Raw genomic sequence first — 60,948 nt, forward strand, 5'->3', positions numbered from 1 at the left:
CGGACTCTCATCGCCTCCGAGATTCGGCACTCTGCAGTCGAGAAGGAGGCACAAGCCATTGTGGAGGCTGTGCGGCACTGGAGGCACTACCTAACCGGTAGGAGGTTCACCCTTGTTACCGACCAATGGTTGGTAGCCTTCATGTTTGATAACCCACAACGGGGCAAAATAAAAAATGATAACATTTTGAGGTGGAGGATCGAACTCTCCACCTACACGTACGATATCAAGTACCAGCCAGGGGAGCTCAACAAGACCCCAGATGCCCTGTCCTGCGGCACGTGCGCCAATGTGCAGGAGGACCGCCTGCAAGCCATCCACAGTGACCTCTGCCACCCGGGGGTTACCCGGCTCGTCCATTTTATCAAGTCCCGAAACCTACCTTACTCAACCGAGGAGCTCAAGGCCATGGTCAGGACCTGCCAAGTCTGTGCGGAGTGCAAACCGCACTGCTAACGGCCAGACAAGGCTCGTCTCGTGAAGGCCTCGGGGCCCTTTGAGCGACTAATTGTGGACTTCAAGGGCCCCCTCCCATCCACCAACCGCAATGCTTACTTCCTCACCATCATCGACGAGTTCTCCCGCTTCCCATTCGCCGTCCCCTGTCCCGACATGACCTCGGCCCCGTGATAAAGGCACTGCACAGCATCTTCACCCTGCTTGATTTCCCTGCTTATAGCCACCGCGACTGGGGTACATCGTTCATGAGCGATGAATTGCGTCAGTACCTGCTCAGCAAAGGCATCGCCTCGAGCAGAACGACCAGTTATAACTCGCGGGGAAACGGGCAGGTGGAGAGGGAGAACGCGACAGCTTGGAAGGCTGTCCTTCTGGCCCTATGGTCGAGAAGTCTCCCAACCACCCGCTGGCAGGAGGTCCAACCCAATGCCCTACACTCCATTAGGTCGCTCCTCTACACAGCCACGAATGAGACCCCTCACAACCGCTTGTTTGTCTTCTCCAGGAAGTCCACCTCCGGGGTCTCGCTTCCACCTTGGCTGACGGCTCCGGGATCTGTTCTTCTCCGGAGGCACGCGAGGAGCCATAAAACGGACCCCCTGGTCGAGAGGTTCCGATTACTATATGCGAACCCCTGATATGCCTACGTCGAATAGACAGACGGCAGGCAAGATACTGTTTCCCTGCGGAATCTGGCACCTGCTGGTTCCCCCGCTACAGACGCCCCCTCCCTTGCGGCTCTCCTGCAGGATCCGGCACCCACTACTTCCCCCCCCGTCCCCTGTCCCACTCCCCGTCGGTGGACACCGACCGCGCGCACCCCCTAGCGCCCCCCTCTACACCCCCCGCCGGGGCCGGCACCACTACACCCAGCCCCAGCTATTTCCCCTGCGCCCCGAGCCCCTACCCCGACCTGGACCAAGGCTCCGACCACCGTGCTTCCGGGCGTACCCTCAACTAAGACGTCTGTGTCCACCGCACCACCGCCCGAGCTGAGGAGGTCGATGAGGACGATCAGACCACTGAAATGAATGGACTTGTGATTCCACTTCACCCCCGCCGGACTCCGTTTTTTTAAACAGGGGGTGAATGTGATGAACGGTTATTGGATTGGATTGGATTGGATTTGTTTATTGTCACGTGTACCGAGGTACAGTGAAAAGTATTTTTCTGCGAGCAGCTCAACAGATCATTAAGTACATGAGAAGAAAAGGGAATAAAAGAAAATACGTAACATATACAATGTAACTACATAAGCACTGGCATCGGATGAAGCACACAGGGTGTAGTGTTAATGAAATCAGTCCATAAGAGGGTCATTTAGGAGTCTGGTGACAGTGGGGAAGAAGCTGTTTTTGAGTCTGTTTGTGCGTGTTCTCAGACTTCTGTATCTCCTGCCCGATGGAAGAAGTTGGAAGAGTGAGTAAGCCGGGTGGGAGGGATCTTTGATTATACTGCCCGCTTTCCCCAGGCAGCGGGAGGTGTAGATGGAGTCAATGGATGGGAGGCAGGTTTGTGTGATGGACTAGGCGGTGTTCACGACTCTCTGAAGTTTCTTGCGGTCCTGGGCCGAGCAGTTGCCACACCAGACTGTGATGCAGCCTGATAGGATGCTTTCGATTGTATTACTGTACCCTTATTATCATGTAAGGGATATCCACTTTAAGACCGGGCTTGGAACCCTGGGGGTCTCCGCCTCCAGTTCCCCCACCTGGGAGTCGTGTATAAGGGGCCGATTTGCAGGCGGCACCCGTCTCGGCACCAGGCTAGTTCTTAGCTTATTAAAGCCTTCTTTACCGTTTTACTCTCTAGCGTCGTTATTGAGGGTACAACATGTAGTCTCATCTTTCTTTCACTGTCCCCTGTGGTTGAGTCACAATAATTGCCAGAACATAATTCTGTAGTCGAGGGCCCAAAATGAATCCGAGCACCTCGAACACACTCACTCAAGAAAGGCTACTGGTTAGGGATAAACAGTGGTCCCTCTTTCTCTCTCTCTTGTGAAGTTGCACTAGTGTGGCACTTCTGGGTGACATTTTACCATCAACAGGAGAGAGACTCACACAGGCGTAGGTGGCAGTCAAGGTAACTGGCGTGGCATAAGGACAAACCCACTGGTTAGGCATAAACAGTGAGACTTGTTCCCTCTCTCTTGCAAAGCTATCCCAGTGCGACAATTTCGGGTTGTGGTTTCAATATCTGCAGGAGAGACACTCACAGTTATCTGTGGCACCCAATACCAATCTGTTGTGGAGTAAAGGAAACCCTTTTACAATGCGGTTTCTCCTTGCTGCAAGTAAATTAAATTAACTATTGATATTAACCTGTATTTTGTTGTCTGATTCTTACTCGGAGTGGGATTTTCAACACGGTGCAGACTCAATGGGCCGCATAGCCTCCTTCTGAACTGTAGGTATTCTCTGATAAGTCTAATGATGACCATGAAACCATTGTCAATTGTTATGAGGACGCATCTGGTTCACTAATGTCCTTTATGGAAGGATAAATCTGCTGTCCTTGCCTGGTCTGGCTGACTTGTGACTCCAGACCCACAGCAATGTGGTTGACTCTTAACTTAACTGTCCTCTCTCAAGCTGCTGTATCAGGCCCCTGTAGCGAGTGTGTCCACAAACCGGCTAAGGTCAGAATATTTCAGGCTGCACCGGGGGACGAGACAGGGGTGTCCCCTGTCCCTGTTGCTGTTTGCGTGGCAATTGAGCCGTTGGCCATTGTGCTCAGGACTTCGGGGGATTGGAGAGGGCTGGTGCGCGGAGGGGAGGAGCACCGGGTCTCCCTCTACGCGGATGACCTGCTGTTGTATATTTTGGACCCGTTAGAGTTGATGGGGGAGGTCATGCAGATCCTGGGGGACTTCGGGAGGTTCTCGAGGGAGAAGTTGAACATGAGGAAGAGTGAGCTGTTTGTGGTCCACGGTAGGGGCCAGGAGGAGAGACTGAGGGAGCTCCCGCTCAGGATAGTGGAGAGGAGCTTTCGGTACTTGGGGATACAAGTGGCCAGGAACTGGGATGCCCTGCACAGGCTCTAGTTAACCCGGCTAGTGGAGTAGATGGAGGGAGAGTTTAAAAGGTGGGATATGCTCCCGTTTTCCATAGCGGGACAGGTGCAGACTGTGAAGATGACGGTTCTCCCCAGGTTCCTCTTCGTATTTCAGTGCCGCCCCATTTTAATCCCCAAGTCCTTCTTTAGCGGGTGAATAGAATTGTTATGGGATTTGTGTGGGCAAATAAAACCCCGCGAGTCAAAAGGGTATTTTTGCCGGGGGGGGGGGGTGGCGGACTGGCTCTGCCGAACTTCTGCAGTTATTACTGGTCGGCCAATGTGGCCATGATCAGGAAATGGATGATGGAGGAGGGCGTGGCGTGGGGGCGGTTGGAGGCGGCGTCATGCAGAGGCACCAGTCTAGGGGCACTTGTCACGGCTCCGCTGCCGTTCTCGCCGGCGCGATACACCACTAGTCCGGTGGTGACGGCGGCACTGAGGATCTGGGGGCAGTGGAGGAGACACAGGGGAGAGGGGGGGCCTCGGTGTGGACCCCGATACGGAATAACCACAGATTTGCTCCGGGTAGGATGGATGGGGGGGTACCAAGGCTGGTATAGGGCAGGTATTAGGAGGATGGGGGACCTGTTCATAGACGGGGTTTTCCCCAGCATGCAGGCGCTGGAGGAGAGGTTCGGCCTGCCCCTGGGGAATGCGTTCAGGTACCTTCAGGTTCGGGACTTCCTTAGAAAACAGGTGGGGACATTCCCGCGGCTGCCCCCACGGAGGATCCAGGATAGGGTGGTGTCTGGCACCTGGGTAGGGGAGGGGAAGGTGTCGGACATATATTAGGAGATGCAGGAGGTAGAGCAAGCCTCAGTGGGGGAGTTGAAGGATAAGTGGGAGGAGGAGCTGGGCGAGGAGCTGGATGAGGGCCTGTGGGCCGATGCCCTGGGCAGGGTGAACTCCTCCTCATCAGGTGCCAGGCTCGGGTAAATCCAGTTTAAGGTGGGGCATCGGGCGCATATAACGGCGGCAAGAATGAGTAGGTTTTTTGGGGTGGAGGACAGGTGCCCGAGGTGTGCGGGGAGTCCGGCGAATCATGCCCATATGGTTTCGGCATGCCCGGCGCTTAAAGGATCTGGCAGGGGTTTGCAAGGGTGATGTCCAGGGTTTTGGACGCTCGGGTGAAGGCATGGAGACAAAACCCACCTTGTTCCGTTTTTTTTTTAAAATTCTGTTTGTAAGTAGTTTCATTGTAAGCTTTGGGCTATGTTTATTGTTATTTTTTATTACTATCTGTATTTCTATTTTGTTGTGTAAAAGCGCTCATTGGAAAACATTTTTTTTTTAAACTTAACTGTCCTCTGGAATGGTCGAGCAAACCACTCAGTTCAAGGGCAATTAGAGATGGGCAATAAATGCCGGCCCTGCCAACAACGCCCACATCACAGGAATAAAGTTTTTAAAAAGATGAAGCAGCTTTGCGTTTTCTCACATACCGTTCTCATCAAAATTTTGAGATCCAAAGTAGTAGATCATGAATCTGGTTACACCTTTAATGCTAGAATGGTTTTCATTCAATACATTCAACTTTGGCTGAAGGTTTCTCAATCAAGGTGGTAGATTTGACTGTTACTGAGTTAACAAGTTCAATACATTAAGAACTGAAGGTGGTATGAGCAGCAAGACCTAGGCTTCCAATATTTACAGGAGGGTGAAAACAGCCAGCAAATGAGGCTTGGGAGGTAAGCTTCCACGGCACCATGCAAACCCACGGCCTCTACCACCTAGAAGGACAAGGGCAGCAGATGCATGGGAACACCACCATCTGCAAGTTCCCCCCCAGCCTTTACTGTCATTGGGCCAAAATCCTGGAACTCCCTCCCTAACAACGTTGTGGCTGTACCCATGCCACATGGACTGTGACGGTTCAAGAAGGCAGCTCCCCACCACCTTCTCAAAGGCAATTAGGGATGGGCAACAAATGTGGGCCTAGCCAGCGGCGCTCAGATCCCGTCAAAGAATGCATTTTTTAAAAAGCTCAGCAATTGGGGCTTCAGAAAGTGAGAGCTTATCGGGGCTAGAGTTTAATGATTGCTGCAGTGGAGAGAGATGGGGAGATGGTGGTGATGTCACTATGGTGGTGATGTCACGAGATGGTAATCCAGAGCCTTAGCCTAAAGCTCAGAAGAAACAGAACCACGGCAACTGGTGTAATTTAAATTCAGTTGAGAAATGTGGACTACAAAGCTAATCACTAATCTCATAATTTTATAGCCATCATTAAGTGTTGTAAAAACCCATCTGGATCACTTTAGGGAAGGAAATCTGTCGTCCTTACTGCGATCTGACACTAGGCCCACAGCCATGTGGTTGACTTGTGACTGCCAACTGAAATGGCCCCAGCAAGTCACTGAGATGTTCCAAACTGCTTCATGAAAGGATTAAAAAGTAGATGGAGCACCCCACATTAACCTAGGTGCCGGAAATCCAGCTCTGTCGACCATGCAAAGTCCTCCTTACTAACACCTGGTGCTTTGTGCCAAAATTGGGGCGCTGACTCACAGACTAGTCAAACAACAGTCTGACGTAATCACATTCACAGAATCATACCGTACAGATAACGCCCCAGGCACCATTATCACCATCCCTGGGTATGTCCTGTCCCACCGGCAGGACAGGCCCAGCAGAGCTGGTGGCACAGTGGTATACAGTGGGGAGGGAGTTGCCGTGAGACTCCGCAATCTCGATGCCATGAAGTCTCATAGCACCAGGTCAAACATGGACAAGGAAACCTCCTGCTGATTACACGCACACCCTTCCGCCATGATGAACATCTCATGGAAGAGGCACTGAGGGTGGTGAGGGCACGTCCGGGTGGGGGAGCCTCAATGTCCATCACCAAGAGTGGCTCGATGGCCCCACCACACACTGAGCGGGCCAAGTCCGGAAAGACAAAGTTGCTCGACTGGGTGGTGAGGGAACCAACAAGGGTGGAAAATATCTGCTTGATCTTGTCCTCATTAATCTACCTGTCACAGATGCACCTGTCCATGACAGTATTGTTAGGAGTGAACACCAGGGGACTTCCGGTTGCGGCGATGACCAGCTAAGCCGCACGTTTCGGCACCTTCCGTTTCAACGGACTTTTGGGCTCTTATCGGGAGCCCCAACAGAAATTCTTTACGGCCAAACCCAGTGTGAGGTGACAAAGGAAGAAGCCCCCCCGGGTGTGGATGGAAAGAAGCGATAGTAGTGGCCAGGTTGCGGAGGATCCTCTGGAGCAGCGGCAGAGAAGAGAAGGGAGAAGCAAGATGGCGGCTGAGGGAGCCCAGATGGTATGGGGCCCGGAACAGCAGGAGCTCCTCCGACGATGTGTGGAGGAGCTCAAGAAGGAGGTGCTGGCGCCGATGTTGCTGGCGATTGAGGGATTGAAGGAGACGCAAAAGACCCAGGCGATGGAGCTCCGTGGAGTGAAGGCAAAGGCAGCCGAGAATGAAGACGAGATACAGGGCTTGGTGGTGAAGACGGAGACGCACGAGGCACTACATAAGAGGTGCATAGAAAGGCTGGAAGCCCTGGAAAATAGCTCGAGGAGGAAGCATCTAAGGATTTTGGGTCTTCCCGAAGGGACAGAGGGTGCTGATGTTGGGGCGTATGTGAGTACGATGCTCCATACTTTAATGGGAGCTGAGGCCCCGACGGGCCCCCTGGAAGTGGAGGGAGCATACCGGGTCCTCGTGAGAAGACCAAAGGCAGGGGAAACACCACGAGCAATAGTGGTGAGGTTCCATCGCTACAAGGACAGGGAGATGGTCCTGAGATGGGCTAAGAGGACACGAAGTAGCAGGTGGGAGAACGCGGTGATCCGCATGTATCGGGATTGGAGTGCGGAGGTGGCGAGAAGGCGGGCGAGTTTCAATCGGGCCAAGGCGGTGCTCCACAGGAGGAAAGTAAAATTTGGAATGCTGCAGCCGGCAAGACTGTGGGTTACACACCAGGGCAAACACCACTACCTCGAGACGGCAGAGGAGGCGTGGACATTTATTCAAGAAGAGAAGTTGGACTAGATTTGAGGAATTGATGTTTGGAAAGAAGTAGCGAGGTGGTGGCAAAGAAATGCAAAGGGGGGAGAGGGGGAGGGTTTATCTGTAAAAATGTTAGACGGGAGAATTTTTCTCTCCCCCCCACCCCCACCCCCCGAGGGGGGGGGGGGACACGAAGAAATGTGGGCGCCGGTGGGGAAGGGGACAGGGAAGGGGAGAGGGAGCTGCGCCACTAGGGGCGGGGCCGAGAGGGAAGCGCGGGGGGGTTTCCCGCGCTATGGAAATTGCGGCGGGAAAAGTGGGCGCAGGAAGGAAGGGGGCCTCACACACAGGGAGGCCAAGGGTAAACAGGGGAAGCCGAGGTCAGCCAGAGTTTGCTGACTCCTGGAAGCAATATGGGGGGAGCAATCAAGCTAGAAGGGAATTAAAAAAGGGGATGGCTAGTCAACGATGGGGAGGGGGTAAAGGGTCCCCCAACCCGGTTGATCACGTGGACCGTGAGAGGGCTGAATGGGCCGATTAAGAGAGCAAGGGTATTTGCACACCTAAAGAGACTGAAGGCGGATGTGGTTATGCTTCAGGAGACGCACCTGAAATTGGCGGATCAAGTCAGATTAAGGAAAGGATGGGTGGGACAGGTATTCCACTCAGGCTTAGATACGAAAAATAGAGGGGTGGCAATACTGGTGGGGAAACGGGTATCGTTTGAGGCTAAGACCATAGTGGTGGACAGTGGGGGCAGGTACGTGATGGTGAGTGGCAGATTGCAAGGTGAGGCGGTGGTGCTGGTGAACGTATATGCCCCGAACTGGGATGACGCGGGTTTTATGAAGCGTATGTTGGGGCGCATCCCGGACCTAGAGATGGGAAATTTGGTAATGGGGGGGGGACTTCAACACGGTGCTGGACCCAGGGCTGGACCGGTCCAGATCTAGGACCGGGAGGAGGCCGGCAGCGGCCAAGGTGCTTAAGGGGTTTATGGAGCAGATGGGAGGAGTAGATCCCTGGAGATTTGCTAGACCGAGGAGTAAAGAGTTTTCCTTCTTCTCCCACATCCATAAGGTATACTCCCGGATAGACTTTTTTGTCCGAGGAAGGGCGCTGATCCCGAAAATGGTAGGAACGGAATATTCGGCTACAGCCGTTTCTGATCACGCCCCACATTGGGTGGATCTGGATCTAGGAGAGGAGAAGGAGCAGCGCCCACTTTAGAAATTAGACATGGGACTGTTGGCGGACGAGGGGGTATGTGGAAGGGTGAGGGAATGTATTGAAAGATACCTAGAGGTCAATGATGATGGAGCGGTCCAGGTGGGAGTAGTATGGGAGGCGCTGAAGGCGGTGGTTAGGGGGGAGCTGATTTCCACAGGGGGAAACAAGAGGGTAAAGAAAGGGAGAGACTGACTGGGGAGATTCTGAGGGTGGATAGGCAATATGCGGAGGCCCCGGATGAAGGGCTATACAGGGAAAGACGGAGACTACAGACGGAGTTTGACCTGCTGACCACGGGTAAGGCGGAGACGCAGTGGAGGAAGGCACAGGGAATACAATACGAATATGGGGAAAAGGCGAGCCGATTGCTGGCCCAACAACTTAGGAAGAGGGGGGCGGCGAGAGAGATCGGAGGAGTTAGGGATGGGGCAGGAAGGATGGAGCAGAGAGCGGGGAGGGTGAACGGGGTGTTTAAGTCATTTTATGAGAGGCTGTATAAGTCCCAACCCCCGGAGGGGAAAGAGGGAATGATACACTTCCTGGACCAGCTGGAGTTCCTGAGGGTTGAGGAGCAGGAGGTGGCAGGTTTGGGAGCGCAGGTTGAGGTGGAGGAGGTGATTAAAGGAATTGGGAACATGCAGGCAGGAAAAGCGGCACGGTGGTGTAGTGGTTAGCACTGCTGCCTCACAGCTCCAGGGATTTGGGTTGAATTCCGGCCTCGGGTGACTGTCTATGTGGAGTTTACACCTTCTTCCCGTGTCTGCGTGAGTTTCCTCCCACAGTCCAAAGATGTGCAGGTTAGGTGGATTGGCCGTGCTAAATTGCACCTTCGTACCCAAAAGATTAGGTGGTGTTACTGGGTTACGGGGTGGAGGCAAGGGCTGAAGTAGGGTGCACTTTCCAAGGACCGGTGCAGACTAGATGGGCCGAATGGCCTCCTTCTGCACTGTAGGGATTCATGATTCATACGCGTTTAATTGATTTAATACCATCCCTCAGAAGGATGGGGTGTGATTGAGGAAGCTGGGCCTGTAGTCTATAGAATCATAGAATCTACGGTATGGAGTTGGGCCCTTTGGCCCAAACTGGTCCATGCCAACTAAAAGCCCATCTAAGCTAACCCAATTTGCCTGCATTTGGCCTATATCCCTCTAAATATTTCCTTTCCATGTATCTGTCTAAATGCCTTTCAAATGTTGTCAATGTCCCTGCCTCAACCACTTCCTCCAGCAGCTCATTCCACATATGTATCACCCTCTGTGTAAAAACATTGCTCCTCAGGCTCCCATTAATTCTTTCCCCTCTCAACTTAAACCTATGTCCTCTAGTTCTCCATTCCCCAACCCTGGGAAAAAGACCGAGTGCATTCAACCTATCATGTCTCCCATGATCTTGAACACCTCCATAAGATCACCCTCAGTCTCCTACACTTCAGAGAAAAAGTCTTAGCCTGTCCAATGTCTCCGTACAACTCAGTCCCTTGTGACCTGGCAACATCCTTGTAAATCTCTTCTGCACTCTCTCCAGTTTAATAACATCTTTCCTATAGCAAGGCAACCAAAACTGAACACAATACTCCAGGTGCGGCATCACCAAGGTCCTGTACAATTGTAACATAACTTCCTAACTTCTATATTAATGCCCTGACTGATGAAGGTCAGTATGTCAAAAGCCTTCTTCACTGCCCTATCTATCTGTGATCCCGCCTTTATAGAACCATGCACCTGAAATCCAAGATCCCTTTGTTCCACAAGACTCCCTAAGGTCCTACCATTCACCCTGAAAGTCCTACCTTGATTTGACTTTCCAATATGCAACACCTCACACTTATCTGTATTGAACTCCATTTGCCATTTCTTGGCCCACTTCATCAAGAACCTGCTGCAATTTTTGATAACCTTCCTCACTATCTACAATACCACCTATTTTAGTCATGATGTGGAGATGCCAGCGTTGGACTGGGGTGAGCACAGTACGAAGTCTTACAACACCAGGTTAAAGTCCAACAGGTTTGTTTCGATGTCACTAGCTTTCGGAGCGCTGCTCCTTCCTCAGGTGAATGAAGAGGTATGTTCCAGAAACATATATATAGACCTATTTTAGTGTCATCCACAAACTTGCTGATCATGCCTTGTACATTCTCATCCAAATCATTGATATAGATAACAAACAGCAATGGGCTCAGCACTGACCCCTGAGGCACACCACTAGTCACAGGCCTCCAGTCCGACAAGCATCCTTCCACCATTACCCTCTGCTTCCAACCATTAAGCCAATTATATATCCAACTTGCCAGCTCTCCCTGGATTCTAACTAACTTCCAGAGTAGCCTACCGTGTGGAACTTTATCAAAGGCCTTACTGAAGTCCATATAGACTACGTCAACCGCCCTGCCCTCATCAACCTTCCTGGTCACTTAATCAAAGAAGTCTAACAAATTTTTAAGGCATGATCTCCCATGCACAAAGCCATGCTAACAAATCAAACCCTGTCTTTCCAAATGCCTGTATATCTTATCCCTCAGAAACCTCTCTTGTAACTTACCCACCACAGATGTAAGGCTTACCGCTCTATAATTCCCACATTTTTCTTTGCAGCCCTTCTTAAATAAGGGCACAACATTTGCTACCCTCCAGTCTTTGGTACCTTACCTCTGGCTAACGATGATTCAAATATCTGAGCCAGGGCTCCTGCAATTTCTTCTATAGCTTCATGCAGTGTTCTTGGATATGCCTGGTCAGGGCCAGGAGATTTATCCACCTTCATACATTTTAATACGTCCATCAGCTCCTCAACTGTAATGCAAACTGTCTCCAATATATCGCCACTAACCTTCCCAGGTTCCCAAGTCTTCATGTCTTTCTCCACAGTAAACACAGAAGAGAAATATTCATTGAGAACCTTGCCCATTTCCCTGCGATTCCATGCATATGTGTCCATCTTGGTCTTTGAGAGGTCCTATTCTCTCTCTACTTATTCTTTTTCCTTTAATATTCTTGAAGAATCCCTTTGGATTCACCTTAAACCACTCAGCCAAAGTTACCTCCTAATTTCCTTCTTAAGGTGAAGGAACCCTTCGGGAGCAGTGACCACAATATGATAGAATTTACCTGCAGTTTGAGAGTGAGAAGCTGGAATCAGATGTAACGATATTACAATTAAATAAGGGTATCTACAAAGACGTGAGGGAGGAGCTGGCCAAGAGTTGATTGGAAAAGGAGCCCAGCAGGGAAGACAGTGGAACAGCAATGGCAGGGGTTTTTGCGGGTTATTCGGGAGGCACAGCAGAAATTCATCCCACGGAGGAGGAAACATGCTAAGGGGAGGACAAGGCACCCATGGTTGATGAGGAAAGTCAAGGCAGCATAAAAGCTCAAGAAAAAGCTTACAAAGTGGCAAGGATTAGTTGGAAGCCAGAGGCTTGGGATTCATTTAAAAGCGAGCAGAGGACAACTAAGAAATCAATAAGGGGAGAGAAGATGAAACATGAGTGCAAGCTAGCTAGTAATATAAAAGAAGATAGGAAGAATTTCTTTCAATATATAAAAGGTAAGAGAGAGGCAAAAATAGACATTGGACCACTGGAAAATGTGGCTGGAGAAGTAATAATAGGAAACAAAGAAATGGCAGACAAACTGAATAGTTACTTTGCATCAGTCTTCACAGTGGAAGACACCAGATGCCAGAGCTCCAGGAGAACTGGGGGGCAGAGGTGAGTGCAGTGACCATTGCTAAGGAGAAGGTTCCAGGGAAACTGAAAGGTTCGAAGGTGGATATGTCACCTTGACTGGATGGACTACACCCAAGGGTCCTGAAGAAATTGTGGACGCATTGGTGGTGATCTTTCAGGAATCACTGGAGGCAGGAATGTTCTCAAAAGACTGGAAAGTGGCTAATGTAACACCACTGTTTAAGGAGGGAGGGAGGCAGAAGACGGGAAATTATAGGCCAGTTAGCCTGACTTCGGTCATTGGTAAGATTTTAGAGTCTGTTATTAAAGATGAGATTGCGAAGGACCTGGAAGTGCATGGTAAAGTAGGACTGAGTCAGCACAGCTTTGTCAAAGGGAGGTCATGTCTGACAATCTGTTGCAGTTCTTTGAGGAGGTAACAAGGAAGTTAGACAAAGGAGAACCAGTGGACGTGATTTATTTAGATTTCCAGAAGGCCTTTGACAAGGTGCTGCATAGGAGACTGTTAAATAAGTTAAGAGCCCATGCTGTTAAGGGTAAGATCCTGGCATGGATAGAGGATTGGCTGACTGGCAGAAGGCAGAGAGTTGGGATAAAGGGGGCTTTTTAAGGATGGCAGCCAGTGACTAGTCGTGTGCTTCAGGGGTCTGTGCTGGGACGACAACTTTTCACAATATGTATTAATGATCTGGAAGAAGGTACTGAAGGCACTGCTGCTAAGTTTGCAGATGATACAAATATCTGTAGAGGGACAGTTGTATTGAGGAAGCAAGGGGGCTGCAGAAGGATTTGGACCAGCTAGGAGTGTGGGCAATGAAGTGGCAAATGAAATACATTGTGGAAAAGTTAGGCACTTTAGAAAGCGGAATTTAGGCATAGACTATTTTCTAAATGGGGAAATGCTTAGGAAATCAGAAACACAAAGGGACTTGGGTGTCCTTGTTCATGATTCGCTTAAGGTTAACGTGCAGGTTCAGTCGGCAGTTAAGAAGGCAAATACAATGTTAGCATTCATGTCAAGAAGGCTATAATACAAGACAGGAATGTACTTCTGAGGTTGCATAAGGCTCTGGTCAGACCCCATTTGGAGTATTGTGAGCAGTTTTGGGCCCCGTAGCTAAGGAAGGACGTGCTGGCCTTGGAAAGGGTCTAGAGGAGGTTCACAAGAATGATCCCTGGAAATGAAGAGCTTGTCATATGAGGAACGGTTGAGGACTCTGGGTCTGTACTCGTTGGAGTTTAGAAGGATGAGGGGGGATCTTATTGAAACTTACAGGATACTGCGAGGCCTAGATAGAGTGGACGTGGAGAGGATGTTTCCACATAGGAAAAACTAGAACCAGAGGACACCATCTCAGACCAAAGGGACGATCCTTTAAAACAGAGATGAGGAGGAATTTCTTCAGCCAGAGGGTGGTGAATCTGTGGAACTCTTTGCCGCAGAAGGCTGTGGAGGTCAAATCACTGAGTGTCTTTAAGACAGTAAGAAGTCTTACAACACCAGGTTAAAGTCCAACAGGTTTGTTTCGATGTCACTAGCTTTCAGAGCGCTGCGACTTCCTCAGGTGAATGAAGAGGTATGTTCCAGAAACATATATACAGACAGATTCAAAGATGCTTGACAATGCTTGGAATACGAGCATTAGCAGGTGATTAAATCTTTAAAGGTGACTAAATCTGTAAAGATTTAATCACCTGCTAATGCTCGTATTCCAAGGATTGTCTGGGATCTTTGAATCTGTCTATATAAATGTTTCTGGAACATACTTCTTCATTCACCTGAGGAAGGAGCAGCGCTCTGATATCAAAACAAACCTGTTGGACTTTAACCTGGTGTTGTAAGATTTCATACTGTGCTCACCCCAGTCCAACGCCGGCATCTCCACATCATGGGCGCGATTCTCCAACCCCCCACCGGGTCGGAGAATCGCTGGGGGCCAGCGTGAATCCCGCCCCCGCCGTGTCGCGAATTCTCCGCCACCGGAGATTCGGCGGGGGCGGGAATCGCGCCACGCCAGTTGGCGGGAATCCCCCGGCGATTCTCCGGTCCACGATGGGCCAAAGTCCCGCCGCTGTCAACCCATGCCAGCCGGCGTGGATTGAACCATGGCGGCGGGGTGGGCTCCGCAATCCTGGGGGGGCGCGGGGCGATCTGGCCCCGGGGGGGTGCCCCCACGGTGGCCTGGCCCGCCTGGCCCGCGATCGGGGCCCACCGATCCGCGGGCGGGCCTGTACCATGGGGGCACTCTTTTCCTTTCGTCTTCGCCATGGTCTCCACCATGGCAGAGGCGGAAGAGACCCCCTCCACTGCGCATGCGTGGGGATGCCGTGAGCGGCCGCTGACGCTCCCGCGCATGCACCGCCCGGCAAAGTCATTTCCGCGCCAGCTGGCGGGGCACCAAACGCCTTTCCCGCAAGTTGGCGGGGAGGAAATCAGTCCGGTGTGGTCCTAGCCCCTCAAGGTGAGGGCTCGGCCGCTCAAGATGTGGAGACTTCCGCACCTTTGGTGCGGTGCGATGACGGACTGATTCGCGCCGTTTTGGGCGCCGGTCGGCGGACATCGCGCCGATATCGGAGAATCCCGCCCCATGTCTTTTTTTTAAAATATATTTTATTGAAAATGTTTTCCCAAACAACAATTTTTCCCCTCTTACAAAGCAAACGCAACAATAACAATACAGAAAATTTTTAACAAAACACAAGTAACAAAACCCCGTTATCTTTTGACCTAAACTAAACTAAACCCCCCCCCCCACCCTCCCCCTCCCCCCCCCCCCCCCCCTCCCCCTGGGTTGCTGCTGCTGGTCATCTGTCTTCCCTCTAACGTTCCCCTAGGTAGTCGAGAAATGGCTGCCACCGCCTGGTGAACCCTTGAGCCGATCCTCTCAGGGCAAACTTTATCTGCTCCAGTTTCATGAACCCCGCCATACCGTTTGCCCAGGCCTCCAGTCCGGGGGGTTTCGCCTCCTTCCACATGAGTAGGATCCTGCGCCGGGCTACTAAGGAGGCAAAGGCCACAACATCGGCCTCTTTCGCCTCCTGCACACCCGGCTCTTCCGCAACTCCAAATAGAGCTAACCCCCAGCCTGGTTTGACCCGGGCCTTCACCACCTGCGAAATCACTCCCGTCACTTCCTTCCAATACCCTTCCAGTGCCGGGCACGCCCAAAACATACGTGCGTGGTTTGCCGGGCTCCCGCCACACCTCCCACATTTGTCCACCACTCCAAAGAACCTGCTCAATCTTGCTCCCGTTATGTGTGCTCTATGTAGCACCTTAAATTGAATCAGGCGAAGCCTGGCGCATGAGGAAGAGGAATTTACCCTGCTTAGGGCATCAGCCCACATACCCTCCTCTATCTCCTCCCCTAGTTCTTCTTCCCACTTTCCTTTTAGTTCGCCCACCGACTCCTCCCCCTCTTCCCTCATCTCTCGGTAAATCTCTGACACCTTGCCCTCTCCGACCCACACCCCTGAAAGCACCCTGTCCTGTATCCCCTGTGTCGGGAGCAATGGAAATTCCCTCACCTGTTGTCTAGTAAACGCCCTCACCTACATATATCTCAAGAAATTTCCCCGGGGCAACTTATACTTTTCCTCCAATGCTCCCAAGCTCGCAAAAGTCCCATCTATAAATAAATCTCCCACCCTCCTGATTCCCAACTGGTACCAGCTCTGAAATCCTCCATCCATTCTTCCTGGGGCGAACCTATGGTTGTTCCTGATTGGGGACCCCACCAGGGCTCCCCGCACCCCTCTCTGTCGCCTCCACTGTCCCCAAATATTCAATGTTGCCGCCACCACCGGGTTCGTGGTAAACATTTTAGGTGAGAACGGTAGCGGCGCCGTCACCAGCGCCTCTAAACTCGTCCCTTTACAGGACTTTCTCTCCAGTCTTTTCCACGCCGCTCCCTCACCCTCCATCATCCATTTACGTATCATTGCCACATTGGCGGCCCAATAGTAATCGCCCAAGTTCGGTAGTGCCAATCCTCCTCTGTCCCTACTACGCTGAAGGAACCCCCTCCTTACTCTCGGAACTTTCCCTGCCCACACGAAGCTCGTGATGTTCCTGTCTATTTTATTAAAAAAGGTCTTGGTGATTAGTATAGGGAGACATTGAAATACAAATAAGAACCTCGGGAGGACCATCATCTTAATTGCTTGCACCCTGCCCGCCAGCGATAGAGGCTGCATGTCCCACCTCTTGAAGTCCTCCTCCATTTGTTCTACCAGCCGTGTCAGATTAAGTCTGTGCAAGGTTCCCCAGCTCCTAGCGATCTGAATCCCCAGGTATCGGAAGTTTCTTTCCACTTTCCTTAGCGGCAAGCCTTCTATCTCTCTACTCTGGTCCCCTGGATGTATCACAAATAATTCACTCTTCCCCATGTTTAGCCTATACCCCGAGAATTCCCCGAACCCCCTCAAAATTAGCATAACCTCTATCATCCCCCCCGCTGGGTCCGACACGTATAACAATAGGTCATCCGCGTATAACGAGACTCGGTGTTCTTCTCCCCCTCTAATCACCCCTCTCCATTTCCTGGAGTCTCTCAACGCCATGGCCAGAGGTTCAATTGCCAACGCGAACAACAATGGAGACAGCGGGCATCCCTGTCTTGTTCCCCTATATAGACGGAAATACTCCGATCTATGTCGGCCTGTAACTACGCTTGCCATTGGAGCCCCATAAAGAAGTCTAACCCAGCTAATTAACCCGTTCCCAAACCCAAACCTCCTTAACACTTCCCATAAATACTCCCACTCCACCCTATCAAATGCCTTCTCTGCGTCCATTGCCACCACTATCTCTGCCTCCCCCTCCACTGGGGGCATCATTATCACCCCTAATAGTCGTCGCACGTTAACATTCAGTTGTCTCCCTTTTACGAACCCTGTCTGGTCTTCGTGCACCACCCCCGGGACACAGCCCTCTATCCACGATGCCAGTACCTTTGCCAACAATTTGGCGTCCACGTTCAATAATGAAATGGGTCTATAGGACCCGCACTGCAACGGATTTTTATCCCTCTTCAAAATTAACGATATCGTCACCTCCGACATCGTCGGCCGTAAAGTCCCCCCTTCCCTGGACTCATTGAACGTCCTCACCATCAACGGGGCCAACAAGTCCACATATTTTCTGTAATATTCCACCGGGAACCCGTCTGGTCCCGGGGCCTTCCCTGCTTGCATGCTTCCCAGTCCCTTAATAACCTCGTCCACCCCAATCGGTGCCCCCAGGCCTACCACCTCCTGCTCCTCCACTTTCGGGAACCTCAATTGGTCCAGGAACTGCCGCATCCCCTCCTCTCCCTCTGGGGGTTGAGACCTATACAGTTCCTCATAGAAGGTCTTGAACACCTCATTTATCTTTCCTGCCCTTCGCACCGTGTCTCCCCTTTCGTCTCTAATTCCTCCTATCTCCCTCGCTGCTGCCCTCTTTCGCAATTGATGAGCCAACAGGCGACTAGCCTTTTCCCCATATTCATACCTCCTCCCCTGTGCCTTCCTCCACAGTACCTCCGCCTTTCTGGTGGTCAGAAGGTCAAACTCCGTCTGGAGTCGTCTCCTCTCCCTGTACAATTCCTCCTCCGGGGTCTCTGCAAATTCCCTATCCACCCTTAAAATCTCCCCCAGTAATCTTTCCCTTTCCTTGGCCTCTGTTTTCCTTTTGTGGGCCCCAATGGAGATCAGCTCTCCTCTGACCACCGCTTTTAGTGATTCCCATACCACTCCCACAGGGACCTCACCGTCGTCATTGACCTCCAGGTATCTCTCAATACATCCCCGCATTCTTGCACACACTCCCTCATCCGCCATCAGTCCCACATCTAATTGCCAGAGTGTTCTCTGCTCCCTTTCCTCTCCTAATTCCAGGTCCACCCAATGTGGGGCATGATCCGAAACCGCTATGGCTGAGTACTCAGCTTCTTCCACCCTAGAGATCAACGACCTTCCCAAAACAAAAAAATCTATCCGGGAGTACACTTTATGGACACGGGAGAAGAAGGAAAACTCCCTAGCCCTAGGTCTAAGAAATCGCCATGGATCCACTCCCCCCATTTGGTCCATAAACCCCTTAAGTACCTTGGCCGCTGCCGGCCTTCTTCCGGTCCTTGAGCTGGATCTATCTAGCCCCGGGTCCAGCACCGTATTAAAGTCCCCTCCTAAAATCAAGTTTCCTACCTCCAGGTCCGGTATACGCACCAGCATCCGTCTCATAAATCCCGCATCGTCCCAGTTTGGGGCATATACGTTAACCAACATGACCTCCATTCCCTCCAGCCTGCCAATCACCATTACATATCTACCTCCGCTATCTGCTACGATGTTCTTTGCTTCAAATGCTACCCGTTTCCCCACCAAAATGGCCACCCCTCTATTCTTTGCATCCAATCCTGAGTGGAACACCTGTCCCACCCATCCTTTCCTTAACCTAACTTGGTCCGCCACCTTTAGGTGTGTCTCTTGGAGCATAACCACGTCTGCCCTTAGTCCTTTCAAATGCGCGAGCACTCGGGCCCTTTTTATCGGTCCGTTCAGGCCTCTCACGTTCCACGTGATCAGCCTCACTAGGGGGCTACCTGCCCCCCTCCCGTGTCGACTAGCCATTACCTTCTCTAGGCCAGTCCCATATCCCGCCTCCGCGCTCCCGCTCGCTCCCCCAGCGTCGCACACCATCCCCACCCACCCACTCTTTAGCCATTTCCTTTTGGATTTCCGCAGCAGCAACCCAGTTGTCCCCCCCCCAACCCCCCCCCCCCCCACCCCCCCCCCCCGCCCGCTAGATCACTTTCTAGCATGATTGCTCCCTCCATATTACTTCCGTAAGTCAGCTGACTTCAACTGACCCCGGCTACTCCTGCTCACTCCTCAACCCCCCCGTGTGGGGAACTCCCATCCGCCTTGCGCCTGTCTTCCCGCCTTATTCTTTCTGGCGCGGGAAAATCCCTTTACCTGACCCGCCTCTTATGGCGCAGCTCCCTTTCCCCTCCCGCTCCCCTTCCCCATTCTCCAACTATGTCCCGTCTTTCCCCCCTCACTGGCGCCCACATTTCCCCAATGTCTCCCCCCTTCCCAATTTACTTCTCAATTAACTTCAACCATAACATTAACAATAACATTTCCTGCAGCGTCAGTCCCTCAGTTCCGATCCAATTTCTCTTCTTTGATGAAGGTCCACGCTTCCTCCGCCGTCTCGAAATAATGGTGTCTCTCCTGATACGTGACCCATAGTCTTGCCGGCTGCAGCATCCCGAACTTCACCTTCCTTTTATGCAACACCTCTTTGGCTCGGTTGAAGCTCGCCCTCCTCCTCGGCACCTCCGCACTCCAATCCTGGTATACCCGTACCACTGCATTCTCCCATCTGCTACTCCGCACCTTTTTAGCCCATCTCAGGACCTCTTCTCTATCCTTAAGGCGGTACAATCGCACTATTATCGCCCTGGGTGGTTCTCCCGCTTTTGGTCTTCTCGCCGGAATCCGATTTGCCCACTCCACCTCCAAGGGGCCCGTAGGGGCCTCAGCACCCATCAGTGAGCTCAGCATCGTACTTGCGTACGCTCCACAGTCCACTCCTTCCACACCCTCAGGGAGACCCAGTATCCGAAGGTTCTTCCTTCGCGCTCCGTTTTCTAGGGCCTCGATCCTTTCAGTACACTTTTTATGAAGTGCCTCATGCGTCTGTGTCTTAACCGCCAGGCCCAGGATCTCGTCCTCAATATCTGTCACCTTCTGCTCCACCACGCGGAGCTCTGTCTCCTGGGTCTTTAGTGTCTCCTTGAGCCCCTCAATTGCCTGTAGCATCGGGGTCAGCACCTCCCTCTTCAGCAGCTCCATGCACCGTCTCACAATTTCATCCTGCTCAGGCCCCCATGTCGCCTGCGCTTTCTCCGCCGCCATCTTGTACTTCTCTCTTTCTGACCCTTTGGTCGACGATTCCTCGCGCTGCAGCCGCCGCCGCCGGTTTTTTCCTCCTTCGTTTGGGGGGGAATCCCTTCTCACACACCCCACACCGGGTTGCGTCGTCAAAAAATTCCCCGTTGGGGCTCTTAAAAGAGCCCGAAAGTCCGTCGGAGCTGGAGCCGCCGAAACGTGCGGATAGCTAGGCATCACCGCAACCGGAAGTTCGCCCCATGTCTTTAAGAAAGAGATAGATAGGTTCTTGATTAATAAGGGGATCAGGGTAATAAGGGGATGAGAAAATATCAGCCATGATTGAATGGCGGAGCAGACTCGACGGGCCAAGTGGCCTAATTCTGCTCCTATGCCTTATGGTCTTATGAGTATACTCCTGTATCCCCTGTACACCTCCAAGGAATCCCTTGACTCCAGCTGCTTGTACCTAAGCCATGCCTCCTTCATTTTCCTGGCCAAATCCTCAATATGCTTTTGTCATCCAGGGTTCCCTATTCCTACCAGCCTTGCCCTTCACCCTAATAGGAACATATGGACCCTGAACTCTAGCTGTTTCACTTTTAAAGGCCTCCCTCTTGCCGGAGGCCCCTTTGCCCTCAAACAAGCTACTCCAATTAGCCCTTGCAAGAGCCTGCCTAATTCCATCAAAATTTGCCTTGCCCCAGTTTAGAACTTGTACCTGTGGACCAGTTTTGTCCCTTTCCAAAACTATTTTAAAATTAATAGAACTAAGTTCACTGGCCCCAAATTGTTCCCCGCACCATCACCTCAATCATTTGCCCTGCCCTATTTCCCAAGAGTAGGTCAAGCTTTGCCCTTTCCCGATTAGGACCCTCCACATAATGCCTGCGGAAACTTTCCTGAACACACTTAACAAAGTCCATCCAATCTAAGCCCATAATGCTATGGAAGTCCCAGTCTATGATAGGAAAATTAAAATCCCCTACTCTGACAACCCTATTACTCCTGCAAGTCTCCCCAATCTCCCTGCATATTTGGTCTCTTAATTCCGGTTGACTATTTGGGGGCCTACTCTCTTACAGTTTTGAAGAATGAATGGTGAACTCATTGAAACTTCGAAAATTCCTGGAGGGTAGATGTGGGTAGGAGGTTTACACTGGCTGGTGGGCCTAGAATCAAGGGACAGAGTCTCAGAATAAGGGGCAGGCCATTTAGGACTAAGATGAGGAGGAATTTCTTGAATCTTTGGAATTCTCCACCCGCGAGGCCTGTGAAAGCTCAGTCCTGAGCCTATTCAGGACAGAAATCTGCAAAATGCCATTAAGGTAGATGATCAGCCATATTCTAACTCAATGGCATAGCAAGTTCAACGGGCCAAATGGCCTACTCCTGTCCCTATGCTTCTATGTATCAGATCACTCATGTGTCATGAAAAATATACTCCAAAATCAAGCTCAGCCATATTGGAACAGGAACAAGACAAAAGCATAAAAATAAATGAAGGACAACAAAAGGCCACTCAGGTTACCAAGCTCAACTCTCTATTCTTCCAGTTCATCAGTCTTGTCCATAACTAACTGTCTTTTAATTGACTATCTTACAATGTGGAATAAAGCCAAACGTTTGCCAATCTTTGAGAGAAGATGTTTTTTTAATTCAAAGTTTACTCATTTAAATTTACAACCTCCATTGGCTTAAAGTAATATTCAGGGTCCACCTCACCTTTGCCACTCCATATTTTACCAGATCCATTTTCTGTGGCCTGACGCCAGGGAATCAAGACCACAGGTGGAATTTCTCTTGAATTGCACTAAATGTAGTATTTATCACATCAGCCACAATGGCGGGATCGTGTCTGAACATCCGCTTCTTGTCTCATTAATTATGCACGCACGGGAACTTCCGGAGGCGGTCATGGAGTGAGTGGTCGCACATTTGTGGCTCCTGCTCGAGGCGGAATTATTTGGCCCTTGTTACCCATTCACGGGTGTTTGCTGGCTCAAAGTACAGGAACAGATAGAGCTAAGGATTTGCCTTTGGGTGGGCATGTCTCAGCCCTATCAAACAAGGAGTGCAACTGTAAAGGGGTAACAGTCAGAGCAGGAGCTTTCGCAAAGTGCGACAGAAGGAAAGGTGGCAGGGAGCTCTGTGGTGTCGTTGTCCGCTCGGTGGTCCACAGAACAGTTGATGGAGTTTTTGACAGCCAAGTTCCGGCAGCAAAGGCAGGAGGCCTCTGAGGACCTGGCTAAAGTAGAAGACCTAATTCAGGCAGCCATCGAGAGAATAGAGCAGAGATTGGAGGCACATAGTGCATCGCTCCAAAGCATGGAAGAGTCAGTGGTGGACCACGAGGACCAGTTGGCTTCATTGGAGGCAGAGGTCAGGCTGGTGGCAGAGGGCCAAAGGAAGCTGAGGGAGAAGGTGGACGATTTGGAGAATCGGTCAAGGAGGCAGAATCTCCGGATTGTAGGGTTGCCCAAAAACATTGCGGGAATGCAGGTCGCCAAGTATAGAGCAAGCAGGTTTGGGAAGCTGGTGGGGGAGGGAGGTCTTTGGCCAACTCCCTGAGGTAGATCGAGCTCACTCAACACTGAGGAGGAGGCTGAAGGCGAGGGAGCAGCCGAGGACGATGGTGGTATGATGGCAGAGATATCTGGGCAAGGAGAAGATTCTGTGGTGGGCGAAGGAGATGATAAAGTGCACCTGGGAAGGCAATATGATTTGGATCTACCAGGATCTGGGTGCAGAGGCTGGCTAAGCGCCGGGCTGGGTTCAACATGGTCAAGGAAGGAGTGAAGTTTGGAGTGCGGTTCCCAGCCCGGTTGTGGGTCATATACCAGGGCCAGCAGTTCTACATGGACACGCCTGAGGAGGACAGTAGGTTTTTGTGAGACCATAGACTTGGGGACTTGTAAGAACTTTGCACTATTGCGATACCAATAAGGGGAATGTTGGCATTTTTTGGCCGGGTTGAATGTTGTATCATGTGGGTTATTGGGTATAAGTGGGAATGTGGAGGAGTGGGTACAATGGATTGGGTTGGGGTTTGGGAGAAGGCAGTTGCCTCGGTTGGGGGCCACCATGCTAGCGGGTAGGCTAGTTAACGGGAGTGAAGTGGGGGACATATCTGTTGTGGGGGGGGGTTCTTTCTCTTTTACTCTGTTCGGGATGGCGGGGGAGAGGGGGTGTTGCTGTCGTGGATGGACTTGGTGTGACGCAGTTGCTTAGGGGCTGATGGTGATGGCAGCGAACATCTTTGGCAGGCCCTAGGAGGGCGCAGGGTGTGGACCTGAGGGAGCTGGTTAAAGCGGAGATATGGCTGATACAGGACCGGATTTGGCCACAATTTTCTACAGTGGACCAGATCCAAAGTTCCTTGCAAAAACCAGATTGCCGTTTTTACATATGTTGCCTTTCACCAAGTCGTGATATTTCTTTTGGGAAGCTTGTCATACCTCTACCCTCCACACTAAATTGGGGTACACCAGGTCTAACTGAGTACGAAGGGACAATCCAGTAATAGCTCTGTTAGTGTGACCCCAGTAGTAATATCAGGGGTGGTTTTGTACGAAAAGAGGAAATTAGCCAATGTCAGCCGTAATGGCCTACTTGGTTGTATTTTCATTGCAGATTTAAAAGTTTGCCCGCTCTTTCTGCCAGGCTCTTCTAGGCCAGGTACTAAGGGGCTTTTTGAATGTGCTGGATGCCATTAGTCTGCACAAAATGTTGGATCTCCTCCCCTGTAAAAGGTGTGCCATTATCAGAAATCAATAAGTTTGGAAGGACACGAATGGCAAAAATGCGCTGTAATGTTTCGCTTGTGGCTGCTGTGGTTAGCACTGCTGCCTCAAAGCTCCAGGATCCCAGGTTCGATTCCTGGCTTGGGTCACTGTCTGTGCGGAGTCTGCACGTTCTCCCCGTGTCTGTGTGAGTTTCCGCCGGGTGCTCCGGTTTCCTCCCACAGTCCAAAGATGTGCAGGTTAGGTGGATTGGCCATGCTAAATTGCCCTTAGTGTCCAAAAAGGTTAGGAGTTACTGGGTTACAGGGATAGGGTGGAGGCGTGGGCTTGGGTGCTCTTTCCAAGAGCCAGTGCAGACTCGATGGGCCGAATGGCCTCCTACTGCACTGTAAATTTTATGATTCGATTGTTCTATGATTGTCGACCCCATTTCCTGGCCATCCAGCCACTTGGAGTGGGCATCCACCAGTATCAAGAATATTATTCCAGTGCAGCATGGTGGCGCAGTGGGTTAGCCTTGCTGTCTCAAGGCGCCGAGGTCCCAGGTTCGATCCCAGCTCTGGTCACTGTTCGTGTGCAGTTTGCTAATTCTCCCTGTGTTTGCGTGGGTTTCACCCCTACAACCCAAAGATGTGCAGGATAGGTGGATTGAACATGCTAAATTGCCCATTAATGGGAAAAACATGAATTGGGTACTCTAAATTTTTTAAAAAAGAATATTATTCCCCCGAAGGGGCCAGCAAAATCAATGTGTAACCTTGTCCATGGAAGACCAGGCCACACCCATAGATGCATTTGAGCAGCAGGTAGCAAGGTTTACTGTGACACACAGAAGTCACACCAGGTTCTCAATAGCCTCATCTTTGACCCCACACTTGGCAGTTGTTCCTGGGAGGTGGGATCAATCGGTCCTTGGACCCTAGATCTCTGGTCTATCTTTCTGAGGCTCTTTTTCTGGTCCTCCTCTTATCATTGGGTAGCCTTGAAGAATTGTCTCCCTCAAATCCAGACATTCCTCCAAGTAGGTCTCTTCTGAGGAAGTGTTGTGGTGATCTCTGTAGGTGCAGGCACACAAGGGGTTAATGGGTAGATAGCAGCACCACATGGTCACCAGAGGGCTGGACCAACAGGGGTATAACGGTGTTGCTCTTTTTAGCCTTAGTTTTATTAGCTCTAATTCTGTCACCTTTGCTCACGAGTCGCCAGGTATCTTTCTGATACCACCACGTGGTTCAAGCTCGAGTTATGATTAATAAGTCAGCACACCACTTAGTAAGATTGAAATCAACGGTCATTTATTATATACAACAAGTAATGCTTACACAATACTCCTACTATCTATGTAGATACCTACCACTACTGGCCAATACTTAACTTTAGGAAGGGCCCACCAGGTCAGGGAAACGAAGGGCTTATCGAATCGGATCTGGCCCGCGGGATTCAAAAAGGCTGATACAGGTCGATGGCTCGGAGTCTTTATCGGGTAGCGATCGCTGGAGTCAAACTTACTGTTTCTTTGTTGATGTTCTTGCGAAGGTCTCGAGCAGGAGAAGAAGGGAGAGAGAGAGCGATCTGAACTTGGCCCCTCACTTTATAGGGCCCAGGGGCTTCCCGCCTCTCGGGGCGGCCCTTGACCCTGAGTCCCAAGTGATTGGACTTGTTCCCAATCACTGGGTTCGATACGTCCAATAACGGGGCGATTCCTCGATCGGGGGGTGGTCGTTCACCTGTCTTTGTTTCGGCCACTGCAGGCGCCGACAGGTCTGGCCCGGCATTCAATTGCTAATATGTTGCAATTGTTCCCGGGGATAGCCGATTAAACTGCAGATATCTGGGTTGATGTGCTGCTAATGGTCTTGAGTATCGATCTGGGCCGACTTCCCCAGAGCCGAATACGCTATTCTGTCTGCAGCTGTCTGTTTGTGTCCTGTTGGCTGCTTTTCCCATCAGCCTTTTCGGTTCGCCATTTTAAATCGGGTTTTGGCCAAATTAATAGGGAATCAGCCATTTTAGGTCGCTACAAAGGGCAGCCACACGGGGTCTCTGTCTCTCTCTCGGGTGTGCTGTGAACAGGGAAACATCAGAATCACATAGGTAGTTAGTGGAGTTACATTCAGCTACAATTGTTAAATCTTGTTATCCAATTCCTAGTTCCCATGTTAAGGTAAAGAACTCACGCATTAATAGTTATAGTTACTCAATAAACCTTTGTTGTTACTACACGAGTTTGAGTCTTCTTCAACAAGATTCAGAGGACCTTACCATCAGCCAAGGATTGAGTAACACGTGTTAGCGACCACGCAGGTAACACCACATGGTACCAAGGAGTGTTGGCCTTAACAACGAAAATAGAAACTAGCTAGCTTAGGTACGGCAGACAAGAAAATAAAACATTTTAAAAACTCGGATAAGATATTCGGCCAAGGAATGCATCGCTACACGCGGATCTCTCGGGCACAAACCAGTAAGATGGAATCACTTCCAGAACACCTCAGAACCTCTGGTAATCTCCAGTACAATTGGAAGATTTTCCTGCAACAATGTAATTTGTTTCTGGAAATTAAGGACATGACCGCTGCGCCAGATTTAAAAAAATAGCATACCTCTTAGCTGCGGCAGGGAAACCGGCCATGGCGATATATAACTCATTTACCTACGCCAAAGGGGAGGACAAGAATAAGTGGGACACAATTATAAAAAAATTTGATACCCATTGCAAATCGGAGGTGAATGAAACATTTGAACGCTTCAAGTTCACCAGGCGTATACAAAGACGAGGAGAATCATTCAGCAGCTTTCTCACTGACTTAAAGCTGCTGGCCCAATCCTGTAATTATGAGACCCTTCGTGACTCCCTCATCAGAGACCAGATTGTCAGTGGCATTTCTGATGAGAGACTCAGAAAATCTCTCCTTAAGCACAAAAATCTTGATGTTGAAATGGCTACACAACTATGTGCTGCTCATGAAATCACTGAAGCACAATATCACCAGTTTACTGACCGGGACCAAGGCCTCCACCACGAGGTTGGAGCAGTCAAAATGGTGGCCCAGGCTTCTCGAAGGCGCTCCTCCACCGGCAATCCCGCGCGCTCGAATCTGCAAGTGGCCCACACACATGCGCAGTTCGCACGGAGACTGGAACCAGCTGAGAACGCTACTGCGCATGCGCGAACGTGCCAGGGCGGTGTCATGACGTGTCATAACTGTGGACACGCCCACTTAAAAGGGCAATGTCCAGTTTATGGCAAACAGTGCCTGAGGTGTGGAAAGTACAACCACTGTGCCTTCAAATGTCGAGCTGTGCTACAGATGACTTCCATGGGACAACAACTAAGACCCTGCGACGTTCGGAACGTGGCATCTATGGACCGCCAACCAATATTCAGTGATTACCTGTCCAAAAATGCTGACCTTGCCTATGATGACCATCATAGAGGGGACCATTTAAAAGGTCGCTGTCTGTGGTGAGGTGAGTACAGATTAACTTGCTTGCCTTGCAGGTCAGCTGTTGAGTTCGGGAGTGAGAGCTGGGACCTTAGAATCAGCGCGGGAATTTGAAAAAGCGCGGGAGCTGCGAGGCAGAGGGGACCGTTTAAAAGGTCGCTGCCTGTGGTGAGGTGAGTACAGATTAACAACTTACTTACCTTGCAGGCCAAGTCGATTTCAGCAGGAGCGGAGCAGGCTAGTCCATTTCAGCGGGGGCAGTGCGGAAGTGATTTCTGGGAGGTAAGTTTCTCCTTTAAATTTTTTTTTAAATTCTAGTGTTTAAGGTGGGAACAGGAAGTCGACCCGCGGACTTCTGGGAAGACCCTCACCAATAAATTCTGGTGGAGAGGAAACCCGAGACACTACACCTGTAGTGTCTCCCACCCGCCCTCCTCCTCTAACCTAATAATAAAACCCTTTCGTGTGAGGTAAGTACCATATTTTATTATTGTTATTAATAATTATTTTTTTTTAATATAAAAAAAAATTAATTGAGTTGTTAGCCAGATCTTGGTAGACAGTTAGAGGAATGGCAGGGAAGGGAGTGCAATGTTCCTCCTGCAGGATATTTGAGGTGAGGGATGCCGTTAGTGTCCCTGCTGATTTTACCTGCAGGAAGTGCTGCCATCTCCAGCTCCTCCAAGACCGAGTTAGGGAACTGGAGCTGGAGTTGGAAGAACTTCGGATCATTCGGGAGGCAGAGGGGGTCATAGATAGCAGCTTCAGGGAATTAGTTACACCAAAGATTGGAGATAGATGGGTAACTGTAAGAGGGACGGGGAAAGAACAGTCAGTGCAGGGATCCCCTGCGGTCGTTCCCCTGAGAAACAAGTATACCGCTTTGGATACTTGTGGGGGGGACGACTTACCAGGGGTAAGCCATGGGGTACGGGCCTCTGGCACAGAGTCTGTCCCTGTTGCTCAGAAGGGAAGGGGGGAGAGGAGCAGAGCATTAGTAATTGGGGACTCTATAGTCAGGGGCACAGATAGGAGATTTTGTGGGAGCGTGAGAGACTCACGTTTGGTATGTTGCCTTCCAGGTGCAAGGGTACGTGATGTCTCGGATCGTGTTTTCTGGGTCCTTAAGGGGGAGGGGGAGCAGCCCCAAGTCGTGGTCCACATTGGCACTAACGACATAGGTAGGAAAGGGGATAAGGATGTCAGACAGGCTTTCAGGGAGCTAGGATGGAAGCTCAGAACTAGAACAAACAGAGTTGTTATCTCTGGGTTGTTGCCCGTGCCACGTGATAGTGAGATGAGGAATAGGGAGAGAGAGCAATTAAACACGTGGCTGCAGGGATGGTGCAGGCGGGAGGGATTCAGATTTCTGGATAACTGGGGCTCTTTCTGGGGAAGGTGGGACCTCTACAGACAGGATGGTCTACATCTGAACCTGCGGGGCACAAATATCCTGGGGGGGGAGATTTGTTAGTGCTCTTTGGGGGGGTTTAAACTAATGCAGCAGGGGCATGGGAACCTGGATTGTAGTTTTAGGGTAAGGGAGAATGAGAGTATAGAGGTCAGGAGCTCAGATTTGACGTCGCAGGAGGGGGCCAGTGTTCAGGTAGGTGGTTTGAAGTGTGTCTACTTCAATGCCAGGAGTATAGGAAATAAGGTAGGGGAACTGGCAGCATGGGTTGGTACCTGGGACTTCGATGTTGTGGCCATTTCGGAGACATGGATAGAGCAGGGACAGGAATGGATGTTGCATGTTCCGGGGTTTAGGTGTTTTAGTAAGCTCAGAGAAGGAGGCAAAAGAGGGGGAGGTGTGGCGCTGCTAGTCATGAGCAGTATTACGGTGGCGGAGAGGATGCTAGATGGGGACTCATCTTCCGAGGTAGTATGGGCTGAGGTTAGAAACAGGAAAGGAGAGGTCACCCTGTTGGGAGTTTTCTATAGGCCTCCAAATAGTTCTAGGGATATAGAGGAAAGGATGGCGAGGATGATCCTGGATAAGCGCGAAAGTAATAGGGTAGTTATTATGGGAGACTTTAACTTTCCAAATATTGACTGGAAAAGATATAGTTCGAGTACATTAGATGGGTCGTTTTTTGTACAGTGTGTGCAGCAGGGTTTCCTGACACAGTTTGTTGACAGGCCAACAAGAGGCGAGGCCACATTGGATTTGGTTTTGGGTAATGAACCAGGCCAGGTGTTGGATTTGGAGGTAGGTGAGTACTTTGGGGACAGTGACCACAATTCGGTGACGTTTACGTTAAGGATGGAAAGGGATAAGTATACACCGCAGGGCAAGAGTTATAGCTGGGGGAAGGGAAATTATGATGCCATTAGATGTGACTTGGGGGGGATAAGGTGGAGAAGTGGGCTGCAAGTGTTGGACACACTGGATAAGTGGAGCTTGTTCAAGGATCAGCTACTGCGTGTTCTTGATAAGTATGTACCGGTCAGTCGGGGAGGAAGGTGCCGAGCGAGGGAACCGTGGTTTACCAAAGAAGTGGAATCTCTTGTTAAGAGGAAGAAGGAGGCCTATGTGAAGATGAGGTGTGAAGTTTCAGTTGGGGCGATGGATAGTTACAAGGTAGCGAGGAAGGATCTAAAGAGAGAGCTAAGACGAGCAAGGAGGGGACATGAGAAGTATTTGGCAGGAAGGATCAAGGAAAACCCAAAAGCTTTCTATAGGTATGTCAGGAATAAGCGAATGACTAGGGACAGAGTAGGACCAGTCAAGGACAGGGATGGGAAGTTGTGTGTAGAGTCTGAAGAGATAGGCGAGATACTAAATGAATATTTTTCGTCAGTATTCACTCAGGAAAAAGATAATGTTGTGGAGGAGAATGCTGAGCTCCAGGTAAATAGATTAGATGGCATTGAGGTACGTAGGGAAGAGGTGTTGGCAATTCTGGACAGGCTGAAAATAGATAAGTCCCCGGGACCTGATGGGATTTATCCTAGGATTCTCTGGGAGGCCAGGGAAGAGATTGCTGGACCATTGGCTTTGATTTTTATGGCATCATTGGATACAGGAATAGTGCCAGAGGACTGGAGGATAGCAAATGTGGTCCCTTTGTTCAAAAAGGGGAGCAGAGACAACCCCGGCAACTATAGACCAGTGAGCCTCACGTCTGTAGTGGGTAAAGTCTTGGAGGGGATTATAAGAGACAAGATTTATAATCATCTAGATAGGAATAATATGATCAGGGATAGTCAGCATGGCTTTGTGAAGGGTAGGTCATGCCTCACAAACCTTATCGAGTTCTTTGAGAAGGTGACTGAACAGGTAGACGAGGGTAGAGCAGTTGATGTGGTGTATATGGATTTCAGCAAAGCATTTGATAAGGTTCCCCACGGTAGGCTATTGCAGAAAATACGGAGGCTGGGATTGAGGGTGATTTAGAGATGTGGATCAGAAATTGGCTAGCTGAAAGAAGACAGAGGGTGGTGGTTGATGGGAAATGTTCAGAATGGAGTTCTGTCACAAGTGGAGTACCCACAAGGATCTGTTCTGGGGCCGTTGCTGTTTGTCATTTTTATCAATGACCTAGAGGAAGGCGCAGAAGGGTGGGTGAGTAAATTTGCAGACGATACTAAAGTCGGTGGTGTTGTTGATAGTGTGGAAGGAAGTAGCAGGTTACAGAGGGATATAGATAAGCTGCAGTGCTGGGCTGAGAGGTGGCAAATGGAGTTTAATGTAGAGAAGTGTGAGGTGATTCACTTTGGAAGGAAAAACAGGAATGTGGAATATTTGGCTAATGGAAAAGTTCTTGAAAGTGTGGATGAGCAGAGGGATCTAGGTGTCCATGTACATAGATCCCTGAAAGTTGCCACCCAGGTTGATAGGGTGGTGAAGAAGGCCTATGGAGTGTTGGCCTTTATTGGTAGAGGGATTGAGTTCCGGAGTCAGGAGGTCATGTTGCAGCTGTACAGAACTCTGGTACGGCCGCATTTGGAGTATTGCGTACAGTTCTGGTCACCGCATTATAGGAAGGACGTGGAGGCTTTGGAACGGGTGCAGAGGAGATTTACCAGGATGTTGCCTGGTATGGAGGGAAAATCTTATGAGGAAAGGCTGATGGACTTGAGGTTGTTTTCGTTAGAGAGAAGAAGGTTAAGAGGAGACTTAATAGAGGCATACAAAATGATCAGAGGGTTAGATAGGGTGGACAGTGAGAGCCTTCTCCCGCGGATGGAAATGGCTAGCACGAGGGGACATAGCCTTAAACTGAGGGGTAATAGATATAGGACAGAGGTCAGGGGTAGGTTCTTTACGCAAAGAGTAGTGAGGCCGTGGAATGCCCTCCCTGCTACAGTAGTGAGCTCGCCAACATTGAGGGTATTTAAAAGTTTATTGGATAAACATATGGATGATAATGGTATAGTGTAGGTTAGATGGCTTTTGTTTCGGTGCAACATCGTGGGCCGAAGGGCCTGTACTGCGCTGTATTGTTCTATGTTCTATGACTCCTACGGTGGGGACACGATTACAGTAACAGAGAAACCGGACTTCCGGTTGTGGCTATGCGGAGCTAAGCCGCACGTTCTGCATCTCCCGCTTGGAACGGACTTTTGGGCTCTTTTCAGGGCCCCCAACGGCATTTTTCCGACATTTCCTGGTGTGGGAAGAAGACTGCAACATTCCCCCGACCGTGTATGGCTTGGACCAGGAGTGGCGACTAAAAAAGTGGCGGTGAAGCCAAAGAAAGTGCGAGGGAAGAAGAGCAAGATGGCGGCGGGTGGGGACCAGGCAGCATGGATGCAATGGGTGCAGGAGCAGCAGGAGGTTATTCAGCACTGCTTCAGGGTGGTCAAAGCAGACCTGCTGGATCCGATGAAGGCTTCTATTGATAAGCTGCTGGAGACCCAGACGGCCCAGGGGATGGCGATCTGCGAGGTCCGACAAAAGATCTCAGATAACGAGGATGAGATCTTGGGCCTAGCGGTAAAGGTGGAGGCGCACGAGGCGCTCCACAAGAAATGTCAGGAACGGTTCGAGGAGATGGAGAATTGGTCGAGGCGGAAGAATCTGCGAATCCTGGGCCTCCCGGAGGGGCTGGAGGGGTCGGATGTGGGGGCCTATGTGGTCACCATGTTGAACTCGCTGATGGGAGCGGGGTCCTTGCAAGGGCCCCTGGAGCTGGAAGGGGCCCATAGAGTGCTGGCGAGGAGGCCCAAGGCCGCGGGCGGTGCTAGTGCGGTTTCATCGGTTAGCTGATCGGGAGTGCGTACTCAGGTGGGCCAAGAAGGAGAGGAGCAGCAGGTGGGAGAACGTGGAGGTTCGAATATATCAGGACTGGAGCGCGGAGGGGGCAAAGAAGAGGGCCGGGTACAACCAGGCGAAGGCGGTGCTGCACAGGAAGGGGGTGAAGTTTGGCATGCTGCAGCCGGCGCGTCTGTGGGTCTCCTACAAGGACCAGCACCATTATTTTGAATCCCCGGAGGAGGCGTGGGCCTTTGTTCAGGCCGAGAAACTGGACACAAATTGAGGGTCGGTCTGGGGGGGTCGGGTGTGGGGATGGTCGGGGATTGTTGTTGTTGTGTTACATTTTCAGGAGGGTTCTTTGTTCTTGTTTATTTTTGGTTCGGTGTGGGTGGTTAGGGTGGGTTGGGCACTGTTTTAGTTGGGTCTGTTGGGTGGGCTCTTGGAGGGGGGGCAAGTAAACGGAAAAGGGGGTGGATGGCCGGTACGGAGGATGGGGCCCCGAGGGGGAGGGGGAGGCCCGAGACGGGGGTGAGGGGACTGGGCCTGTAAAAGGAGCTGCGCCAGAGGAGGCAGGGCCAGGGCGGGGAAGTGCGTTTTTTTTCCCACGCTTGGGATGGAAGGGGGAGGCGGAGAGCCTGCGGGTGGGTAATGGAGGGGGAGGGGAAGTCCCACAATGGGAGGAGTCGAAGGAGAGGCGGGAGCGGCCGGGGTCAGCAGGAGTGCAGTGGGGGAGCAATGCAGCTAGGAAGGGTCCCAGCTGGGGAGGGGGGCGGAACCGGTTTGCTGCTGGTTTGGTCAAGGGGGAGCTGGAGCGAGTAGAGGGGGTTGGGACGGGTTGTCTGCCGCCGTGGGGAATGGGCCGGGTGTGGGGTGCGGGCGCGTGGCTGGCCGAGGAGGGGTTATGGCTAGTCGGCGGGGGAGGGGGGCAGGTAGCCCCCTGATCCGGCTGATAACCTTGAACGTAAGGGGACTGAATGGGACAGTTAAGCGGGCCCGGGTGTTCGCGCACCTGAGGGGGCTGAAGGCAGATGTGGTCATGCTGCAGGAGATACACCTGAAGGTGGCAGACCAGGTAAGATTGAGGAAGGAGTGGGTAGGTAAGGTGTTTCATTCGGGGCTAGATGCCAAAAATCAGTGGGTGGCGATCTTGGTGGGAAAGAGGGTGTCGTTCAAGGCGTCGAGCATTGTGACAGACAATGGTAAGTGGTAAGCTGCAAGGGGAGAGGGTGGTGCTGGTCAACGTGTACACCCCGAACTGGGACGATGCGGGTTTTATGCGGCGCATGTTGGGTCGGATCCCGGACTTGGAAGTGGGGGGCCTGATAACTTTAACACGGTATTGGATCCGGCACTGGATCGCTCCAGGTCTAGGTTGGGTAGGAGGCCGGCGGCGGCTAAAGTGCTGAGGGAGTTTATGGACCAGATGGGAGGGGTGGACACTTGGAGATTTGCAAGGCCAGGGGCTAGGGAATTTTCATTCTTCTCGCACATTCATAAGGCCAATTCCCGGATCGACTTTTTTGTTATGAGCAGGGCGCTGATAGCGAGAGTAGAGGATACCGAGTACTCGGCGATAGCCGTTTCGGACCACGCCCCGCATTGGGTAGACCTAGAGCTGGGGGAGGACAGGGACCAGCGCCCATTGTGGCGCTTGGAGGTGGAGCTGTTGCCAGACGAGGAGGTGAGCGAGCGGGTCCGAGGAAGCATAGAGAGATACCTGGAGGCCAACGATAACGGGGAGGTCCGGGTGGGGATGGTCTGGGAGGCGCTGAAGGCGGTGGTTAGGGGAGAGCTGATCTCCATCAGGGCCCACAAGGAGCGGAGGGAGCGGAGGAGAGGGAGAGGCTGGTGGGGGAGATGGTGAGGGTAGACAGGAGATATGCGGAGGTGCCGGAGGAGGGACTGCTGAGCGAGAGGCGTTGCCTCCAGGCCGAATTCGACCTGTTGACCACCAGGAAGGCAGAGGCGCAGTGGAGGAAGGCCCAGGGGGCGATTTATGAATATGGGGAAAAGGCAAGTCGGATGCTGGCACATTATCTTCGGAAGTGGGACGCAGCTAGGGAGATCGGGGGAGTTAAGGGAAGGGAAGGGATTGTGGTGGGGAGTGGGGTTGGCATCAATGGGGCCTTCAGGGACTTTTATGAGGAATTGCATCAGTACGAGCCCCCACTGGAGGAGGGAGGGAGGGATGGGCCGCTTTCTGGACCAACTGAGGTTCCCGAAGGTGGAGGAGGGACTGGTGGCGGGATTAGGGGCCCCGATTGGGCTGGAGGAGCTGGCCAAAGGAATAGGGAGCATGCAGGCGGGGAAGGCACCGGGGCCGGATGGTTTCCCGGTCGAATCCTTGCAAAGAATTGCCAAGTTAGGCATGAATTTAGTTGTGATTGTTCCCAAGATGTCACATTCTTGGACACAGTTGGTCCATTGCAGCATGGTGCGCAATGGGATAGAAAGGTGGAGTGGTAGAAAGCAATGTGGAATGCTGCAGCGAGGTGGGAACAATGCTTTGCTAAGTACGCTGCCTGTGAAATGTAATCTGCATGTTTGATTGGAGCAGGTAATTGGGTGCATGATATTTGAGAGAGGCATTTCAAAAAGGTTTCAAGTTGTGTGTTGTTTTTATTTGTAAATAAATGAAGTGGTAAAAGGTGGCAGATGTCAATGACAGCAGGGTGATGCGGAGATTGTGAGGCTGGCGATCGCATGTTGGTGTTGGAAAGGACAATGTCAGGAGTGGGATTTGAACCCACGCCCCTAAAAAGGGACCAGAAATCACCAGGCTTAAACAAGGCAAGGAAACAAACTCCTTGAATCTGGTTCCTTAGACCACTCGGCCATCCTGACAAATTGCTGCTGCGGTTACCCTTTTCCACTGTGTGCTGCTTATTCTGCACTCGAACTGGCCTGGAGCACACCCATTTCATTTGTGCACAATCAGGCCACAACCATCAATACATCACACCTGTTTCAACAGGCAGTGGCAAACATTCACCCTTCCCGCACCATAAACAATTTTCAGGCACGCTGCATCTGTACGCCAAGAACATTTTACATCATTTTCAAAAACATCTCACTCACTTTTCCATCGACAGCCTCAACAAATCCAAGCAACACAGCTGCCATCCAAAACACACCACAATCCAAACATCTTTCCCAATTCACATTTTACACTCTCATTCCCAGACCTTTCTTTCATTCTCAACACATTCACGCGATACATCTGTGAAGCCTGCTCCCCACACAATGAACAGCATTTCCTCATCTTGCCGGTTGTAAACAGTGGCTAGTGGCATTCGTCTGAACATTTAGCCTTGAAAGTCCCAACATTCATGGGCCACAATTCTGGCTAATCTGTGCCTCTGATATGGGAGTGACTTGAAGTGTCAGCATCTCTGGTTACCTTGCAAGGACTCGCCAAAGTAAGACAGTTGAATTCAGTTGTGTTTGTTCACAAGATGTCGCATTCTTGGACACTGTTGGCCCGTTGCTGAGAAGCAGCAGTGTGCGCAATGGGATTGAAAGGTAGATTGGTGGAAAGCAATAAGGAATGCAAGGTGGTAACAATGTTCTTTGCTGCCTGTGTAATGTAATCTGCATGTTTGAGCGCAGCAGTGTGATTGGGTGCATAATGTTGGAGAGAAGCATGTTAGTTTTCAATCTTTGTATGTGAAACCGTATCATTCACATACAAAGGTTGAAAACTAACATGCCTTGTTGATTGTTGATTTGCAAATAACGTTGAAGTCGGAAAAGGAGAATGTCAAGAGTGGGATTTGAACCCACAACCCTTGAAAGGGACCAGAAATCATCAAGTCCTCAACGGCTGTTTAAGTCCGGCGCCTAAGACCACTCGGCCATACTGACAACTTTCGTGTACAGCTGCTGTTTTCCACTGTGTGCGACGTATTCTGCATTCTAGCTGGCCTGGAGCACACCCAACCCCTTTTTGCAGAAACAACCACAACCATTAATTCAGCGCAACGGATTGAAGTGGCGGTGTCGATCATTCTCCTTTGCTGCACCGCAAACAATCTTCAGCCACACACCTTTCTTTGATTCCCAAGACATTAACGTGTTATATCTGCAAAGCCCGCTCGTCACACAATGAACAGCATTTCCTCATCCTGGACATTGAAAGAGGTGAACATGCACCCGTGGCCGATGGCATTGATCAAACCATTTCCACCTGATATTCCCAACCTTCAAAGGCATCAATTCTGGGTAATCTGTGCCTGTGATAAGTGAATCTCTTGAAATGGCAGCATCTCTGGTGTCCTTGCAAAGAATTGCCAAGTTAGGCATGAATTTAGTTGTCATTGTTCACAAGATGTCACATTCTTGGACACTGTTGGTCCATTGCATCTGTTGGTCCATTGCAGCATGGTGCGCCATGGGATAGAAAGGTGGAGTGGTAGAAAGCAATGTGGAATGCTGCAGCGAGGTGGGAACAATGCTTTGCTAAGTACGCTGCCTGTGAAATGTAATCTGCATGTTTGATTGGAGCAGGTAATTGGGTGCATGATATTTGAGAGAGGCATTTCAAAAAGGTTTCAAGTTGTGTGTTGTTTTTATTTGTAAATAAATGAAGTGGTAAAAGGTGGCAGATGTCAATGACAGCAGGGTGTTGCGGAGATTGTGAGGCTGGCGGTGGCATATTGGTGCTGAAAAGGACAATGTCAGGAGTGGGATTTGAACCCACGCCCCTAAAAAGGGACCAGAAATCACCAGGCTTAAACAAGGCAAGGAAACACACTCCTTGAATCTGGTGCCTTAGACCACTCGGCCATCCTGACAAATTGCTGCTGTGGTTACCCTTTTCCACTGTGTGCTGCTTGTTCTGCACTCGAACTGGCCTGGAGCACACCCATTTCATTTGTGCACAATCAGGCCACAACCATCAATACATCACACCTGTTTCAACAGGCAGTGGCAAACATTCACCCTTCCTGCACCACAAACAATTTTCAGGCACGCTGCATCAGTACGCCAAGAACATTTTACATCATTTTCAAAAACATCTCACTCACTTTTCCATCGACAGCCTCAACAAATCCAAGCAACACAGCTGCCATCCAAAACACACCACAATCCAAACATCTTTCCCAATTCACATTTTACACTCTCATTCCCAGACCTTTCTTTCATTCTCAACACATTCACGCGATACATCTGTGAAGCCTGCTCCCCACACAATGAACAGCATGTCCTCATCTTGCCGGTTGTAAACAGTGGCTAGTGGCATTCGTCTGAACATTTCGCCTTGAAAGTCCCAACATTCATGGGCCACAATTCTGGCTAATCTGTGCCTCTGATATGGGAGTGACTTGAAATGTCAGCATCTCTGGCTACCTTGTAAGGAATCGCCAAAGTAAGGCAGTTGAATTCAGTTGTGTTTGTTCACAAGATGTCGCATTCTTGGACACTGTTGGCCGGTTGCTGAGAAGCAGCAGTGTGCGCAATGGGATTGAAAGGTAGATTGGTGGAAAGCAATAAGGAATGCAAGGTGGGAACAATGTTCTTTGCTGCCTGTGTAATGTAATCTGCATGTTTGAGCGCAGCAGTGTGATTGGGTGCATAATGTTCGAGAGAGGCATGTTAGTTTTCAATCTTTGTATGTGAATGATACGGTTTGCATTGTTGATTTGCAAATAACGTTGAAGTCGGAGAAGGTGAATGTTAGGATGTCCCTTGAAAGGGACCAGAAATCATCAAGTCCTCAACGGCTGCTTAAGTCTGGCGCCTTTGACCACTCGGCCAGCCTGACAACTTTTTTGTGCAGCTGCTGTTTTCCACTGTGTGCTACGTATTCTGCATTCTAGCTGGCCTGGAGCACACCCAATCCATTTTTGCACAAACAACCACAACCATTAATTCAGCGCAACGGATTGAAGTGGCGGTGTCGATCATTCTCCTTTGCTGCACCGCAAACAATCTTCAGCCACACACCTTTCTTTGATTCCCAAGACATTAACGTGTTATATCTGCAAAGCCCGCTCGTCACACAATGAACAGCATTTCTTCATCCTGGACATTGAAAGAGGTGAACATGCACCCGTGGCCGGTGGCATTGATCGAAACATTTCCACCTGATATTCCCAACCTTCAAAGGCATCAATTCTGGATAATCTGTGCCTGTGATAAGTGAATCTATTGAAATGTCAGCATCTCTGGTGTCCTTGCAAAGAACTGCCAAGTTAGGCATGAATTTAGTTGTCATTGTTCACATTCTTGGTTATTGTTGGTCCATTGCATCTGTTGGTCCATTGCAGCATGGTGCGCAATGGGATAGAAAGGTGGAGTGGTAGAAAGCAAAGTGGAATGCTGCAGCGAGGTGGGAACAATGCTTTGTTAAGTGCGTTGCCTGTGAAATGTAATCTGCATGTTGGATTGGAGCATGCGATTGTGTGCATGATATTTGAGAGAGGCATGTTAGGTTTCAAGTTGTGTTGTTTTTATTTGTAAATAAATGAAGTGGTAAAAGGTGGCAAATGTCAATGACAGCAGGGTGTTGCGGAGATTGTGAGGCTGGCGGTGGCATATTGGTGCTGAAAAGGACAATGTCAGGAGTGGGATTTGAATCCACGCCCCTAGAAAGGGACCAGAAATCACCAGGCTTAAACGAGGCAAGGAAACACACTCCTTGAGTCTGGCACCTTAGACCACTCGGCCATCCTGACAAGTTGCTGCTGTGTCCACAGCTTTTGCACTGTGTGCTGCTTATTCTGTACTCGAACTGGCCTGGAGCACACCCATTTCATTTGTGCACAATCAGGCCACAACCATCAATACATCACACCTGTTTCAACAGGCAGTGGCAAACATTCACCCTTCCCGCACCATAAACAATTTTCAGGCACGCTGCATCTGTACGCCAAGAACATTTTACATCATTTTCAAAAACATCTCACTCACTTTTCCATCGACAGCTTCAACAAACCCAAGCAACGCAGCTGCCATCCAAAACACACCACAATCCAAACATCTTTCCCAATTCACATTTTACACTCTCATTCCCAGACCTTTCTTTCATTCTCAACACATTCACGCGAGACATCTGTGAAGCCTGCTCCCCACACAATGAACAGCATGTCCTCATCTTGTCGGGTGTAAACTGTGGCTAGTGGCATTCGTCTGAATATTTTGCATTGAAAGTCCCAACATTCATGGGCCACAATTCTGGCTAATCTGTGCCTCTGATATGGGAGTGACTTGAAATGTCAGCATCTCTGGCTACTTTGCAAGGAATCGCCAAAGTAAGGCAGTTGAATTCAGTTGTGTTTGTTCACGAGATGTCGCATTCTTGGACACTGTTGGCCCGTTGCTGAGAAGCAGCAGTTTGCGCAATGGGATAGAAAGGTAGATTGGTGGAAAGCAATAAGGAATGCAAGGTGGGAACAATGTTCTTTGCTGCCTGTGTAATGTATTCTGCATGTTTGAGCGCAGCAGTGTGATTGGGTGCATAATGTTTGAGAGAGGAATGTTAGTTTTCAATCTTTGTATGTGAATGATACGGTTTGCATTGTTGATTTGCAAATAACGTTGAAGTCGGAAAAGGTGAATGTCAGGAGTGGGATTTGAACCCACGCCCCTAAAAGGGACCAGAAATCACCAGGCTTAAACGAGGCAAGGAAACACACTCCTTGAGTCTGGCGCCTTAGACCACTCGGCCATCCTGACAAGTTGCTGCTGTGTCCACAGCTTTTGCACTGTGTGCTGCTTATTCTGTACTCGAACTGGCCTGGAGCACACCCATTTCATTTGTGCACAATCAGGCCACAACCATCAATACATCACACCTGTTTCAACAGGCAGTGGCAAACATTCACCTTTCCCGCACCATATTTTCAGGCACGCTGCATCTGTACGCCAAGAACATTTTACATCATTTTCAAAAACATCTCACTCACTTTTCCATCGACAGCTTCAACAAACCCAAGCAACGCAGCTGCCATCCAAAACACACCACAATTCAAACATCTTTCCCAATTCTCATTTTACACTCTCATTCCCAGACCTTTCTTTCATTCTCAACACATTCACGCGAGACATCTGTGAAGCCTGCTCCCCACACAATGAACAGCATGTCCTCATCTTGCCGGGTGTAAACTGTGGCTAGTGGCATTCGTCTGAATATTTTGCCTTGAAAGTCCCAACATTCATGGGCCACAATTCTGGCTAATCTGTGCTTCTGATATGGGAGTGACTTGAAATGTCAGCATCTCTGGCTACCTTGCAAGGAATCGCCAAAGTAAGGCAGTTGAATTCAGTTGTGTTTGTTCACAAGATGTCGCATTCTTGGACACTGTTGGCCCGTTGCTGAGAAGCAGCAGTGTGCGCAATGAGATTGAAAGGTAGATTGGTGGAAAGCAATAAGGAATGCAAGGTGGGAACAATGTTCTTTGCTGCCTGTGTAATGTAATCTGCATGTTTGAGCGCAGCAGTGTGATTGGGTGCATAATGTTTGAGAGAGGCATGTTAGTTTTCAATCTTTGTATGTGAATGATACGGTTTGCATTGTTGATTTGCAAATAACGTTGTAGTCGGAAAAGGTGAATGTCAGGAGTGGGATTTGAACCCACGACCCTTGAAAGGGACCAGAAATCATCAAGTCCTCAACGGCTGCTTAAGTCTGGCGCCTTTGACCACTCGGCCAGCCTGACAACTTTTTTGTGCAGCTGCTGTTTTCCACTGTGTGCTACGTATTCTGCATTCAAGCTGGCCTGGAGCACACCCAATCCATTTTTGCACAAACAACCACAACCATTAATTCAGCGCAACGGATTGAAGTGGCGGTGTCGATCATTCTCCTTTGCTGCACCGCAAACAATCTTCAGCCACACACCTTTCTTTGATTCCCAAGACATTAACGTGTTATATCTGCAAAGCCCGCTCGTCACACAATGAACAGCATTTCTTCATCCTGGACATTGAAAGAGGTGAACATGCACCCGTGGCCGGTGGCATTGATCGAACCATTTCCACCTGATATTCCCAACCTTCAAAGGCATCAATTCTGGATAATCTGTGCCTGTGATAAGTGAATCTCTTGAAATCTCCAGAGTGCATCTCTGGTGTCCTTGCAAAGAATTGCCAAGATAGGCATGAATTTAGTTGTCATTGTTCACATTCTTGGATATTGTTGGTCCATTGCATCTGTTGGTCCATTGCAGCATGGTGCGCAATGGGATAGAAAGGTGGAGTGGTTGAAAGCAATGTGGAATGCTGCAGCGAGGTGGGAACAAGGCTTTGCTAAGTGCGCTGCCTGTGAAATGTAATCTGCATGTTGGATTGGAGCATGCGATTGTGTGCATGATATTTGAGAGAGGCATGTTAGGTTTCAAGTTGTGTTGTTTTTATTTGTAAATAAATGAAGTGGTAAAAGGTGGCAAATGTCAATGACAGCAGGGTGTTGCGGAGATTGTGAGGCTGGCGGTGGCATATTGGTGCTGAAAAGGACAATGTCAGGAGTGGGATTTGAACCCTCGCCCCTAGAAAAGGACCAGAAATCACCAGGCTTAAACGAGGCAAGGAAACACACTCCTTGAGTCTGGCGCCTTAGACCACTCGGCCATCCTGACAAGTTGCTGCTGTGTCCACAGCTTTTGCACTGTGTGCTGCTTATTCTGTACTCGAACTGGCCTGGAGCACACCCATTTCATTTGTGCACAATCAGGCCACAACCATCAATACATCACACCTGTTTCAACAGGCAGTGGCAAACATTCACCCTTCCCGCACCATATTTTCAGGCACGCTGCATCTGTACGCCAAGAACATTTTACATCATTTTCAAAAACATCTCACTCACTTTTCCATCGACAGCTTCAACAAACCCAAGCAACGCAGCTGCCATCCAAAACACACCACAATCCAAACATCTTTCCCAATTCACATTTTACACTCTCATTCCCAGACCTTTCTTTCATTCTCAACACATTCACGCGAGACATCTGTGAAGCCTGCTCCCCACACAATGAACAGCATGTCCTCATCTTGCCGGGTGTAAACTGTGGCTAGTGGCATTCGTCTGAATATTTTGCCTTGAAAGTCCCAACATTCATGGGCCACAATTCTGGCTAATCTGTGCCTCTGATATGGGAGTGACTTGAAATGTCAGCATCTCTGGCTACCTTGCAAGGAATCGCCAAAGTAAGGCAGTTGAATTCAGTTGTGTTTGTTCACAAGATGTTGCATTATTGGACACTGTTGGCCCGTTGCTGAGAAGCAGCAGTGTGCGCAATGGGATTGAAAGGTAGATTGGTGGAAAGCAATAAGGAATGCAAGGTGGGAACAATGTTCTTTGCTGCCTGTGTAATGTAATCTGCATGTTTGAGCGCAGCAGTGTGATTGGGTGCATAATGTTTGAGAGAGGAATGTTAGTTTTCAATCTTTGTATGTGAATGATACGGTTTGCATTGTTGATTTGCAAATAACGTTGAAGTCGGAAAAGGTGAATGTCAGGAGTGGGATTTGAACCCACGACCCTTGAAAGGGACCAGAAATCATCTAGTCCTCAACGGCTGCTTAAGTCTGGCGCCTTAGACCACTCGGCCATCCTGACAACTTTTTTGTGCAGCTGCTGTTTTCCACTGTGTGCTACGTATTCTGCATTCTAGCTGGCCTGGAGCACACCCAATCCATTTTTGCACAAACAACCACAACCATTAATTCAGCGCAACGGATTGAAGTGGCGGTGTCGATCATTCTCCTTTGCTGCACCGCAAACAATCTTCAGCCACACACCTTTCTTTGATTCCCAAGACATTAACGTGTTATATCTGCAAAGCCCGCTCGTCACACAATGAACAGCATTTCTTCATCCTGGACATTGAAAGAGGTGAACATGCACCCGTGGCCGGTGGCATTGATCGAACCATTTCCACCTGATATTCCCAACCTTCAAAGGCATCAATTCTGGATAATCTGTGCCTGGGATAAGTGAATCTCTTGAAATCTCCAGAGTGCATCTCTGGTGTCCTTGCAAAGAATTGCCAAGTTAGGCATGAATTCATTTGTCATTGTTCACAAGATGTCACATTCTTGATCCATTGCATCTGTTGGTCCATTGCAGCATGGTGCGCAATGGGATAGAAAGGTGGAGTGGTTGAAAGCAATGTGGAATGCTGCAGCGAGGTGGGAACAATGCTTTGCTAAGTGCGCTGCCTGTGAAATGTAATCTGCATGTTGGATTGGAGCATGCGATTGTGTGCATGATATTTGAGAGAGGCATGTTAGGTTTCAAGTTGTGTTGTTTTTATTTGTAAATAAATGAAGTGGTAAAAGGTGGCAAATGTCAATGACAGCAGGGTGTTGCGGAGATTGTGAGGCTGGCGGTGGCATATTGGTGCTGAAAAGGACAATGTCAGGAATGGGATTTGAACCCACGCCCCTAGAAAGGGACCAGAAATCACCAGGCTTAAACGAGGCAAGGAAACACACTCCTTGAGTCTGGCGCCTTAGACCACTCGGCCATCCTGACAAGTTGCTGCTGTGTCTACAGCTTTTTCACTGTGTGCTGCTTATTCTGTACTCGAACTGGCCTGGAGCACACCCATTTCATTTGTGCACAATCAGGCCACAACCATCAATACATCACACCTGTTTCAACAGGCAGTGGCAAACATTCACCCTTCCCGCACCATAAACAATTTTCAGGCACGCTGCATCTGTACGCCAAGAACATTTTACATCATTTTCAAAAACATCTCACTCACTTTTCCATCGACAGCTTCAACAAACCCAAGCAACGCAGCTGCCATCCAAAACACACCACAATCCAAACATCTTTCCCAATTCACATTTTACACTCTCATTCCCAGACCTTTCTTTCATTCTCAACACATTCACGCGAGACATCTGTGAAACCAGCTCCCCACACAATGAACAGCATGTCCTCATCTTGCCGGGTGTAAACTGTGGCTAGTGGCATTCGTCTGAATATTTTGCCTTGAAAGTCCCAACATTCATGGGCCACAATTCTGGCTAATCTGTGCCTCTGATATGGGAGTGACTTGAAATGTCAGCATCTCTGGCTACCTTGCAAGGACTCGCCAAAGTAAGGCAGTTGAATTCAGTTGTGTTTGTTCACAAGATGTCGCATTCTTGGACACTGTTGGCCCGTTGCTGAGAAGCAGCAGTGTGCGCAATGGGATTGAAAGGTAGATTGGTGGAAAGCAATAAGGAATGCAAGGTGGGAACAATGTTCTTTGCTGCCTGTGTAATGTAATCTGCATGTTTGAGCGCAGCAGTGTGATTGGGTGCATAATGATTGAGAGAGGAATGTTAGTTTTCAATCTTTGTATGTGAATGATACGGTTTGCATTGTTGATTTGCAAATAACGTTGTAGTCGGAAAAGGTGAATGTCAGGAGTGGGATTTGAACCCACGACCCTTGAAAGGGACCAGAAATCATCACGTCCTCAATGGCTGCTTAAGTCTGGTGCCTTAGACCACTCGGCCATCCTGACAACTTATTTGTGCAGCTGCTGTTTTCCCCTGTGTGCTACGTATTCTGCATTCTAGCTGGCCTGGAGCACACCCAATCCATTTTTGCACAAACAACCACAACCATTAATTCAGCGCAACGGATTGAAGTGGCGGTGTCGATCATTCTCCTTTGCTGCACCGCAAACAATCTTCAGCCAATCACCTTTCTTTGATTCCCAAGACATTAACGTGTTATATCTGCAAAGCCCGCTCGTCGCACAATGAACAGCATTTCTTCATCCTGGATATTGAAAGAGGTGAACATGAACCCGTGGCCGGTGGCATTGATCGAACCATTTCCACCTGATATTCCCAACCTTCAAAGGCATCAATTCTGGATAATCTGTGCCTGTGATAAGTGAATCTCTTGAAATCTCCAGAGTGCATCTCTGGTGTCCTTGCAAAGAATTGCCAAGTTAGGCATGAATTTAGTTGTCATTGTTCACAAGATGTCACATTCTTGGACATTGCTGATCCATTGCATCTGTTGGTCCATTGCAGCATGGTGCGCAATGGGATAGAAAGGTGGAGTGGTTGAAAGCAATGTGGAATGCTGCAGCGAGGTGGGAACAATGCTTTGCTAAGTGCGCTGCCTGTGAAATGTAATCTGCATGTTGGATTGGAGCATGCGATTGTGTGCATGATATTTGAGAGAGGCATGTTAGGTTTCAAGTTGTGTTGTTTTTATTTGTAATGAAGTGGTAAAAGGTGGCAAATGTCAATGACAGCAGGGTGTTGCGGAGATTGTGAGGCTGGCGGTGGCATATTGGTGCTGAAAAGGACATTGTCAGGAGTGGGATTTGAACCCACGCCCCTAGAAAGGGACCAGAAATCACCAGGCTTAAACGAGGCAAGGAAACACACTCCTTGAGTCTGGCGCCTTAGACCACTCGGCCATCCTGACAAATTGCTGTTGTGTCCACAGCTTTTGCACTGTGTGCTGCTTATTCTGTGCACGAACTGGCCTGGAGCACACCCATTTCTTTTGTGCATAATCAGGCCACAACCATCAATACATCACACCTGTTTCAACAGGCAGTGGCAAACATTCACCCTTCCCGCACCATAAACAATTTTCAGGCACGCTGCATCTGTACGCCAAGAACATTTTACATCATTTTCAAAAACATCTCACTCACTTTTCCATCGACAGCTTCAACAAACCCAAGCAACGCAGCTGCCATCCAAAACACACCACAATCCAAACATCTTTCCCAATTCACATTTTACACTCTCATTCCCAGACCTTTCTTTCATTCTCAACACATTCACGCGAGACATCTGTGAAGCCTGCTCCCCACACAATGAACAGCATGTCCTCATCTTGTCGGGTGTAAACTGTGGCTAGTGGCATTCGTCTGAATATTTTGCATTGAAAGTCCCAACATTCATGGGCCACAATTCTGGCTAATCTGTGCCTCTGAGATGGGAGTGACTTGAAATGTCAGCATCTCAGGCTACCTTGCAAGGAATCGCCAAAGTAAGGCAGTTGAATTCAGTTGTGTTTGTTCACAAGATGTCGCATTCTTGGACACTGTTGGCCCGTTGCTGAGAAGCAGCAGTGTGCGCAATGGGATTGAAAGGTAGATTGGTGGAAAGCAATAAGGAATGCAAGGTGGGAACAATGTTCTTTGCTGCCTGTGTAATGTAATCTGCATGTTTGAGCGCAGCAGTGTGATTGGGTGCATAATGTTTGAGAGAGGCATGTTAGTTTTCAATCTTTGTATGTGAATGATACGGTTTGCATTGTTGATTTGCAAATACCGTTGTAGTCGGAAAAGGTGAATGTCAGGAGTGGGATTTGAACCCACGACCCTTGAAAGGGACCAGAAATCATCACGTCCTCAACGGCTGCTTAAGTCTGGCGCCTTAGACCACTCGGCCATCCTGACAACTTATTTGTGCAGCTGCTGTTTTCCGCTGTGTGCTACGTATTCTGCATTCTAGCTGGCCTGGAGCACACCCAATCCATTTTTGCACAAACAACCACAACCATTAATTCAGCGCAACGGATTGAAGTGGCGGTGTCGATCATTCTCCTTTGCTGCACCGCAAACAATCTTCAGCCACACACCTTTCTTTGATTCCCAAGACATTAACGTGTTATATCTGCAAAGCCCGCTCGTCACACAATGAACAGCATTTCTTCATCCTGGACATTGAAAGAGGTGAACATGCACCCGTAGCCGGTGGCATTGATCGAACCATTTCCACCTGATATTCCCAACCTTCAAAGGCATCAATTCTGGATAATCTGTGCCTGTGATAAGTGAATCTCTTGAAATCTCCAGAGTGCATCTCTGGTGTCCTTGCAAAGAATTGCCAAGTTAGGCATGAATTTAGTTGTCATTGTTCACAAGATGTCACATTCTTGATCCATTGCATCTGTTGGTCCATTGCAGCATGGTGCGCAATGGGATAGAAAGGTGGAGTGGTTGAAAGCAATGTGGAATGCTGCAGCGAGGTGGGAACAATGCTTTGCTAAGTGCGCTGCCTGTGAAATGTAATCTGCATGTTGGATTGGAGCATGCGATTGTGTGCATGATATTTGAGAGAGGCATGTTAGGTTTCAAGTTGTGTTGTTTTTATTTGTAATGAAGTGGTAAAAGGTGGCAAATGTCAATGACAGCAGGGTGTTGCGGAGATTGTGAGGCTGGCGGTGGCATATTGGTGCTGAAAAGGACAATGTCAGGAGTGGGATTTGAACCCACGCCCCTAGAAAGGGACCAGAAATCACCAGGCTTAAACGAGGCAAGGAAACACACTCCTTGAGTCTGGCGCCTTAGACCACTCGGCCATCCTGACAAGTTGCTGCTGTGTCCACAGCTTTTGCACTGTGTGCTGCTTATTCTGTGCTCGAACTGGCCTGGAGCACACCCATTTCATTTGTGCACAATCAGGCCACAACCATCAATACATCACACCTGTTTCAACAGGCAGTGGCAAACATTCACCCTTCCCGCACCATAAACAATTTTCAGGCACGCTGCATCTGTACGCCAAGAACATTTTACATCATTTTCAAAAACATCTCACTCACTTTTCCATCGACAGCTTCAACAAACCCAAGCAACGCAGCTGCCATCCAAAACACACCACAATCCAAACATCTTTCCCAATTCACATTTTACACTCTCATTCCCAGACCTTTCTTTCATTCTCAACACATTCACGCGAGACATCTGTGAAGCCTGCTCCCCACACAATGAACAGCATGTCCTCATCTTGCCGGGTGTAAACTGTGGCCAGTGGCATTCGTCTGAATATTTTGCTTTGAAAGTCCCAACATTCATGGGCCACAATTCTGGCTAATCTGTGCCTCTGATATGGGAGTGACTTGAAATGTCAGCATCTCTGGCTACCTTGCAAGGAATCGCCAAAGTAAGGCAGTTGAATTCAGTTGTGTTTGTTCACAAGATGTCGCATTCTTGGACACTGTTGGCCCGTTGCTGAGAAGCAGCAGTGTGCGCAATGGGATTGAAAGGTAGATTGGTGGAAAGCAATAAGGAATGCAAGGTGGGAACAATGTTCTTTGCTGCCTGTGTAATGTAATCTGCATGTTTGAGCACAGCAGTGTGATTGGGTGCATAATGTTTGAGAGAGGCATGTTAGTTTTCAATCTTTGTATGTGAATGATACGGTTTGCATTGTTGATTTGCAAATAACGTTGTAGTCGGAAAAGGTGAATGTCAGGAGTGGGATTTGAATCCACGCCCCGAGAAAGGGACCAGAAATCACCAGCCTTAAACGAGGGAAAGAAACACACTCCTTGAGTCTGGCGCCTTAGACCACTCGGCCATCCTGACAAGTTGCTGCTGTTTCCACAGCTTTTGCACTGTGTGCTGCTTATTCTGTACTCGAACTGGCCTGGAGCACACCCATTTCATTTGTGCACAATCAGGCCACAACCATCAATACATCACACCCGTTTCAACAGGCAGTGGCAAACATTCACCCTTCCTGCACCATAAACAATTTTCAGGCACGCTGCATCTGTACGCCAAGAACATTTTACATCATTTTCAAAAACATCTCACTCACTTTTCCATCGACAGCTTCAACAAACCCAAGCAACACAGCTGCCATCCAAAACACACCACAATCCAAGCATCTTTCCCAATTCACATTTTACACTCTCATTCCCAGACCTTTCTTTCATTCTCAACACATTCACGCGATACATCTGTGAAGCCTGCTCCCCACACAATGAACAGCATGTCCTCATCTTGCCGGTTGTAAACTGTGGCTAGTGGCATTCGTCTGAATATTTAGCCTTGAAAGTCCCAACATTCATGGGCCACAATTCTGGCTAATCTGTGCCATGAGGTCATGTTGCAGCTGTGCAAAACTCTGGTGCGGCTGCATTTGGAGTATTGCGTGCAATTCTGGTCGCCGCATTATAGGAAGGATGTGGAAGCATTGGAAAGGGTGCAGAGGAGATTTACCAGAATGTTGCGATTTCGGCGGCGGCGGTGCGCAGGGGCCTTCTGGGAGGTGAGTAGTGAATTTAAAAACTCTTACCTTTACAGGAGCAGCCCTTTGGATTTCGGCGGCAGCGGTGCGCAGGGGCCTTCTAGGAGGTGAGTAGCGACTTTAAAACCACTTACCTTTACAGCAGCAGCCCTTTGGATTTCGGCGGCAGCGGTGCGCCGGGGCCCTCTGGGAGGTGAGTAGCAACTTTAAAACCACTTACCTTTACAGGAGCAGCCCTTTGGATTTCGGCGGCAGCGGTGTGCAGGGGCCTTCTGGGAGGTGAGTAGCGACTTTAAAACCACTTACCTTTACAGGAGCAGCCCTTTGGATTTCGGCGGCAGCGGTGCGCAGGGGCCTTCTGGGAGGTGAGTAGTGAATTTAAAAACTCTTACCTTTACAGGAGCAGCCCTTTGGATTTCGGCGGCAGCGGTGCGCAGGGGCCTTCTGGGAGGTGAGTAGTGAATTTTATAACTCTTACCTTTACAGGAGCAGCCCTTTGGATTTCGGCAGCAGCGGTGCGCAGGGGCCTTCTGGGAGGTGAGTAGTGAATTTAAAAACCCTTACCTGGTCCCGTGTCTGTTCTTTTCTGTTTTATTTGTTTTTACATAAGGCGGGAACTGGAAGTTCGACCCGTGGACCACTGGGAAGTCCGTCCCCCCCCAACCAATAAATTCTGGTGGAGAGGAAACCCGAGACACTACACGTGTAGTGTCTCCCACCCGCCCTCCTCCTCTAACCTAATAATAAGACCCATTGGTGTGAGATAAGTGCCATATTATATTATTATATTATTAGCATTGTGCAGGTCAAGGTTCGGAGGTGGAGGAGCAGTCTCTGTCAGCGAGAGAACCTGAGAACATCTAAGACACTCAGAAGGTAAGAAGGTAAGTAAGTGATTTTTACTTATTTTTACTTTTATACCTTTTTTCAAATTGTGTGTGTCGGGGGGGAAACTGAAGTGACATCACAGAAAAGCTGTGGCTAGTATTTGGTAACTAATTAAACATAATAACTTAATTATAATTTAGAGGGATATCTAAGCCAGAGATCGGAGAGTACTATCGTTAGCTATCGCATTTCTATTAGAAATCTAGTGCTAGGAAACAGATAGTTGACAGTAACTTTGAATTTTTTTTTATAATATATTTTTTTAAAAAGACAAATTTTAATTTTAATTTTAATTAATTGATGCAATGTCAGTTAGAGGGGTGCTGTGCTCTGACTGTGAGATGTGGCAGGTCCGGGAGGCTTCCAGCGTCCCGGATGGCTTCATCTGCAGAAAGTGCACCCAACTGGAGCTCCTCACAGACCGCATGGTTCGGTTGGAGCAGCAATTGGATGCACTTAGGAGCATGCAGGTGGCGGAAAGCATCATAGATCGCAGTTATGTAAATGTGGTCACACCCAAGGTGCAGGCAGAGAAATGGGTGACCACCAGGAAGAGCAGGCAGTCAGTGCAGGAATCCCCTGTGGTTGTCCCCCTCTCGAACAGATATACCCCTTTGGATACTGTCGGGGGGGATAGCCTATCAGGGGAAAACAGCAGCAGCCAGAGCAGTGGCACCACGGCTGGCTCTGATGTTCAGAAGGGAGGGTCAAAGCGCAGAAGAGTAATAGTAATAGGGGACTCTATAGTTAGGGGCACAGATAGGCGCTTCTGTGGACGTGAAAGAGACTCCAGGATGGTATGTTGCCTCCCTGGTGCCAGGGTCCAGGATGTCTCCGAACGGGTAGAGGGCAACCTGAAGGGGGAGGGCAAACAGGCAGAGGTCGTTGTACATATTGGTACTAACGACATAGGCAGGAAGGGGCATGAGGTCCTGCAGCAGGAGTTCAGGGAGCTAGGCAGAAAGTTAAAAGACAGGACCTCGAGGGTTGTAATCTCGGGCTTACTCCCTGTGCCACGTGCCAGTGAGGCTAGAAATAGGAAGATAGAGCAGCTAAACACATGGCTAAACAGCTGGTGTAGGAGGGAGGGTTTCCATTATCTGGACCACTGGGAGCTCTTCCGGGGCAGGTGTGACCTGTATAAGAAGGACGGGTTGCATCTAAACCGGAGAGGCGTAAATATCCTGGCCGCGAGGTTTGCTAGTGTCACACGGGAGGGTTTAAACTAGTATGGCAGGGGGGTGGGCACGGGAGCAATAGGTCAGAAGGTGAGAGCATTGAGGGAGAACTAGGGAATAGGGACAGTGTGGCTCTGAGGCAGAGCAGACAGGGAGAAGTTGCTGAACACAGCGGGTCTGGTGGCCTGAAGTGCATATGTTTTAATGCAAGGAGCATTACGGGTAAGGCAGATGAACTTAGAGCTTGGATTAGTACTTGGAACTATGATGTTGTTGCCATTACAGAGACCTGGTTGAGGGAAGGGCAGGATTGGCAGCTAAACGTTCCAGGATTTAGATGTTTCAGGCGGGATAGAGGGGGATGTAAAAGGGGAGGTGGAGTTGCGCTACTTGTTCGGGAGAATATCACAGCTGTACTGCGAGAGGACACCTCAGAGGGCAGTGAGGCTATATGGGTAGAGATCAGGAATAAGAAGGGTGCAGTCACAATGTTGTGGGTATACTACAGGCCTCCCAACAGCCAGCGGGAGATAGAGGAGCAGATAGGTCGACAGATTTTGGAAAAGAGTAAAAACAACAGGGTTGTGGTGATGGGAGACTTCAACTTCCCCAATATTGACTGGGACTCACTTAGTGCCAGGGGCTTAGACGGGCGGAGTTTGTAAGGAGCATCCAGGAGGGCTTCTTAAAACAATATGTAGACAGTCCAACGAGGGAAGGGGCGGTACTGGACCTGGTATTGGGGAATGAGCCCGGCCAGGTGGTAGATGTTTCAGTAGGGGAGCATTTCGGTAACAGTGACCACAATTCAGTAAGTTTTAAAGTATTGGTGGACAAGGATAAGAGTGGTCCGAGGATGAATGTGCTAAATTGGGGGAAGGCTAATTATAACAATATTAGGCGGGAACTGAAGAACATAGATTGGGGGCGGATGTTTGAGGGCAAATCAACATCTGACATGTGGGAGGCTTTCAAGTGTCAGTTGAAAGGAATTCAGGACCGGCATGTTCCTGTGAGGAAGAAAGATAAATACGGCAATTTTCGGGAACCTTGGATGACGAGTGATATTGTAGGCCTCGTCAAAAAGAAAAAGGAGGCATTTGTCAGGGCTAAAAGGCTGGGAACAGACGAAGCCTGCGTGGAATATAAGGAAAGTAGGAAGGAACTTAAGCAAGGAGTCAGGAGGGCTAGAAGGGGTCACGAAAAGTCATTGGCAAATAGGGTTAAGGAAAATCCCAAGGCTTTTTACACATACATAAAAAGCAAGAGGGTAGCCAGGGAAAGGGTTGGCCCACTGAAGGATAGGCAAGGGAATCTATGTGTGGAGCCAGAGGAAATGGGCGAGGTACTAAATGAATACTTTGCCTCAGTATTCACCAAAGAGAAGGAATTGGTAGATGTTGAGTCTGGAGAAGGGGGTGTAGATAGCCTGGATCACATTGTGATCCAAAAAGACGAGGTGTTGGGTGTCTTAAAAAATATTAAGGTAGATAAGTCCCCAGGGCCTGATGGGATCTACCCCAGAATACTGAAGGAGGCTGGAGAGGAAATTGCTGAGGCCTTGACAGAAATCTTTGGATCCTCGCTGTCTTCAGGGGATGTCCCGGAGGACTGGAGAATAGCCAATGTTGTTCCTCTGTTTAAGAAGAGTAGCAAGGATAATCCCGGGAACTACAGGCCGGTGAGCCTTACTTCAGTGGTAGGGAAATTACTGGAGAGAATTCTTCGAGACAGGATCTACTCCCATTTGGAAGCAAATGGACGTATTAGTGAGAGGCAGCACGGTTATGTGAAGGGGAGGTCGTGTCTCACTAACTTGATAGAGTTTTTCGAGGAGGTCACTAAGATGATTGATGCAGGTAGGGCAGTAGATGTTGTCTATATGGACTTCAGTAAGGCCTTTGACAAGGTCCCTCATGGTAGACTATTACAAAAGGTGAAGTCACACGGGATCAGGGCTGAGCTGGCAAGGTGGATACAGAACTGGCTAGGTCATAGAAGGCAGAGAGTAGCAATGAAGGGATGCTTTTCTAATTGGAGGGCTGTGACCAGTGGTGTTCCACAGGGATCAGTGCTGGGACCTTTGCTCTTTGTAGTATATATAAATGATTTGGAGGAAAATGTAACTGGTCTGATTAGTAAGTTTGCAGACGACACAAAGGTTGGTGGAATTGCGGATAGCGATGAGGACTGTCGGAGGATACAGCAGGATTTAGATTGTCTGGAGACTTGGGCGGAGAGATGGCAGATGGAGTTTAATCCGGACAAATGTGAGGTAATGCATTTTGGAAGGTCTAATGCAGGTAGGGAATATACAGTGAATGGTAGAACCCTCAAGAGTATTGAAAGTCAAAGAGATCTAGGAGTACAGGTCCACAGGTCATTGAAAGGGGCAACACAGGTGGAGAAGGTAGTCAAGAAGGCATACGGCATGCTTGCCTTCATTGGCCGGGGCATTGAGTATAAGAATTGGCAAATCATGTTGCAGCTGTATAGAACCTTAGTTAGGCCGCACTTGGAGTATAGTGTTCAATTCTGGTCGCCACACTACCAGAAGGATGTGGAGGCTTTAGAGAGGGTGCAGAAGAGATTTACCAGAATGTTGCCTGGTATGGAGGGCATTAGCTATGAGGAGCGGTTGAATAAACTCGGTTTGTTCTCACTGGAACGAAGGAGGTTGAGGGGAGACCTGATAGAGGTATACAAAATTATGAGGGGCATAGACAGAGTGGATAGTCAGAGGCTTTTCCCCAGGGTAGAGGGGTCAATTACTAGGGGGCACAGGTTTAAGTTGAGAGGGGCAAGGTTTAGAGTAGATGTACGAGGCAAGTTTTTTACGCAGAGGGTAGTAGGTGCCTGGAACTCGCTACCGGAGGAGGTAGTGGAAGCAGGGACGATAGGGACATTTAAGGGGCATCTTGACAAATATATGAATAGGATGGGAATAGAAGGATACGGACCCAGGAAGTGTAGAAGATTATAGCTTAGTCGGGCAGCATGGTCGGCACGGGCTTGGAGGGCCGAAGGGCCTGTTCCTGTGCTGTACATTTCTTTGTTCTTTGTTCTTTGTTGCCTGGTGTGGAGGGAAGATCTTATGAGGAAAAGCTGAGGGAGTTGAGGCTGTTTTCGTTAGAGAGAAGGTTAAGAGGTGACTTAATTGAGGCATACAAGATGATCAGAGGATTGGATAGGGTGGACAGTGAGAGCCTTTTTCCTCGGATGGTGATGTCTAGCATGAGGGGACATAGCTTTAAATTGATGGGAGGTAGATATAAGACAGATGTCAGAGGTAGGTTCTTTACTCAGAGAGTAGTAAGGGCGTGGAATGCCCTGCTTGCAACAGTAGTGGACTCGCCAACACTAAGGGCATTCAAATGGTCATTGGATAGACATATGGACGATAAGGGAATCGTGTAGATGGGCTTTAGAGTGGTTTCACAGGTCGGCGCAACATCGAGGGCCGAAGGGCCTGTACTGCGCTGTAATGTTCTATGTTCTATGTTAACTGCGGATAACACGGCCATGTTCACGAAAAGGAAGGGGACCTATTCCATGAACATTCAGGTGTTCTGTGACCACCGCATGATGATCCTGCACGTCTGCGCCCGGTACCCGGGCAGTGTACATGACTCATTCGTATTGGCGCAGTCTTTCATCCCCACCATGTTCGAGGGACACAGCCCCCCCCCCCCCCCCCCCCCCCCCCACACCCCGGCTGAAGGGCTGGTTGCTGGGCGACAGGGGTTATCCGTTGCGGTCGTGGCTGATGACGCCTATACGGAGGCCACAGACCGACGCGGTGCACCGCTACAATGATGCCCATGCAGCGACCAGGGGTGTGATAGAGAGGTGCTTTGGGCTGCTGAAGATGCGTTTCAGGTGCCTGGACCGCTCTGGAGGGGCCCTCCAGTACCCGCCAGATAGGGTCGGCCTCATCGTTGTGGTCTGCTGTGTCCTGCACAACATAGCCCAGCAGTGGGGCGATGAGCTGCAGGCAGAGGAGGAGTAAGGGGAGGAAAAGCAAGACGAGGCGCAGACCTCCCCAGATGAGGAGGATGGGGGCAATGGTCAGGATAGATGGGCTGTACATGGGCGGGAGGCTGCCCACCCTTACCGGCTGGGCCAGCGGGCACGGGACAGGCTGATAGCCGCCAGCTTCACATACTAGGGAGGAGTGGGAATCGCCAAGTATGGGCACAGACTGCACACTACGGCACTGGCCGACCACCCTCACCCCATCCACCCACCCACCACCAACCACCCTCAACCCACCTACCGACCCACCACCACCACCCTCACCCCCCCCCACCCACCCACCACCAACCACCCTCATCCCACCCGCATGCACACCATCCCTCCATTGTACATCCACCTGCAGCACAACAGGCCGGGCTCACACGGTCGCTGGTGGAGGCGTGTCTATTGCAGGCAATGGAGCTCCGGGCTCTACATCATTGGACAATGCCTGACCCATGGCCACAGTACCACCCTCCACCTGGACCGTCCCTGCATGCGGCTGTGACAGTGCAGCGCACGGTCCCGCCGTCTGCCCGGGGGGATGGCGAGGGTGACTCGGGGGGAGAGGGGGCACATTCACCTGAGGCCGAGGTTCTATCACCCCTCACACACCCACTGGCGCTCACCTCACACCACATCCCCGCACGAATCGGGCGACTCGGGGGGAGGGGGGCACACTCACCTGAGACCGACGTTCTATCACCCCTCCCACACACACTGGCGTTCACCTCACACCACACCCCCGCACGCTTCGGACAGAGCACAAAGGCAGCTTCTGTAAGTGTGAAAGTGATTTTAATAACAAACAGTTCATACATGTGCCCTAGCCCCTATAACTAATCTGTGCCCTGCACCCGTGCAAACTTACTCAGTGTCTAATTGTTTGGCCTTACGGGCCCTTTGACTACGTCTGGGTGGTTCCCCAGATGGTACAGCAGAACTGGAGGTGGACTCCTGTGATACCTGCCCTCTGACTCGGGACCCCTTTGGCGGCCGTTTTCTGCGGCGTCCCAGCCTAGATGGGCCAGGCTGCGGCTCGGGCGACTGGGATGGCGAGCTGCCAGCCTGTCCTGCCCGTTGCCCACCAGGCGCACCTGGGACGGAAGGGGGGGTGTCAGAGGTGTCGCGGTGTTCCGGGACCTCCCCTACTGTGGGACCCGGGACGGGCCCCAGCACCTCCTCCTCCCTTGGGTGCACGATGGCCCCCGGGCCTCTACATGGATCGGAGATGCGAACGAACCGACCATCCGACGCCCCCCCCGACACCTGGCGCTGCCAGTCCTGGAAGCCCGCCCTGGTATCAACAAGGGTCTGCAAGTTTGCAGCCATGGAGCTCAGGGAGTTGGCCAGCCCTGTGTGTGCCTGGGCGACGCCGGCCAGCACCTAGGCAATGGCGCCGTGCCCTCAGCGATGGCCTGCTGAGACTGGGCCATTTCCTGCTGAGACTGGGCCATTGCCTGCTGAGACTGGGCCATTGCCTCCTGAGACTGGGCCACTGCCTGCAGGGACTGGGCCATGGCCTGCTGAGACTGGGCCACGGCGGTGAGCGCCTCTGCGATCTGCTGCTGGCTCATGGCTTCCTGTGAGAGGGCAGCCATGTCCTGGGCCACAGACGCCGCCTGCACGGAAAGCACCAGGCCTTGCATACTGTTCCCCATGTCTGACACCATCACACCCATTGCCTCCACCGCGGTTTCGGCCTAGGTGGCACGCATGACCGGCTCCCTGCTCCTGCATGCGGGTGGACTCCTCCACCTGCGTCTGCAGCCGCCGCAAGCCGGCCGTCACCCACTTCGATCGTCCCTGGGTCCGTGACAGCCTCGGCTCTATGGGTGGGTGTGGTAACTCCAGGAACCCGGGACCCATCTGGGTGGCAGATGGTTGCTTGCACCAGGCTGCCCTCTGACCGCCCGGCCCCTCGGCTGCTCCTGCCTCCACCTGCTATACCGGGACGGCTGTGTTGTATGCACCAGTTAGTGTACCAAATGCCTCATCACTAAAGTGCCCAACCGAGGTGAGTGTCTCTGTGATGGTGGAGGGTGTAGGAGATAGCAGTGGCGTAGTGTCATGCTCCTCATCTGACCCAAAGTCCATGGTTCCCTGGAGTGGTGGTTCTTGTCCATCCGTCCCCTGTGCGTCAGTGTCCTGTGCGTCAGTGTTCTGTGCATCAGTGTCCTGTGCGTCAGTGTTCTGGGTAGATGTGTCCTGGGTAGGTGTGTCCTGGGTAGGTGTGTCCTGGGTAGGTGTGTCCTGGGTCGGTGTGTCCTGGGTAGGTGTGTGCTGGATAGGTGTGTCCTGGGTCGGTGTGTCCTGGCTCGGTGTGTCCTGGGTTGGTGTGTCCTGGGTCGGTGTGTCCTGGGTTGGTGTGTCCTGGGTTGGTGTGTCCTGGGTCGGTGTGTCCTGGGTCGGTGTGTCCTGGGTTGGTGTGTCCTGGGTCGGTGTGTCCTGGGTCGGTGTGTCCTGAGTTGGTGTGTCCTGGGTCGGTGTGTCCTGAGTTGGTGTGTCCTGGGTCGGTGTGTCCTGGGTTGGTGTGTCCTGGGTCGGTGTGTCCTGAGTTGGTGTGTCCTGGGTCGGTGTGTCCTGGGTCGATGTGTCCTGGGTTGGTGTGTCCTGGGTCGGTGTGTCCTGAGTCGGTGTGTCCTGGGTCGGTGTGTCCTGGGTTGGTGTGTCCTCGGTTGGTGTGTCCTGGGTTGGTGTGTCCTGGGTCGGTGTGTCCTGGGTCGGTGTGTCCTGGGTAGGTGTGTCCTGGGTCGGTGTGTCCTGGGTTGGTGTGTCCTGGGTTGGTGTGTCCTGGGTCGGTGTGTCCTGGGTCGGTGTGTCCTGGGTTGGTGTGTCCTGAGTCGGTGTGTCCTGGGTTGGTGTGTCCTGGGTCGGTGTGTCCTGGGTCGGTGTGTCCTGGGTCGGTGTGTCCTGGGTTGGTGTGTCCTGGGTTGGTGTGTCCTGGGTTGGTGTGTCCTGGGTCGGTGTGTCCTGGGTCGGTGTGTCCTGGGTTGGTGTGTCCTGGGTCGGTGTGTCCTTAGTCGGTGTGCCCTGGGTCGGTGTGTCCTGGGTCGGTGTGTCCTGGGTCGGTGTGTCCTGGGTTGGTGTGTCCTGGGTCGGTGTGTCCTGGGTCGGTGTGTCCTGGGTAGAGGTGTCCTGGGTCGGTGTGTCCTGGGTCGGTGTGTCCTGGGTTGGTGTGTCCTGGGCCGGTGTGTCCTGAGTCGGTGTGTCCTGGGTCGGTGTGTCCTGAGTCGGTGTGTCCTGGGTTGGTGTGTCCTGGGTCGGTGTGTCCTGGGTCGGTGTGTCCTGGGTTGGTGTGTCCTGGGTTGGTGTGTCCTGGGTTGGTGTGTCCTGGGTCGGTGTGTCCTGGGTTGGTGTGTCCTGGGTTGGTGTGTCCTGGGTCGGTGTGTCCTGGGTCGGTGTGTCCTGGGTTGGTGTGTCCTGGGTCGGTGTGTCCTGGGTCGGTGTGTCCTGAGTTGGTGTGTCCTGGGTCGGTGTGTCCTGAGTTGGTGTGTCCTGGGTCGGTGTGTCCTGGGTTGGCGTGTCCTGGGTCGGTGTGTCCTGAGTTGGTGTGTCCTGGGTCGGTGTGTCCTGGGTCGGTGTGTCCTGGGTTGGTGTGTCCTGGGTCGGTGTGTCCTGAGTCGGTGTGTCCTGGGTCGGTGTGTCCTGGGTTGGTGTGTCCTCGGTTGGTGTGTCCTGGGTTGGTGTGTCCTGGGTCGGTGTGTCCTGGGTCGGTGTGTCCTGGGTAGGTGTGTCCTGGGTCGGTGTGTCCTGGGTTGGTGTGTCCTGGGTTGGTGTGTCCTGGGTCGGTGTGTCCTGGGTCGGTGTGACCTTGGTTGGTGTGTCCTGAGTCGGTGTGTCCTGGGTTGGTGTGTCCTGGGTCGGTGTGTCCTGGGTCGGTGTGTCCTGGGTCGGTGTGTCCTGGGTTGGTGTGTCCTGGGTTGGTGTGTCCTGGGTTGGTGTGTCCTGGGTCGGTGTGTCCTGGGTCGGTGTGTCCTGGGTTGGTGTGTCCTGGGTCGGTGTGTCCTGAGTCGGTGTGCCCTGGGTCGGTGTGTCCTGGGTCAGTGTGTCCTGGGTCGGTGTGTCCTGGGTTGGTGTGTCCTGGGTTGGTGTGTCCTGGGTCGGTGTGTCCTGGGTAGAGGTGTCCTGGGTCGGTGTGTCCTGGGTTGGTGTGTCCTGGGTTGGTGTGTCCTGGGTCGGTGTGTCCTGAGTCGGTGTGTCCTGGGTCGGTGTGTCCTGAGTCGGTGTGTCCTGGGTTGGTGTGTCCTGGGTCGGTGTGTCCTGGGTCGGTGTGTCCTGGGTTGGTGTGTCCTGGGTTGGTGTGTCCTGGGTTGGTGTGTCCTGGGTCGGTGTGTCCTGGGTCGGTGTGTCCTGGGTTGGTGTGTCCTGGGTCGGTGTGTCCTGGGTCGGTGTGTCCTGAGTTGGTGTGTCCTGGGTCGGTGTGTCCTGAGTTGGTGTGTCCTGGGTCGGTGTGTCCTGGGTTGGTGTGTCCTGGGTTGGTGTGTCCTGGGTCGGTGTGTCCTGGGTTGGTGTGTCCTGGGTTGGTGTGTCCTGGGTTGGTGTGTCCTGGGTCGGTGTGTCCTGGGTTGGTGTGTCCTGGGTTGGTGTGTCCTGGGTTGGTGTGTCCTGGGTTGGTGTGTCCTGGGTTGGTGTGTCCTGGGTTGGTGTGTCCTGGGTTGGTGTGTCCTGAGTTGGTGTGTCCTGGGTCGGTGTGTCCTGGGTCGGCTGCGACGGGGGCCTGTTCCTGTGACAAATGTGATATAAAATAGTTACTTTAGAGATATTAGTTACTGTAATGTAGAGATAGGCCAGTCTCATTCTGGTGAGTTCACAGACAAAGGATTTCAGACCGCATGGCAAAGCAAGGAGGAGGTGTGTCCACCAAAGGAGGAGAAAAGGATGCTGGGTAATAAGGGGGGCCAGAGGAAGGGATGAGAAGTGAGCCAATCAGAATGTATGACCAGGTCAGGAGGGGTATAGGATGACCTATGGGAATCGTGTATGTGAAACTTGATACCATTTGAATGTATTTGCAGAAATCCCTTTGTCTCCTTGTTCATTCGCTTTCCGGGGTGTAGGAGACTGGATGTGTCCTATGCCTCTGTGAAATGAATCAGGCTTGCAAGTCAAGTAAAATAACTAATGCTGTACCTGCAAATCCATCTCGACTTTTATTGAGGCCAGACTGACGGGTAAAGAAATTTATATTTGTCACCTGTGGCTGCCCCCCTCGTCACTGGATCTGG

General features: G+C 50.6%; 13 non-coding genes across 13 annotated transcripts; all 13 read right to left on the reverse strand.

Annotated features, from left to right (window-relative positions):
• Positions 1-35,406: 35,406 nt before the first annotated feature.
• trnal-caa (transfer RNA leucine (anticodon CAA)) lies at positions 35,407-35,525 on the reverse strand. Its single transcript has 2 exons — positions 35,488-35,525; positions 35,407-35,452 (listed from the first exon to the last, which is right to left on the reverse strand). It is a non-coding gene; the product is annotated as a tRNA-Leu (tRNA).
• A 1,830-nt stretch (positions 35,526-37,355) lies between these two features.
• On the reverse strand, positions 37,356-37,474 carry trnal-caa (transfer RNA leucine (anticodon CAA)). The gene is made up of 2 exons: positions 37,437-37,474; positions 37,356-37,401 (listed from the first exon to the last, which is right to left on the reverse strand). It is a non-coding gene; the product is annotated as a tRNA-Leu (tRNA).
• Positions 37,475-39,239: 1,765 nt separating this feature from the next.
• trnal-caa (transfer RNA leucine (anticodon CAA)) lies at positions 39,240-39,358 on the reverse strand. The gene is made up of 2 exons: positions 39,321-39,358; positions 39,240-39,285 (listed from the first exon to the last, which is right to left on the reverse strand). It is a non-coding gene; the product is annotated as a tRNA-Leu (tRNA).
• Positions 39,359-40,240: 882 nt separating this feature from the next.
• On the reverse strand, positions 40,241-40,358 carry trnal-caa (transfer RNA leucine (anticodon CAA)). Its single transcript has 2 exons — positions 40,321-40,358; positions 40,241-40,285 (listed from the first exon to the last, which is right to left on the reverse strand). It is a non-coding gene; the product is annotated as a tRNA-Leu (tRNA).
• Positions 40,359-41,235: 877 nt separating this feature from the next.
• trnal-uaa (transfer RNA leucine (anticodon UAA)) lies at positions 41,236-41,341 on the reverse strand. Its single transcript has 2 exons — positions 41,304-41,341; positions 41,236-41,281 (listed from the first exon to the last, which is right to left on the reverse strand). It is a non-coding gene; the product is annotated as a tRNA-Leu (tRNA).
• Positions 41,342-42,140: 799 nt separating this feature from the next.
• On the reverse strand, positions 42,141-42,259 carry trnal-caa (transfer RNA leucine (anticodon CAA)). The gene is made up of 2 exons: positions 42,222-42,259; positions 42,141-42,186 (listed from the first exon to the last, which is right to left on the reverse strand). It is a non-coding gene; the product is annotated as a tRNA-Leu (tRNA).
• An 877-nt stretch (positions 42,260-43,136) lies between these two features.
• Positions 43,137-43,242, reverse strand: trnal-uaa (transfer RNA leucine (anticodon UAA)). The gene is made up of 2 exons: positions 43,205-43,242; positions 43,137-43,182 (listed from the first exon to the last, which is right to left on the reverse strand). It is a non-coding gene; the product is annotated as a tRNA-Leu (tRNA).
• A 799-nt stretch (positions 43,243-44,041) lies between these two features.
• On the reverse strand, positions 44,042-44,160 carry trnal-caa (transfer RNA leucine (anticodon CAA)). Its single transcript has 2 exons — positions 44,123-44,160; positions 44,042-44,087 (listed from the first exon to the last, which is right to left on the reverse strand). It is a non-coding gene; the product is annotated as a tRNA-Leu (tRNA).
• Positions 44,161-45,042: 882 nt separating this feature from the next.
• Positions 45,043-45,148, reverse strand: trnal-uaa (transfer RNA leucine (anticodon UAA)). Its single transcript has 2 exons — positions 45,111-45,148; positions 45,043-45,088 (listed from the first exon to the last, which is right to left on the reverse strand). It is a non-coding gene; the product is annotated as a tRNA-Leu (tRNA).
• Positions 45,149-45,952: 804 nt separating this feature from the next.
• trnal-caa (transfer RNA leucine (anticodon CAA)) lies at positions 45,953-46,071 on the reverse strand. The gene is made up of 2 exons: positions 46,034-46,071; positions 45,953-45,998 (listed from the first exon to the last, which is right to left on the reverse strand). It is a non-coding gene; the product is annotated as a tRNA-Leu (tRNA).
• An 882-nt stretch (positions 46,072-46,953) lies between these two features.
• On the reverse strand, positions 46,954-47,059 carry trnal-uaa (transfer RNA leucine (anticodon UAA)). The gene is made up of 2 exons: positions 47,022-47,059; positions 46,954-46,999 (listed from the first exon to the last, which is right to left on the reverse strand). It is a non-coding gene; the product is annotated as a tRNA-Leu (tRNA).
• A 794-nt stretch (positions 47,060-47,853) lies between these two features.
• Positions 47,854-47,972, reverse strand: trnal-caa (transfer RNA leucine (anticodon CAA)). Its single transcript has 2 exons — positions 47,935-47,972; positions 47,854-47,899 (listed from the first exon to the last, which is right to left on the reverse strand). It is a non-coding gene; the product is annotated as a tRNA-Leu (tRNA).
• An 882-nt stretch (positions 47,973-48,854) lies between these two features.
• trnal-caa (transfer RNA leucine (anticodon CAA)) lies at positions 48,855-48,973 on the reverse strand. The gene is made up of 2 exons: positions 48,936-48,973; positions 48,855-48,900 (listed from the first exon to the last, which is right to left on the reverse strand). It is a non-coding gene; the product is annotated as a tRNA-Leu (tRNA).
• Between the last annotated feature and the right edge of the window lie 11,975 nt (positions 48,974-60,948).

The sequence above is a fragment of the Scyliorhinus torazame genome, chromosome 1 (genome assembly GCF_047496885.1).
Source record: "Scyliorhinus torazame isolate Kashiwa2021f chromosome 1, sScyTor2.1, whole genome shotgun sequence".
NCBI classification, from domain to species: Eukaryota; Metazoa; Chordata; class Chondrichthyes; order Carcharhiniformes; family Scyliorhinidae; genus Scyliorhinus; species Scyliorhinus torazame.